The 72089-nt window shown below is 34.2% G+C and overlaps 5 protein-coding genes and 1 long non-coding RNA gene across 8 annotated transcripts; 2 read left to right on the top strand and 4 right to left on the bottom strand.

Annotated features, from left to right (window-relative positions):
- Positions 1–1282: 1282 nt before the first annotated feature.
- On the bottom strand, positions 1283–1902 carry LOC108452612 (cell wall / vacuolar inhibitor of fructosidase 2-like). Its single transcript, XM_017750412.2, has one exon. It carries the CDS (start codon positions 1865–1867, stop codon positions 1334–1336), a length of 534 nt encoding a protein of 177 aa, XP_017605901.1. The 5' UTR covers positions 1868–1902; the 3' UTR covers positions 1283–1333.
- An 889-nt stretch (positions 1903–2791) lies between these two features.
- Positions 2792–3542, bottom strand: LOC128283674 (uncharacterized). The gene is made up of 2 exons (XR_008274074.1): positions 3397–3542; positions 2792–3062 (listed from the first exon to the last, which is right to left on the bottom strand). It is a non-coding gene; the product is annotated as an uncharacterized LOC128283674 (long non-coding RNA).
- Positions 3543–46749: 43207 nt separating this feature from the next.
- Positions 46750–52397, top strand: LOC108449902 (uncharacterized protein At4g15545). Of its 2 annotated transcripts, XM_017747279.2 has the most exons (10): positions 46750–47217; positions 47539–47607; positions 48407–48460; positions 48623–48686; positions 48861–48935; positions 50609–50866; positions 50978–51023; positions 51154–51232; positions 51321–51453; positions 52204–52397. In XM_017747279.2, exons 1-9 carry the CDS (start codon positions 46870–46872, stop codon positions 51411–51413), a joined length of 1086 nt encoding a protein of 361 aa, XP_017602768.1. In that variant the 5' UTR covers positions 46750–46869; the 3' UTR covers positions 51414–51453; positions 52204–52397. The 2 variants fall into 2 exon arrangements, with proteins under 2 accessions (XP_017602768.1, XP_017602769.1); XM_017747280.2 differs by lacking the exon at positions 52204–52397 and having other exon boundaries at positions 48626–48686; positions 51321–51613.
- A 1505-nt stretch (positions 52398–53902) lies between these two features.
- Positions 53903–57268, top strand: LOC108450345 (uncharacterized). 2 transcript variants are annotated; one of them, XM_017747918.2, is made up of 4 exons: positions 53903–54086; positions 55040–56136; positions 56315–56713; positions 56826–57268. In XM_017747918.2, coding segments are annotated over exons 2-4 (1446 nt in total). In that variant the 5' UTR covers positions 53903–54086; positions 55040–55091; the 3' UTR covers positions 56828–57268. The 2 variants fall into 2 exon arrangements, with proteins under 2 accessions (XP_017603407.1, XP_017603408.1); XM_017747919.2 differs by having other exon boundaries at positions 53904–54086; positions 56336–56713.
- Positions 57269–58182: 914 nt separating this feature from the next.
- Positions 58183–60678, bottom strand: LOC108451912 (DNA polymerase zeta processivity subunit). The gene is made up of 5 exons (XM_017749616.2): positions 60558–60678; positions 60389–60469; positions 59612–59724; positions 58729–58918; positions 58183–58609 (listed from the first exon to the last, which is right to left on the bottom strand). The coding sequence occupies exons 1-5, from the start codon at positions 60616–60618 to the stop codon at positions 58407–58409; spliced, it is 648 nt and encodes a 215-aa protein (XP_017605105.1). The 5' UTR covers positions 60619–60678; the 3' UTR covers positions 58183–58406.
- A 1058-nt stretch (positions 60679–61736) lies between these two features.
- Positions 61737–65369, bottom strand: LOC108452633 (elongation factor 2-like). The gene is made up of 4 exons (XM_017750437.2): positions 65122–65369; positions 64893–64932; positions 64693–64780; positions 61737–64475 (listed from the first exon to the last, which is right to left on the bottom strand). The coding sequence occupies exons 2-4, from the start codon at positions 64893–64895 to the stop codon at positions 62035–62037; spliced, it is 2532 nt and encodes an 843-aa protein (XP_017605926.2). The 5' UTR covers positions 64896–64932; positions 65122–65369; the 3' UTR covers positions 61737–62034.
- Between the last annotated feature and the right edge of the window lie 6720 nt (positions 65370–72089).

Below are 72089 nucleotides of genomic sequence, written 5' to 3'. Positions count from 1 at the left end.
TAACTCAAATAATTCGAATAATAAATTAGTGTAAATACCCTTTAGTCTCTATCAATTTTGAAAATAAGCAAATTGGTCTCTCCCTCAACAAAATTACAAAAAATCAAAATAATTTTAAAAATTAAAAATATTTATAAAAATCCAAAATTTATATTTTAAAAAGTTAAATATATTTTTAAGGAATATATTAAGTAAGTTAATTTTTTAAATAATAATTTTAGGACCTAAATAAGTTAAATAATAATTCAAATTTATCATAATAAAGTATCCTCTTTTCTTTTTTCTTTTTTGAAAAGGTTTTCAATTATATATGGTTCCACATTTATATGCTCTAACATGACATTAGTGACATTGTAATAAGATTTTAATTTGACATGTTCAAAATCTTCAATGTACAACTCAACCAAAATTTTAATTTATTTTTTATATATTTTAATTATATTATGCAAAATTTATTATCTTCATCAATTGTGTGTATATATATATATTAATATGTATTCTAAATACATGACTTCCACGTATATATGCATGTGAAAGAATTTTTAGTGTTTATTTAATCACTTCTTTAACCACCAAATAATCTTCATTTTTCTTTATTTTTTATTTTTCACTTTTTATTATTTAACTTTTTATAAAAATTAAATAACATAATTATCCTTAAATATACAACTATTTGGTGTATAAAATATTGTTTGATACAATGAAGTTTTTAATTTTCAAAGTGAATTTTTTTACATCAATATTAAAAAAGTAAATATTAAATAAATAAGTGACCTTGATCAGGGGCGAAACTAAGGGTTGGTAAGAGTTCCGCCCCCCCTAAAATAAAAATTTTTCCATGTAGACATTAATTTTTTTTTAAATTAGTAAAGGTAAAGTTGCACTTTGACCCCTAAAATATAAAAATTGATTTAATCATTTAAAATGATAAAGATATAAACTATTAAAATAGTGGAATTACATTTCTACCATCTAAAAAATTACAATTTAATTTTGACCTCTAAAAATTTTCTAATTTCGCCCCTTGACCTTGACTGTTTTTTATTTTGTAAAGTTCAAAAGCGGTTTAGTTAATATATCAAATAATAATTAAAAGTATTTTTGTTTAAATAATCATTAAATATTAAAATTTTTCTTGAAATTGTAAATGCATGTAAAAAATATATTAATTTTTATTTAAATAATAGTTAAATATAAAAAAAAATTGCTTGACCTTATATCAACACAGAATCCAAAAATATAATTAAAAATAAAAAGGAGATAAAATAAATTATATATAAGATTATTTAACAAATATAATGTTATTATTATTATTTTATTTCATTTTTCACACTCACAAAAACCTATCAATTATTCTCATTGCAACTTCCGAAAGTTCTTCATAAATCGTCATGTCATTCAAGACAGTAGTAGGAAGCGTATACTGTAAATCCCCCACATTTTTTTTACAATCAAACTCTTTCTGGAGCGCATGATTCAATAAATAATTAGTTTGATCATAATCTTTGCTCTTCAACCGATCCATCGCGGTAGTCAAATTGGTTTTCGCGTTGAAAAGCTCTTTCTGGCAGTCTTGGAGAACCAATTTCAAGTCCTTATCGTGAACGCTCAAAGCTAGAACTGTCATGTTGCTTTCCAATGTCATGGCTTTGTTGCTTATACAAGTTATGGCAATGGTAGCAATACCTATTTTATCGACTGATTGGCTTCGGGGATTAGATTTTACGCATTGTATGCATGCTTCGGGGACTTCCGCATTATGATATTGGGTTTTAATCAAGGTGTTGTCGGCAGAAACAAGATTCCGATGACCCATGTAATTGAAGGAAATCGAAATAAGAAGAAAAAGAGGCAAAATAATTTCCATGGATGATTTTTGTTAAGTTCAATGGGAGCTCCTTTTGGTGTTGTTAATTATTTATATATTTATAATATGCTTAAGAGTTCATTTATTAGGATTTATTAGGTTCAAATGCTTAGTGTTAAGTTTTTAATATATTAAACAATTAGTCGTTTTTTTAAATAATATTGATTAAAAATCATAATCCAATAATGGGTTATGTATAATAAATAAAATAATATTATTAATTACTACCATAATTTGGAACAATTATTTTATTTTGTCAAATAAAGGAAATATATATATTTTAAATGTGTAAAAATAAGTGGGGTTGCATTAAGGAGTGGTGGTTGGAATTGGCATATAAGGTGATTGGTCTAAATTGCAGTTTCACTTCCAAATTCACACTCTTCTCATGTTTTGAGTAGAAAATTAAAGAACAAAATCTCAACAGGATTTCATGCATTAGATGTAATCATTATTGCAATTAATTTCATTTTGTCTACATTCACTTTTAATGTAAAAGTTTTTATTGTTCGGGTTAAGTACGATATTAATATATTTTATATTTGTTTAAGTTCGATTTGATCTGATAAGGGTCTTTTCTACTTTAATCAGTGGTTGAGCGTTCGATCCTCACATTGAATATGGAGCAGTTTTAAAACTTGTGGCCAGTATCTACCCTTTAATGGGCTTACAAAATGCAGAAGATTAGTTACAGAGCTTACTCTGTTAGATATCTTGAGAAATCAATATTTCTTTTTGTCAAAATCTACCCATATTTATAAATGGCTAACCCAAACTCATTTTAGGTTTGCTAATATTATTTTTAAATATATTTATAGTTATTTTAATTTAATATTTATTTTTTTATTTTTATAGTTTTATATATAATCATCTTAATTTTTATTGTTTACATTGTATTAGTATTATATGTTACCATAGGTTTAATTTTATTGTATTATAAATTATATAATATAACAAAATATCTGTTGTAGGCCAATTTTGGCCCATTTACATCAAATCCATTTACAATTAAACCCCAGCATAACCCACAACCTAAACCCATCAACTAACAGCCCAAATTCCACCAAACCCTAGTCCATCCCAATCAAATTAGCAACCAAACCCTAGGTGCGCCGCACCTAGGGTCTTCAGCCTTTTGACCTTTGCCACCACCCACCGCCACTCCTCTGTCAACCACCTGCTCCACCACCTGCACCTGCAAAATCAAAGGAGAAGTGACAGCAAACAAGTAGCAAAATCTGGCTATAAAAGCCCCAAAATTGTAAACTAAAAGGACCTTTTTTTTGGACTTTTTTTTTTGAATACATAAAAATAGAACAAAAAAGAGAGATTCAAGTACAAAAACAAAGAACCCAAAAAACAGATTCAGAGAAATAGTAAGGTATACAAGAGCAAAGATTACTTCATCTTTTATTTTATTTCTTTTTTTTATTTTCTTTCTCTTCGAATCTATTTACATACATATCAATATTTTCCCATTTTTTTTAAAGAAATATCAAAGGAAATAAAAATAAAACAAAAAAATACACCTTTTCGGCTTTTCAGCCACCGTGTACGGTGGCCAGCGGTGGCTGGCGGCAGCAATCGGCGGTGGAGATCGACCAGGGACCTCGCCGGAACCTGGACCTGCAGAGAAAACAAAGAAAAAGTTTAGTTTTTTTTTAGAAACAGATAACAAATGATTTCAAAAACAAAAACTTTAACTTATATAGATGTTACAAAATGACGTCGTTTTGGTCGGCACCCATAAGCCCCAAAATGACGCCGTTTCACTCTGCCCGACCTGATCTGACTTTGACCCGCTAGGATCCGCGTGTTTTATTATGGAAGGGCTATTTGCGCATTTAACCCTTCCTCTTTTTCAAGCTTTTACAATCAAATTTTCTTTGTATTTTAATTTGGCCCTATAATTTGTTATACTTTCCAATTTGGTCCTCAATGCGTTGCATGTTTTGGGTTGGAGGGGTTTATTTCATTTTTAATCCCTCCACTATTTGTGCGTGTTGAAATAGGTCATTTTCTCTTCTTTTTTATTTCAGATTTTCCCTCAAACTCTATTCTTAGTTCGATTTGGTCCTTTTAATATTATTTAATATTATTATATTTACCATTATTCATATTATCATTATTATTATTATTATATTGACCATTATTCATATTATCATTATTATTATTATTATTATTATTATTAACATATTATTATTTTTAATGTATTATTATTACTAGTTATTATTATTTCTAGTATTATTATTATATATAATATTAGTGTATGTTTTATTATATATGTATATATATATTTTTATACATAGTTTTATTTTTAATTACTTTATTTTAATATATTTATTATATTATATTTGCTTTTTGATATTTGTTACAGGCCAATTTTGGGCCGTTTACAAAACTATTACCCATTTAAACCCTTAGCCCATTATCCAAACCCCATTTTACAAAACCCAAACTAACCCATACCCACTAACCTAAACCAACCAAGCCCACCTAAACTAAAACCAAACCCACCGAAACCCTAGCCCCATTTTCAGTTCCTACTTGCCCACTTGCACCTACCCGTGTCCCATCCACCACCGGCCTCTGCCACCACCAGCACCGGCCATACCCTGCAAAACAAATGGAACACGCAAACATCAAATTCTAGGGAAATAAGACAATGTAAGAATGGCTATAAAGAGCCAAACACAACATTTTGTAAAAGGGGGGGACAGTTCAAGCAAAGAAAACAAGAAAAATATTCGACTTTTGAGCAAAAATAACAATTCCATCAACAAAAAATACAAGAATAGCATCAAATCAAAGAACCCAATATAAAAAATCGAAAAGAAAGCACTTAAGGTGATTGTGGTTATTTTTATTATTTTATTTTTATTTCTCTTTTTATTCTATTGATTTGTATATATATACATCATAAATATATAAAATAAAAATAAATAAAAAGGGAAAATTTCTAACCTTTTTTTGAGTCTACACGGTGGCCGGCGTCGGCGACCGACGGTGGTCCGGTGATGGACCGGTGCCCCCTGGACGGAACCCCTTTTCCTTCCCCCCTCACTCCTCTCTTTTCCTCCCCCTTATTCTCTTTTTTTTTCTCCCTTCACAAATGATTTTTTTTTCTGAAATGAGCCTATTTATAGCCCTCCAAAAGCAGCGTCGTTTTGGGTCAGTATAAGCCCCAAACGACGCTGTTTTGAGCCTACCCGATCCAAACCCGCCTAGGATCCGCGTGTTTTTAATTAAAGGGGAAATTGCGTGCGCGGTCATTCCGCATTTTTGGTGTTTTAAATCAAGTTTATATTTATTTATAAATTGGCCTTGAAATTTAATCTGATTTGTAAATTAATCCCTCTTATTTCGCAGCGTTTTGGAAAATTTGAAATATTGCGCTTTTGATCCCCTTTTGTTTTTCCCGTGTTCAAATAAACCCTTCTCTTTTGTTTTTATTTTAGAATCTATCCCGTGCTTTATATTTTGTTTTTGATTTAGTCCCTTTTTTATATTTTTGATACTTTAATAATTAATTTCATCATTCTTTTTTATATTTATTATTATTATGATATTATTACTATTATTCTTATCATTATTAGTATATTCCTCGATAATTAACATTATTTTAGTTTCAATTAATATTCACATATACATACACACACTCTTATGTATTTATAGTTGTTTTTTTAATAATACTCTTATTCATAATATATATATCTGAACTTTTATACTATGTTAAGTATATATTTATTATTCTATATATATATATATTTTTCAATATTGTTGTTTAAATTTTTATATGTCATCTTATGTACATATTTTCAATATTCTTAAACGCTATTATATATATATATATATATATATATATATATATATATATATCTTTTAATATCACCTCACGTATATATTATTATCTTATTCATTCTGTTATATTTATTATTAACATTAGTACGTATATTTTATTACATGTATGTATATATATATATATATATATACTTTTCATATAGTGTTGCTTTTGTATATCATATTATTCATTGTTGTGCCTATTATTTTATTCTAATATTATTATGCCTTTATTTTTAAAGTGTATGTATATATTTATGTCGTATCGTTAATGTATCGTTAATGTATATAATTTTTATGTTATTAGTGTTTACAATGTATATTGTATATGTTCATTTTGTATATTATATACATTATATATTATGTATGTGTTGTTAATATTATCATGTATTACTTTAATATATAATATTGTCCATTATTGTCTTTCTATCACATTATTATCATTGCTAATGTACATATGTATCTTCTAACGATGTACTGTTATTTTATTATTATGCATGTATTGTGATACGTGTATGTATATTTTATTGTATATATTTCCCATGCTATTTCATGTATGTACTTTTATATAATCCTTATTATTGTTATTAATACTATTATATATTTCATTATATACGTGTATATGTATATATAGTAGTTTTCATTATTCCATTTCAATATTTTGTATTACTTGTTTCTTTCTTTTGCATTATAATATTATTATTATATATATTGGTGTATATATTTCTTATGTGCATACATTTTCAATATTTATTTTATACATATATATGTAAATATTATGTATATATTTTAACATTTCAAGTTATATTTTTACTATCTTAAGTATATTCTTCAAACACCATATGTGGTATACTTCTAACATCATTACTATTTATATATATATATACACATGTTTTACATATATGTTCTTAATATCATCATCATGTATATACATTCATTGTTTCCATTTCATATTTAATTCTAGTATTACATGTAGCGACGTAAAAAAATTTTAGTTTCGCTTGGTCGCTAATTGTGGCGATTTATTAAACATTTGAAAACCAACTTTCGATTTTATTAACAAAGGAGTCACCACCGATCCTTTTTATAGGTGTGATCGAACACCTAATTATTTTAAAACAAAAAGAAGGCCAAATTTAGGTCTACGTGAAAGTCCAGAGAAAAATTGGGGTTCAGAGTCGATTCTACTGCGATGAAGGTATTAGCACCCTCGCGACGCCCAAAATTGGTATCTCATAAACATGTGTTGACTTGATTTTCAAAAATACGAGTTCAATATAATATTTAATCGTGATCCGATTGAAAAATGAGAATTTTTAGTTTTCGATTTTTTTTAGAAAGGGTGTCCCGTTTTTTAACACAAGCCGACAAATTTCACCCAACATAGTGATGAAATCGATGGCTTAATATTAAATCGGTACATTGCCTTATTTTTGAAATTAATTAAAACATGAGAAAAAATATTCCTAAAGTGAGAAATTAAAAATAGATGAATGACTAAAAAAATGATATCATTAATGAAAATATTAACATGGAATACTAGAATATTAGAATAACAATAATAATGATATTTACAAAAATAAAAATAAAACAAATCATGTACTAATAATAAAATAGGAAAAATGATATATTTGGTAATAATAATATAAAATAATAATATGTACAAAAATATACATATATATATAGGCATATAATAAAAGTATGTAATAATAATATCTACAATAAAAGAAAATATTAGGAAACGTACATAAAAAATATATACATAATATAAATATAATATATACAATATACACATATGATAAAAAAAAACTATTAATATGTACATGTATATCTATATACACATTAAGTAAAAGTACTAATGCTAACAATATTAATAATAAATATAATAATAGATATATATGCATATAATAGTAAGAAACGAAACATAAAGAATATATATATATAGCTAAATATAATATAATAATAACAATATATAAAAATAATAGTGATAACAATATTACATATATAACATGATTAATATTTAAATTTGAATTAAATAGCAAAATAATATGAAATCCAAGGTGAATCTGAAAAATAAATGAAAAAGGACCAAAATTGGATTAAAATAAAACTTTCGGGCTAATTTTTAAAAAATATAAAGGAGAAAGGACCTATTAGAACGCATAAAAGCGTGAGGGACCAAAACACAATTAATCCTCCCTCAAAACATAACATAGCAAGAGGGACTAAATCGCAAAGCTCTACATACTTTAAGGCCAATTTTGACAAAAAATCATTTTGAAGAGAGAAAGAAAAAAAAGGAGAAAGAAGAGAGAAGAGAGGGGAAAGGAAATCCGGCCAAGGGGGCCGGTCACACCGATCGTCGGCCGCTTGTCGTCAAGCCACCGCCACAGTGGTAGGAAAAGGTAAATTTTTCTTAACAATATATGTATATATAAAGAAAGAAAAAAACAACACAAAAAAGAAAGAAAAATATTGAAAGAAGAGGAAAAAAGAAAAATACAACCTTTTATTGATGTTTCTTTTGTGTTCAAAATTTGAAGGATTTTGTGTTTGTCTCCTTTTTCAATCTTTGTAAAATCCCCCCTCTTTACATGATTTTTGAATGGCTTTTATAGCCATCTTTTACATGATTTTCTATTATTTCTTTTTCTATTTTGTAGGTGATGGTGGTAGACAATGGATATCAAAAATGGGAGTAAAAATGGGGCAAGTGGGAAAGTGGCTAGGGTTTCTTGGTTTTTTTTGGGGGGGTTAGGTTTTTCCTTTTTTTTTTTTGGGGTTAGGTTTTTTTGGGGGGGACTTAATGGGCTTTTGAATTGGGTTTAATATTTGGGTTTTGTAATGAGTTTGGGTAGATGTAAATAGGTCATGGGTTAAGGGTTTTAGTGGGTTTAGAGGTTTGATTGGGTTTTGATATAATCGGGCCCGGGTAATTTGGGCTTCTACAGCTGCCCCTCTTTGCTCATTGTCGTGCAACGATAATAGAGCAAAGACTTTCAAGGAAGACCAAATTTGCCGGTCTTGCTAGGTCTTGACTTGCTTTGGAACTCTTCTTGTTTAGTTAGTCCTTTTCATCCACCGCATCTTGTAGCTTTGGTTCAATCCATCGCAAATTCGGAGATATGCCTTGTAGCTTCAATGCATTTCAATGTAACTTCAAGGATATGAGATTTGTGGCTTCGATCCGCTTCATTGTAACCTCGGAAAGATAAGATCTACAACTTCAATACGCTCTTCTATCGCTTCAGTGAGATAAGGTTTTGGTCTTCTCTTCTGCCACTTTAGAAAGGCAAGATCTGATATCCTCGATCAGCTCCACTGCAACTTCAATTAGCTTCACTGTAACTTCAGGGATATAAAATATGTGTCTTCGATTAATTCCAGTCTTTATTCTTTACTCGGCATGTGATCCTGAGCTTAACTCATTTCTCGCAATATGAATTGACTCTTTAAAACTAGACATTAAAAACAGGAATTGAAAATAGCTCAGCACGTGAGCCAAGGCTCAACTCACTTCTCGCAATATGAGTTGATTTTTAAAACAAAATTTGTAAAGCAGATTATGAAAATACCTCGATATGTGACCTGAAGCTCAACTCACCTCTCGTAATATGAGTTGATTTTTGCAAAGCATAAATAAAAAAAAAAAATCAATTGAAAATACCTCGGCGTGTGGCCTAAGGCTCAACTCACCTCTCGCAATATGAGTTGATTTTTTTGACAAACATAAATTGAAAAAAAAAATTGAAAATACCTCAGCGTATCCTGAGGCTGAACTCACCTCTCGCAATATGAGTTGATTTTTTTGGAAAAACAAAATTTGAAAAACAGAATTTGAAAATACCTCAGCGTGTGAGTCAAGGCTCAACTCACCACTTGCAATATGAGCTGATTTTTTTGAAACACGAAATTGAAGAATGAAATGGAAAACACTTCAGCGTCTTGAGGTTCAACTCACCTCTCGCAATATGAGCTGATTTTTTTGAAAGACAGAAATTGAAAATACCTCAACGTGTCTTGAGGCTCAACTCACCTCTCGCAATATGAGTTGATTTTTGAAACTTAACTTGAAAAGCAAATTTTGAAAATGCCTCGATATGTGACTCAAGGCTCAACTCACCTCTCGCAATATGAGTTGATTTTTGAAAAATATAAATTGACAAAAAAAAAACCTCAGTGTGTGATCTGAAGCTCAACTCACCTCTCGCAATATGAGTTGATTTTTTGAAAGACAGAAATTGAAAATAGCTCAGCGCGTGAGCCAAGGCTCAACTCACCTCTCGTAATATGAGTCGATTTTTTTTTGAAAGGCAGAAATTGAAAAACGGAAATTGAAAATACCTCGGCGTGTGATCTGAGGCTCAATTCACCTCTCGCAATATGAGTTGATTTTTTTGAATGATAGAAATTGAAAATAGCTCAGCGTGTGAGCCAAGACTTAACTCACCTCTCACAATATGAGTCGATTTTTTTTTTGAAAGGCAGAAATTGAAAAACGGAAATTGAAAATACCTCGGCGTGTGACCTGAGGCTCAACTCGCCGCTTCATAATCTGAGTTGATTTTTTTGACAACGAAATTAAAATTACCTCAGCGTGTCACGAGGCTCAACTCACCTCTCATAATATGAGTTGATTTTTTTTTTGAAAGGCGAAATTTGAAAAACGAAAATTGAAAATACCTCGGCGTGTGACACGAGGCTCAACTCGCCTCGCATGTCTGAGTTGATTTTTTGACAACAGAAATTGAAATTACCTCAGCGTGTCCTGAGGCTCAACTCACCTCTCGCAATATGAGTTGATTTTTTTAAAAATACCTCAGCGCGTCCTGAGGCTCAACTCACCTCTCGCAATATGAGTTGATTTTTGAAACATATGAAAAATTGACAATACCTCAGCGTGTCCCGAGGCTCAACTCACCTCTCGCAATATGAATTGAATTTTGAAATAAAACATCAGAATACTAGAACATGTCATCTGGTGGAACTCATGTGTCTTTTCAGCTATCATCACATCTCCTTGCTCTATTGGAGTACCTGTATATGTCATGCATGATGTTATCATGATATGCACATGTTTGTCTTAAATGCTTTTATGCCTACATGATTATGCAGTGCTCCTTAAGCATGTTTGTCGTATGTCCATTTAGCCACGATTGTTGAGGATCTGTGTTCATTGCTTTGATTCTTGACTTTCTCTTGGGCCTTATACATCTTCAAGCTTCACGAGTAATCGGCGTTTCTCGAGATATCACTCTTACGCTCCGATTGAACTTTGTTCTTACTTTGAGACTCTTGTGCTTATCAAATTTTCATCCGTAATGCTTAACATTTCTTTTGTTTAGAGTATGTCATTTCACCATTTATCATGTAAATAATGAGATGCATGAAAAAGGTCAGATAGGGACAAAAATGATATTTCATATTCATCTATTTCAAATGTGGCAAACAAAGCAAGTTAAACAATGAGAGTAAAAAATGTCAAAAAGAAAGAAAGGATCGTATTCAACGGATACAAATGCTCTAGATATTCAACACATGAACTCTTCCTCGTTCCTCAATCAAAAATCTTTTCGAGCGGCTTCTTGCGTAGAAGATTTCGAGCTTTGAAATGCTTCAAATCAGAACTTCACCGCTTGACCTATCGTTCGACCGCCAGGTTTGTTTCATTAGGACGCCCTCTCGGGTTTTCATCCTAATCTTTTTGTACTAATCAAGACGCCCTTTTCGAGTTTTCGCCTTGATCCCCCTTTTTTTTTTTTTTTAAGATGCCCTTTTTGGGTTTTCATCTTAAGCATAATATTTCTTCACAGCATCTAAGTTCACTGGATTCGACAACTCTTTCCCATCCATCTCGGTAAGGATCAAAGCTCCTCCTGAGAATGCCTTCTTTACGACGTACGGTCCTTCCCAGTTTGGTGCCCATTTCCCTCGCAAATCTTTTTGTATTAGGAGAATTTTTCTCAGCACGAGTTCTCCTTCATGGAATTCTCTTGGTCGTACCTTCTTGTCATAGGCTGCTATCATTCTTTTTTGGTACATCTGCCCGTGACAAATTGCCCTGAGACGCTTTTCTTCAATGAGGTTCAGCTGATCATATCGAGCTTGTACCCATTCTGCTTCTTCTAACTTTGATTCCATTAAGACTCGTAGAGAAGGGATCTCAACCTCGATAGGTAGCACAGCTTCCATTCCATAAACCAGAGAGAAAGGAGTTGCTCCCGTAGATGTTCGTACAGATGTGCGATATGCAAACAAAGCAAATGGAAGCTTCTCGTGCCAATCTTTAAACGTCTCAGTCATTTTCCCAATGATCCTCTTAATATTTTTATTGGCTGCTTCAATGACTCTGTTCATCTTTAGGCGATAGGCGAGGAGTTATGATGCTTTATTTGGAATTGCTCACATACTTCCTTCATCATCTTGTTATTCAGATTCATGGCATTATCTGAAATGATTCTTTCAGGCAAACCATATCGACAAATGATTTCCTTCTTTAAAAACCTGCAAACTGCAGTCTTGGTCACATTGGCAAACGAAGCGGCTTCTATCCATTTTGTGAAGTAATCAATGACCACAAAAATGAATCGATGTTCATTAGAAGCTTTCGGGAAAATAGGCCCTATGACATCCATGCCCCACATAGAAAAAGGCCACGGAGAAGTCATGATGTGAAGGGTCGAAGGGGCTACATGAATTTTATCGCCGTAGATTTGACATTTGTGGCATTTTCTGGCAAAACTAATGTAGTCGCTTTCCATCGTCAACCAGTAGCAACCGAGTCTCATAATCTTTCTGACCATACTGAAACTATTGGCATGTGTCCCACAGATTCCTTCATGGACATCTTCAAGTATCTTTCTGACTTCAACATCATCCACGCATCTCAAAAGTGCTTGATCCTTTCCTCTTTTATACAGGATATCCCCATCAAGAACAAATCCTGTTGCCATTCTTCTAATTGTTCTTTTGTCGTTCTCATTCGCTTATTCGGGATAGCTTTGATTCTTGATATATTCTAAGATATCATGGAACCATGGCCGTCCGTCTGCCTCTTTCTCAATGCTACAACAGTGTGCAGGGACCTCGTATATGCTCATTTTGAGGGGCATTATTTCTGCTTCTTTACTTGCTTTGAACATTGAAGCCAATGTGGCCAGGGCATTAGCCAATTGGTTTTCTTCTCGCGGGAAGTAATGAAAAGTTATTTCTTTGAATTCTTTGATCAATTCACTACTAAATCACTGTACTTAATCAATTTTGGGTCCTCACTTCCCACTCCACGGGTTTGGTAAACCACTAGGCCGAGTCCCGTACACCTCTAAGATTTCGATGTTTCGTTTAATAGCCGCACGAAGTCCCATGATCTGAGCCTCATATTACGCTATGTTATTAGTACGGAAGAAATTCATCTTCTGATGAGCGGATAATGATTCCGTCTGGTGATACCAGATTGCTCCAATTCCATGCCCTAAAGCATTTGGCCGCACCATCAAAGCACATCTTCCATGACTTCTCTTTTGATGACTTCGGATTCCATTTCGTGATGCACATTAAGTCTTCGTCTGGGAAATCAAATTTCAAGGGCTCATATTCCTCCGTTGTTCGAGTCGCTAAGAAATCAGCTATTGCGCTCCCTTTTATCGACTTCTGACTTACATAGGCAATGTCATATTCTGATAGGAGGATCTGCCATCGTGCCATTCTTCCTGAGAGTGCAGGTGATTCCATCATGTATTTTATTGGGTCTAGCTTTGAAATTAGCCATGTCGTATGATACAACATATATTGTGCGAGTCTCAGAGCTACAAAACCGAGAGCGCAGCAAAGTATTTTCAATGGATGAATACTTTGCCTCATATTCAGTGAACTTTTTACTGAGGTAGTAGATCGCCTTTTCTTTCTTTCTTGACTCGTCGTGTTGCCCCAGTACGCAACCCATTGAATTTTCAAACACAGTTAAATACAATATCAATGGTCTTCCCGGAGTTGGTGGTACTAGCACTGGAGGACTAGACAAATATTACTTTATTTTATCAAAGGCCACCTGGCATTCCTCATTCCATTCTCCAGGGTTATGTTTTCGAAGAAGTCGAAAGATTGGGTCGCATTGGTTGGTAAGCTGAGCGATAAATCGGGTGATGTAATTTAATCTCCCTAAAAATCCTCTAACTTCCTTTTGCGTGCGTGGAGATGGTAACTCTTGAATGGCTTTTATTTTATCTGGATCAACCTCGATACCTCTTTCACTGACAATGAAGCCTAGCAACTTCCCCGAGGTAGCCCCAAACGTACATTTGGCTGGATTGAGCTTTAACTGGAACTTTCTCAGCCTGTCGAATAACTTCTTGAGATTCACTACATGCTCTTCTTCCCCTCGGGATTTAGCAATCATATCGTCGACGTAGACCTCTATTTCTTTATGCATCATGTCATGGAATAACGTCACCATAGCCCTTTGATATGTTGCCCCAGCATTCTTTAACCCGAATGGCATCACCTTGTAGCAGAACGTTCCCCATATTGTTATGAAGGTAGTTTTCTCCATATCCTCAGGGGCCATCTTGATCTGATTATACCCCGAGAATCCATCCATAAAAGAAAACAATGAATGTTTTGCTATGTTATCTACCAACGTATCAATGTGTGGTAAAGGAAAATTATCTTTAGGACTTGCTCGATTCAGGTCACAATAATCCACGTACATTCGTACTTTGCCGTCTTTCTTTGGCACCGGAACTATGTTAGCCACCCATTCTGGATATTTGGAGGCTTGTAGGAAACCAGCATCAAATTGCTTATTGACTTCCTCTTTTATCTTCAACAACATCTCAGGCCTCATCCGTCTTAGCTTTTGTTGAATGGGCTTGCATTCTGGCTTTAATGGGAGCTTATGGACCGCTCCATCTTCATCCAATCCTGGCATGTCCTAATATGACCATGCGAATACATCTTTATACTCACGGAGTAAAGCTATCAAATTATGCCTGGTGTCCCCTGAAATAGAAGTCTCAATCTTCAGTTCTTGCTTCCTTTTTTCAGTTCCCAGATTTATTGTTTCAACAGATTCTTGATGAGGCAAAATCTGTTTATCCTCTTGTTTCACCATTCTTAGCAAGTCAGGGGACGAGACATAGTCTTCAGCATTTTCTTCGACTTCAAATTCTCCTAAACAAACAGCCTTCTCAAAATCGATTTCAGGACTCGTAACGGGTTTGTTCATGCTGTTGATATCCGAGCACCTGAAAGTTGAATAGAAAAGGAAACTATAGAGAGGCATCCAAGTATTGGAACCAACAAACGAAATGTTATGGCATGGTATGAGGCAAATGTACAAATAGGCTATGAAATGAGGAGATGATTATGAAATTAGTGATAATGCGAAAGATCGTGATAAAATGCATCTTCATTGATATTCATTTAAATGATAAAGAGTGAATGCAAGCTCTTACAAAAGAATTCTATTATATCTAAGGACACAATAGAATGTTAATGTTTGAGCATTACTCTGAAGACTTATAAACTACAAGAAGGTCCTCGGCAGTCTAATTGTTCAACATAAAACCCGAAAGACAATGGCGTATCGTTGAAACATCTTTAATAGCCTCACTTCCTTTGTCAATAACATTTATACTGACATTCTGAAGACCCCTTTCAATTAATAACAGCGTGCTTTGTATATTATCTTGTCCGGGGTATATCATTCCAACATATGTAAATGTTTTTGACAAAGGAGGGTATGTTATGGGCTCCCATTCTATTTCTCGGCCCAGAGTTCTCGCAATCCTTCTCTCCTAATCTTTTTCCCACTGCTTTCTTCTTTGACGCATGTCCGGCTGAAACCCCAAACCGTATCGGGTCTTGTGGTGCACAGGCTTTAGAGCCTTGACTATTCATTGCAAATATCTCCCTAAACCTTTTCTCGCTTGAGCTCCCCTTCCTACAGTCAGTTTGACACTCATCCTGGTATTTCTTGACAATTTTGGTGTGGGAATTCTGTTTCCCTCAGCGACGAATGTGGTATTGACAAATTCAAGAGATCGGAAGGAACATTCCATAGCGTCTTTACTCACTTCAATATATGGTGCGTTGGCAGAAATAGATGCTACAATGTCTTATTCTCCCTCGACAGTGACCAAACAGCCATCCATGATAAATTTCACCTTTTGATGGAAGGATGATGGGACTGCTCTAGCAGAATGGATCTAAGGTCTTCCCAAGAGATAATTGTATGATGGTGTAATATCCATGACTTGAAACTCAACATCGTATATATAGGGACCCACTTCTAGAGGGATCTCGATTTTTCCCATAACTTCTTGTCTTGTTCCATCGAATGCCCTTACTGTAGAATGGCAGGGCTTTAGATAGGACAAATCTATCAGCATCCTGGAAAGTGTGGCCAAAGGCATGACATTGAGTGCCGATCCATTGTCGATGAGCATATTCGGTATTATATAGCCCTTACAACGGGTTGTGATATGCAATGCTTTCACTGAGCTTCTACCATGAGGCGGTATTTCATCATCACTATAAGAAATGAAATTATCCGCATTCAAATTGTTCATCCATCTATCCAGTTTTTCAACGGATACATTGTTTGCCACATAAGCTTGATTTAACACTTTCAGCAGATCGTTTCGGTGTGGTTCTGAATTCAACAGCAGAGATAATATCGATATTCGCGCTGGCTGCCTACTCAATTGTTCTACCACGTTGTACTCACTGTGCTTGATAAATTTTAAGAATTCCTGTGCTTCCTCCTCGTCCACAGGATTTTTAGCTTCTTGTTCAGGCGCAGTTTCATACTTATCATCGGTCACGTGCATCGGTGCTTTTCCTTTCTGTTTCAAGTCACTGTTCTTCTTTATCTCCTTCGAATAACATCTTCCGCTACGAGTGAAATGACCTACTTTCCCGACGTTTCCAGTCATGGCTTTGGGATTTTCATCTTCAGGTATGACGATATTAACGTCATATTTCCATGGTACTGCTTTATTGTCCTTATAAGGGAAAGGAGACGGTACTTCAATTATCATTTTTGGTTTCACCGGTTCCTTCTTTGCATCATAATAAATTACGAATAGTCGATTGGCGCTATACGGACAACCTGACGATTGATTGTCGGAGGCACATACTTCTTTCTCATTGGTCTCTCCTTCATTAATGATCTCAATCTCATTATTATCTATCCGATCTTGCAGTAACCTTTTAAATTCCTCACATAATTAAATATCGTGCCCTACAATTCTATGAAAATAACAAAAAACCTGACATTCTTTTCTGAGATTATCGTCGGGGTGACAGAGCAATCCCTTCTTAACCAGTGCCTCCCAGATTTTCTGCAGAGGCGTCTTTATTTCTGAAACACATCTTCTGACTTGCCATTCATCTTCTTTCCCCACTGTGTTCACATTCCCTTCAGTATGGTTAGGGAACGGGTTCCCAGTTGCATTACTGGCACTATCGAATCGTAGGATACCCTCATCAATTAGTCATTGAACTCTCCTTTTAAAGGCTAGGCAATTTTCCGTGGAATGTCCCTGGTTTCCCTATAGTATGCACAACTAGCGTTTGAGTCGTACCATTTCGGGTATGGGGGCCTCAATGGTGCTATATAATACGGGGATATCAATTGCTTCTCGAAAAGTTTTGGGTACAGTTCCCCATATGACACAGGAATAGGGGTAAATTGTGGTCTCTCGGAATTGGGTTTTGCTGGCCTCTGCTCGTTTTTGGGTTGACCTTGGGCGGATATTGTATTTTGTGGGAATGTGGCGGTTGGTCTCAGGTTACTTGTGGCGTAAACAGGGTAAGAAGAGTGAGGAGGCGGTGTTTGGTAGTAAAGGGTTTGAGGAGGGTAATAGAAATTTGGAGGTGGATAATTTCGAGGTCGGGGTTGGTTTGGATATGGGTTAGGGGCATAACGACTTCCCATTCCCACCATGTGGGTTTCTGGTTCTTTCTTTTTCATGGGCGCTGGCCTTCTTGAACTTTCTTGACCTTCCATTCTACCGCTCTTGACAGCATTCTCTATAAGCTCACCGGATATTACAATATCTGCAAAGTCTTTCGTGGCACTTCCCACTAGTTTGTCATAAAATGGTGCTTTCAAAGTGTTGATGAAAAGAACGGTTATCTCCGTTTTTGTTAATGGGGGTTCTACTTGGGCTGCGACATCCCCCCATCTCTGTGCATACTGTCTAAAAGTTTCTGATGGCTTTTTCTCCATCATTTGCAAAGTCATCCGGTCTGGCACCATATCCGATACATGCTTGTATTGCTCACAGAATGCTGATGCCAAGTCCTTCCAAGATCGGATCCTTTCCCTACTAAGCTGGTTGTACCACCGAAGAGCCGATCTTACTAGACTATCCTGAAAACAATGTATGAGTAACCGGTCTTCATTCACGTAACCAGTCATTTTTCGACAAAACATGACAAGATGCGCCTTTGGACATCTCGTGCCATCGTATTTTCAAATCGGGCACCTTGAACTTCGGAGGAAGAGCTAGATCGGGCACCAAACTGAGCTCTTTGGCACTTAGTGCGAGAGAAGGCTTCAGTACCTCTATTGCTTTGAGTCTTTCCTCTAAGCTCCTATACTTCTCTTGAGCCTCATGATCGTCGTTCTCAACTGGCTATTTCATTTGGATCGTCCAAATCTGGAACAATTGGATTGGCGGGATTAGCCCAATTTGATATAAATATTCCTTGCCCTAAATGAGTATGTGGCTGCCGCCGTTGCTCTGGTCCGTGGGTTCTCCTTGGGTGTACCCTCTTTGTCTTCTTGTGGGCGTGTGGTGGAGTGAATCCGGGGATAGGCGGGTCTTGATTGTGATTAACTCTTGATCGAGATTCCTCAATGCCGTGGCTCGCATGGGTCCCTTTCCTTTAACTAAAGTCGACATCATCTCTATCATCTTGGCCATTTGATCCTTCATTCGAGCGATTCTTCTCGTGATCTCACCATTAAGTCTCTCGTCTCTTGCTGTGACCTAGCCAACTGCTCTTGTAATTCCTTTTAAATTCTCTCCATCCTTTCAATCTTTTCATTGAATTCGGCCTCCATTACTCTAGTTTGTCGGCGCGTTCTATACGAATGACGTGGTTCCATCTTGTGGTATTGCAAGCTGCGAATTGTGCGTTTTAACCTCGTGACAGTATAGGATATGCAATGAATGAATGGATGCATGAATAAATGCATGAATGTCAAATGAATGTCAGTCATGAATGAATATGCAAAAATTTGGTGTTAATTTCAAGATAGCCCCTATTTAGGCATTTCCTTAATCAATGGAGTCTATTACACAATGTTTCAGTCACTTGTATAATTGACTCCTTCATTAGAAACTCGTTTTTGGCGACCAATCTCTAATCAACACCTTCCTAACAAGATGCCTTCTATGCATGATGAAAAATAGAAATACAGACAAATGACCTTGGTTAGCGGAACACATATAAACAGAGAAAAACTATGGAAAATCTAATAAATTAAGCTACTTGGTCCAGTGGACTCGATTCCCTTGCTTAGAAAGCACAAATGTAAAAGAAATAGAAGTTAAGATGTGCTTTTCCCGTGTACTTATTTCGGTGACTACTAAACGAACGGAGGTTTGTCACGGCTCTAGTTGGATGGCTCGTATGGTTCACTATATGCGGTTTTGGTTCTAGATGGGTACTCGAAATCTGCCTTTGTCATCTACTAAGATTAGTCTGAGCCTCGGTCATGGCCCATCATAGGCTTACGAGATCAATTCGAGGGATTACATTTACTTATGCCTATGCGGAGGGACAAGTTAACTCACGAAAGCATAAGTCATATGTAACCCGAAAGTATTCACTAGCCTGTGTGGAGGAACGAGTTAACTCACGAAGGCATAGCGTTTACTTTCACTTAACAGGGACGAGCCTGGGTATAGAGCTCATGTTATGCAACAAAAATGCACGTGCACGGTGTGTAGGGAGAAACTTGCAAACCTTTACGTTTTATTTAAAAAAACTAAACCAAAACTAAAATCACAAAAATTTAAAGCTGAAAAACAACCGGATAAAACAAGTTAGAATATATACAACACGATGCAAAAGCATGACTTTTTGAAAACAAAAAATTTGAGGATCACGACTAAATGTTAATTTGAACAAGGAACTTTGAAAATTTTGACAACGCGAGTTTAATTCGACTCGACTCTCAAAAAGGGTGCCCAGTGAGTCATGACTATAGCGACGTAAAAAATTTTTAGTTTCGCTTGGTCGCTAATTGTGGCGATTTATTAAACATTTGAAAACCAACTTTCGATTTTATTAACAAAGGAGTCGCCACCGATCCTTTTTATAGGTGTGATCGGACACCTAATTGTTTTAAAACAAAAAGAAGGCCAAATTTAGGTCTACGTGAAAGTCCGAGAGAAAAATTGGGGTTCGAGTCGATTCATGCGAGGAAGGTATTAGCACCTCGCGACGCCCAAAATTGGTATCTCATAAACATGTGTTGACTTAATTTTCAAAAATACGAGTTCAATATAATATTTAATCGTGATCCGATTGAAAAATGAGAATTTTAGTTTTCGATTTTTTTAGAAAGGGTGTCCGTTTTTAACACAAGCCATTTAATTTCACCCAACATAGCGATGAAATCGATGGCTTAATATTAAATCGGTACATTGCCTTATTTTTGAAATTAATTAAAACATGAGAAAAAATATTCCTAAAGTGAGAAATTAAAAATAGATGAAGGCCTTAAAAAAATGATATCATTAATGAAAATATTAACATGGAATACTAGAATATTAGAATAACAATAATAATGATATTTACAAAAATAAAAATAAAAACAAATCATGTACTAATAATAAAATAGGAAAAATGATATATTTGGTAATAATAATATAAAATAATAATATGTACAAAAATATACATATATATATAGGCATATAATAAAAGTATGTAATAATAATATCTACAATAAAAGAAAATATTAGGAAGCGTACATAAAAATATATACATAATATAAATATAATATATACAATATACACATATGATAAAAAAAAAACTATTAATATGTACATGTATATCTATATACACATTAAGTAAAAGTACTAATGCTAACAATATTAATAATAAATATAATAATAGATATATATGCATATAATAGTAAGAAACGAAACATAAAGAATATATATATAGCTAAATATAATATAATAATAACAATATATAAAATAATAGTAATAACAATATTACATATATAACATGATTAATATTTAAATTTGAATTAAATAGCAAAATAATATGAAATCCAAGGTGAATACAAAAATAAATGAAAAAGGACCAAAATTGGATTAAAATAAAAACTTTGGGGATAATTTTTTAAAAAAATATAAAGGAGAAAGGACCTATTAGAACGCAGCATAAAGCGTGGGGACCAAAAACACAATTAATCCTCCCCTCAAAACATAACATAGCAAGAGGGACTAAATCGCACAGCGCTACATACTTTAAGGCCAATTTTTGACAAAAAAATCATTTTGAAGAGAGAAAAAAAAAAGGGAGAAAGAAGAGAGAAGAGAGGGGGGAAAGGAAATCCGGCTAAGGGGGGCCGGTCACCGGCCGATCGTCGGCCACCGCCCATGGTGGCCGGAAAAGGTAAATTTTTTTTTTGTTAACAATATATGTATATATAAAGAAAGAAAAAAAACAACACAAAAAAAGAAAGAAAAAAGATTCGAAAGAAGAGGAAAAAAAGAAAAAATACAACATTTTTATTGATGTTTCTTTTGTGTTCAAAATTTGAAGGGATTTTTGTGTTTGTCTCTTTTTTCAATCTTTGTAAAATCCCCCCTCTTTACATGATTTTTGAATGGCTTTTTATAGCCATCTTTTATATGATTTTCTATTATTTCTTTTTCTATTTTGTAGGTGATGGTGGTAGACAATGGATATCAAAAATGGGAGGAAAAATGGGGCAAGTGGGAAAGTGGCTAGGTGGCTAGGGTTTCTTGGTTTTTATTTTGGAGGGGTTAGGTTTTTCCTTTTTTTTGAGGGGGGACTTAATGGGCTTTTGAATTGGGTTTAATATTTGGGTTTTGTAATGGGTTTGGGTAGATGTAAATGGATCATGGGTTAAGGGTTTTAGTGGGTTTAGAGGTTTGGTTGGGTTTTGATATAATCGGGCCCGGGTAATTTGGGTTTCTACATTACATATATCTTTATTGTTTGTAATATTATTGTCACACTTATGTTTGCTTTGATATATTTCTAGCTCTTCCATTTATTTATGTTTATTCCATATCAATTTTGCTTTACATTATGTCAAAAATCATATTCTTGCTTTCTAATTAATTTCAATAATCAAGGCAACGTACCGGTTTAACATTAAGTCATCGAATTTCATCGTTATGTTGGGTGAACATCAATTGACTCGTGTTAAAACGGTATGTCCTTCTAAAAAACTGAAAAAAACTAAAATTTCTCGTCCTTTCAATCGGATCACTACTAAATGTTACATTGAACTCTTATTTTTGAAAATCAAGACAACACGTGTTTTACGAGATACCAATTTTGGGTGTCGCGAGGGTGCTAATACCTTCCTCGCGCGTAACTGACTCCCGAACCCTACTTTTTCTCTGGATTTTGACGTAGACCTAAACTCGGCCTTCTTTTTGTTTTAAAAATATATGATTTATTAGGTGTCCGATCACACCTAGGAAAAAAGATCGGTGGCGACTCCCCCTTTTTATAAAACTAAGATTCCATTTTCAAATTTTTAATAAATCGCCACAATTAGCGATCAAGCTAAAAAATTTTACGTCGCTACAATATTAATATTATTACTATATTTATTATTATTAATAATATATATTTATTATTATATATGTATATGTATATATTTTTGTACATAGTATTATTTTCTAATTACTTTATTTTAATATTTTTATGTTTACGTATGTAGCACCCCAAACCCGGCCCAGAAGTTATGGCCGGATCCGGCATGCCACATCAAAAACGTAAAAAACAAATTTCCATTCTAAGTCTAGAAATTCGTACTTGATGTTCAAAAGATTAATTCATTAAGGGTTAAAGTGAATGGAAGTCGTGCACCGGTAGGAAACCGGAAAGAGGTGGTGAGTCCATCGGTTTGCTAAGTACCAACCTCCTTCGGATCCAATCCTAGACATGCATATCGCCATTGCCACACCTTAACGTCATGGATATTTCTAGGAAACCGATTTGATTAAGTCATTTTTAGGAAAAGTGATTAATTTTGGAAAATACTTTCATTGCGGAAGCTTTGCTTGTTGTCGTGTTATTTTGAAATCAACTGTTGTTTTTGAAAACGCTACCTAAAGCTATCTAATTTCAACAGTTAAAATAAGTATTACCTATCTTAGTAATACATATTAAAACCATCAAAAATAAATAAGCGACCTTATTACATTTAAAAGCCCAAAACCTCAAGCGTAATTAAAAGGATGTCCAGTTCACGGAAGAAAATCAAACTTTCGAGCGGGTGGCCACTCGAATTCCCTCATAGCTCCAAGCCCACTATGGTTGGGGATTTCTGCGTGGATGAAAATAAAAGGGGTGAGTTTGGGAAACTCGGTGTGTAAGAAAACCCATTCAAAGTCCAAGTCGGCTCAAGCCCATTGGGCCTAAGCCCATTCAGCAACACTGCATCTTGGGCGAGCCCTTTTCAAATTACAATAAAGCGGGCCTTAGCCCTTATTGAGATAATGTATGGCCCATAGGCCCATTTCAAAATACATGCAACATCGGTAAACATATGCAAGCCCATTTGGGTAATAGTGGTCTTGGGCTAGAGCCCTTTTCAGATTACAATAAACCGAGCCTTAGCCCTTATTAGGATAACGGTATGGCCCATAGGCCCATTTCAAAATACATGCAACATTAATAACATATGCAAGCCCATTTGGGAGACTACTCAACCCACCAACCACTACACTTCACCCGTACCACCATACACTCCATGTGGGAATAGCTCAACCCACCCACCCAACACTCCACGATTGCTTGACCTTGTTGCTCGAGATAACGATAGAATTGAGGCAAAGCCTCCAAGATGCGTGGACAAGCCACTTTCAGTACTTCCTCCGTTAATATCCCGGTCCATGCATCGAGATAATAACAACATGGCATGCGATAAATAACAACGATCAAACATGCATTTAGGTCAATTTAACCTAGCGGTATTTGGTAATTTATCTCCTAGGGGTGAAAGCGTAAATTTTTCACTTTTAAAGGTATTTCAGTAATTTATCTATTTTAGGGTTTTCATGCATATTCCTACCTTTCACGTACTACGAATCACGCATCGAGGGTTCTTACGAATTGGGCCGTTGGCCCATCATTCCAATTTTGGCCCATTAAGCCCAAAAATATCGAGGGCACGTAAATCATGCACTTTATAGTCCAAATTTTGCAGCTTACCAAAAACATTAATCGATTTACCTCACAAGCATTCGACTTTTCGCAAATCTATAAAATACGGTTTTCGGCATTTTGGCTTTTCGACTTTTGCCGATCCAGACTAAGAAAGAGGGTGTTAGTTACACACTGTTTGCGACGATATGTTGACGAGATCCACACACTAATCGCCTACAATTGGATTACTAACACGTTAATCTAACTATTCAAATACAAACTACATATTAACCCCTTACAATATTCGGCCAACCACACCTACAGATCATAGTGAGCTTATAAGAAATTAATAAGCAACTCATTAACAAATTTTTGTCAATGTTTACCACATAATCATAATTTCACTGCAAGCTGTCTTCCTGAGCAACAGTCACTAAATCATTTATAACTGAAGCTACGAAACTCCAAATCATGTTCCGTTAATTTTCCTGAAAATAGACTCATATATCTTTTATCCATAAAATTTTCAGAATTTTGGTATGGCCAATCAATACCAGATTTTTCTTAAAGTTTCCCATGTTTCACTGTTTGACTAATCTGACCACTCTTCATTACAAATCAAATTTCTCATTGTACAGAATTTAAAATATGATCTCGTTTATTTCATTAGAAACTAGACTCAAAAATATTTAATTACATAATTTATTCAGCTTCTAATTCATCTCCCACAATTTATGGTGATTTTCCAAAGTCACGTTACTGCTGCTGTCCCAAGCAGATTTATTACCAAATCACTCTTTCACACATACCTTGCATGCATGTTATTTAAACATGTATATCACCAATCAATCATCACATATCTATGATTTTACTTAAGTATAATCTCCATTTCATCATTTTAAAGCACAACGTGTTAGCTGATTTTTCCCTTTAACATCTAAGGCACATGCATGCTCATTTGTTTGGCTCAACTTTACCTATCTTCCATTTTTCATCAAAAGAACATGAAACAACAACTATTTCCTTCATTTTAACACAACTAAAAATCAAAATATACTTCAAGAGTTAAGGTAGAATCAAGAAGAACTCATGAGCCTCAAAATAGAAACAAGGTACCAAGAACTTACCTTCAATTTTCCTCCTCCTAATGACCGAATACTCAAGAGCTTTCTCCTCTCCTTTCTCTTCTCTAACTTTAGGCTATGATGAACAAAGATGGACAAAACTTTGTTCTTTTCACCCCTTTTCTTTTAATAAAACTTCATATTTCATCCATTTAATTCTTTAATACAAAAGACATGAATTTCTTATCATGAAACATTTACCTAAACCATTATCATGAAACATTTACCTAACCCATTATCATGGAATATTTACCTAATCCATTATCATGGAATATTTACCTAACCCATTATCAATTTGTATCAATTTGTACCATAAATTATGGATATCAAGTACTCATATTGTCTACAACAACATGATGGCTAGCCACTTTATGTAAAATGGGAGGTTTGTCATGCAAATCCTCCTATTTTGCACTCCTATTTATTTGGCCACCTCAATTTAGCCTATAGCATTTTCAAACATTTTCACATAAGTCCTATTTCATAATTTCACTCCTTTTTCTTATGGAACAAAAATTAACTAAAATTACCGGTTCTATCTAAGCTTGGGCCTTCTAGAGGCCCACAAACATAATTAAACCTATGCCAACATTCACAGAATTCCCAAAAATTGGGCGTTACAACTCTACCCCTTAAAGAATTTGGCCTCAAATTTACGATCCAAATAGTTGAGGGTATTGTTGACGCATAGTCTCTTCGATTCCCAAGTAGCTTATTCCTCCCATGATTACATACAGATTACTTTTACCAACGGAACCGACTTCCTTCTTAGAACTTTAACCTCTCGATCTAAAATTTGTATGGGTTCTTCCTCAAAGGTCAATTCATCCTTACTTCAATCTCCTCCTTTGGCACAACATGTGAGGATCGATCGATATCGTCTTAACATAGACACATGAAAAACGTCATGGATTACATCTAACTCGGTGGTAACTCTAAGCGATACGCTCATGGCCCTACTCGCTTAAGAACTCGATAAGGCCCTATAAACCGCGGACTCAATTTGCCTTTCTTGCCGAATCTCAAGATCTTCTTCCAAGGTGAAACCTTTAAGAAAACCATATCCCCAACCGCGAACTCTATCTCTTTGCGCTTTAGGTCCGCATACGACTTCTGTCTATCAGATGCCTCTTTTAATCGATCTCTTATCCACTTAACCTTACTTTCAGTATCTACCACCAACTCCGGTCCAAGCACTTGTCGTTCACCCAATTCTGTCCAACACGTAGGCGTACGACATCTCCGCCCATAAAGTGCCTCATATAGAGCCATCTGAATACTTACTTCTTAGCTGTTATTGTATGCAAACTCCGCCAATGGCAAGTAGTCCTCCCAACTCCTACGAAAATCGATGATACAACCCCTTAACATATCCTCCAAAATCTGAATAACCCTCTCCGATTGTCCATCATGCGTGGGTGAAAAGCGATACTAAAATCCAAACGTGTACCCAATGCCTCCTGCAACTTCTTCCGAAGCGAGATGTAAACCTAGGATCTCGGTCCGAAATAATCGACCTTTGGTACTCCATGTAGTCGTACTATCTACGCCACATACAACCTAGCCAACTTTTGCGGGGAGTAATCGATCTAACCGGTATGAAATGGGCGATTTTGTTAACCTATCCACCACTACCCACATAGAATCTTTCTTGGTGGGTGTCAAGGTAGCCCACTCACAAAGTCCATAGTGACTCTCTCCCACTTCCACAATGGAATTTTCACGGTTGCAGTAATCCGTAAGGAAATTGATGTTCACTTTCACTTGCGGCATGTTAGACATTTCCCACGAACTCAGTTACTTCTCATTTAAGCCCGTGCCACCAAGATGCAGTTCTCGCAAGTCGTGATACAACTTATTCCTCCGGGATGCATGGCACAAAGTCCTCCATGAGCTTCCTTCAATATTGGTGTCTCAAGTCGAGTCCTTTGGAACACAAATTCTTCCTCGGAAGCATACAACTCCTTGAGATTCGGTCCAAAATCCTCATTCTCACCCTTCTCAACTTGTCAAACCAAGAATCAACGAGTTATCCTTCAACTGTTTTTCTTTAATTTGTTCGGTCCAAATAGGCCTCACTTGCAATTTCGCTAACAAACTTCCATCATCAAGCAGACTCAAACGTGCAAACAAGGCTCTCAAATCGAAACAACCCTTCGACTCAACGATCACCACCACGTTAGCCTTACAGGTGGTACTCAATCGAGCGATCGTAATCCTTAAGCAACTCTACCCATCTTCGTTGCCTAAGGTTTAACTCTTACGAGTTAACAGATACTTTAGGCTCTTATGGTGCGTGTATATGATACACTTTTCTCCATATAAATAATGTCTCCAGATTTTCAACGCGAAGATCACATTGCTAGCTCTAAGTCGTGCGTAGGGTAGTTCACTTCATGAGACTTAAGGCGTCGGAAGCATAGCGACCACTTACCCTCTTGCATCAAGACACATCCTAACCCCACATGTGACGCATCATTGTACACAGTGTAGTCCTTCCCAGACTCGGTTGAATCAACACCGGTGCTTGATCAATACCTTTTCAAATGGTCAAAAGCTTTTTTCGACTCTCGGTCCAGACAAATGCTACCCCTTTCCTTATGATTTCGTCAATGGTGCAAACAATCGAGAAAATCCTTCTACAAACCTTGGTAATAGCCGCCAAACCCGAAAACTCCGAGTTTCCGATCATCGATTTTGGTGGCTTCCATCCCGAAGCGCCTCAATTTTTCGAGGATCCACTCTAATTCCTTCAGCAGAAACCACATGACCTAGAAAAGCCACTTCGCAACCGAATTCACACTTACTAAACTTTGCATACGTTCCTTCTCTCAAAGACTTGCGGACAATACGTAGATGCTCCTCATGTTTCTCCTCGGTTTCGAGTATACCGAATATCATCAATGAAAACTACCACGAATCGGTCCAAGTAAGGTTGGAACACTCGATTCATTAGATCCATGAAAGCGGCGGTGCGTTCGTCAACCCAAACGGCATAACCGAAACTCGTAATGACCATATCGAGTCACGAATCTTTGTCTTATGAATATCCACTTCCTTTACCCTTAACTGATGGTATCCAGATCGAAGGTCAATCTTGGAAAATACCGAAGCTCCTCTAAGTTGGTCAAATAAATCATCAATCTTTGGCAGAGGGTATTTGTTCTTTATCGTCAATTTGTTCAACTGGCGGTAATCGATGCACATGCGCATTGTCCCGTCCTTTTTCTTCACAAATAGCACCGATGCTCCCCATGGAGATACGCTTGGCCTAATGAAGCCCCTATCCAACAACTATTGAATTTGAGCCTTTAACTCCACTAACTCCTTCGGTGCCATTCTATACGGTGCGATGGACACAGGCGCCGTTCCAGGCAACAAATCTATTCCAAACTCAACTTATCGGTTTGGAGGTAATCCTGGAAGCTCCTCCGGAAAAACATCTTGGAACTCCTTTACGGTCCTAACCTTATCCACTGTCAGTCCCTCCTCTTCTGACTGACTTACAATTGCCAAATAGACCTCACAACCTTTTCGAATCCACTTTTCGGCTCTTAATGCCGACACCACATTGGACAAATAATCCCTTCGCTCACCTATCACCATAACCTCCTCATCCTTTGTGGTCCTTAACACCATTCGTTTAGCGGCACAATCCAGAGTCGCGTTATGCTTAACAAGCCAGTCTATTCCCAAAATGAGATCAAACTCTCCGAACGGTAACTCCATCAGATCTCCAGGGAAAATCTTACCTTGAGTTTCTAAGGGTACATCCCTATACAGTTTGTCTACCCTAACCGAGTGACCCAAAGGACTTAGTACAGATACCCCACTCACAATCTCTTGAATGCACACCCAACGACCGGATATGGCACATGCAACATAGGAATGAGTAGATCCAACATCCACCAAGGCAAGATACGGCATGCTAAAAATAAAAACGCGTTCGATTATGACGTCGGTCGTCACCCTCCTCACGGCGACGGCGGCATATACCAAAGTCGGCCGACGAGCCTCGGTGTTAATAGTACCCTTTCCAGTGCCCCACGTCCATGGCCATTGCCACCGCGACCTCGGCCATGACCTCTCAACGGCGACGGTCCACCTCGCCTTGTTGTTTGCACAGGTTGCACTGACCCTTTGTTCAACCACTTGAGCTCGAGTGGCCTCTTAGGACAATCCACGATCTTATGTTCCTTTGATCCACAACGAAGACAAGCCCGAACGTTTCCAACATTCCCCAGATGCATTCTACCACAATCTCCACAAGCTTGTGGTCTAACAAGATTCACCGGAACCGCTCGAACTGGTTCTTCCATCCTAGCTCTCTTAACATTCCGGTTTGCAGCACCAGTTGGTCCAGCATCTCTCCGAATCGATTTCGATCCTGTCACGGTTCCCTCGTTCAGCTTGCTTTACCTCTTCGGCTATCTTAGCCTTTTCTATCAATGCAAAGAAACCGCGGCTCTTTGCGGAGCTATGAGCACCCTTAGCTCATCCACGAGGCCATCCTCAAAGCGAACACTACGCTCGTATTCGGTAGAGACAATACCATTAGCATCTGGCTCAATCGCGAAACTCGCCTCATATTCAAGAAGCGGTCTTACCACCACAGGTCGTTCAGAATTCCTTCCTTGGCGCATCCACATAGCTAGCTCAGACATACTTCGCCTTGAAGGATCGCTTAAATAACTCCTGTGTTACCTCTCGGTGGGTACCCTCTCTCACGATGATCCACCATCGACGCCTCATCCGTAGTAAGGATCTGCTCCTTTTAACTTTTGCTCTCTTGGCGGTCCAAGTCATCCATAATCCGCTCCGTGGCTTCCACCAATACTCACCACATTTGGGGCTACTCCAGATACACCCCAAAACTTCCGCTCCGTTGGTTGAGTCGCTCGAAATGGACCCCTATTCATGGGCCGATATTAGCTCCACCACTCTTTCCAAAACTCTTAACATGGCACGGGACAGAGCGCCATCCCATGGCCCGATCATACGGCCCATTCTCATCCACCGGTGGTGGTCGTGCTACTCCGTGGTATGTGTTCAAGACGAAGATCTCGCTTGAGTACTACCTCGGTCTCGACCACGGCCTCGACCACGGCCTCTTCCACGAGTAGCTCTCGTACTCATATCGATTTATCGACACGAATTTTATGCGATTAGTTTCTTTGTTTCCACTTTGTTTATTATAGAATATCTTATGAGCAGATAAGGTTTGAGGTTGTTCTCGCGTAACCATAATTTAGCTCTTGTCTCGATTTCCTAGGGCTTAGTTTACCCTACGGTCTCGGTTTTGTAGCCTTTACGCTATATTATCTATAGTACTATCTCTAAGGTTTAGTACTAACTACAAGATTCAATATATAAAATGAATAGTACTTACGGCCTTGGTGCCGGGATTGGTGTGCCACCTCATCGGTTTCAGATAAACTCAAAAGATTTAGACTTTTTGAAATCCATTTTCCAAACATTTGTTTTAAAAAAAACAAGTTTGGAGATTATCTCCTTTAAATAGGAAATTTTCAAAAGTCGATTTTTCCAAAATACCTTCTTTTTTTTTGGCATAAAGTTTTGAAAACCCTTTTGGACCCGATCCACGGTAGAGTTGTTGTAACCTAGGCTCGATACCACTAAATGTAGCACCCCAAACCCGGCCCGAAGTTATGGCGGATCCGCATGCCACATCAAAACGTAAAAACAAATTTCCATTCTAAGTCTAGAAATTGTACTTGATGTTCAAAAGATTAATTCATTAAGGGTTAAAGTGAATGGAAGTCATGCACTGGGTAGGAAACCGGAAAGAGGTGGTGAGTCCATCGATCGCTTAAGTACCAACCTCCCTTCGGATCCAATCCTAGATATGCATATCGCCATTGCCACACCTTAACGTCATGGATATTTCTAGGAAACCGATTTGATTAAGTCATTTTTAGGAAAAGTGATTAATTTTGGAAAATACTTTCATTGCGGAAGCTTTGCTTGTTGTCGTGTTATTTTGAAATCAACTGTTGTTTTTGAAAACGCGCCCTAAAGCTATCTAATTTCAACAGTTAAAATAAGTATTACCTATCTTAGTAATACATATTAAAAACCATCAAAAATAAATAAGCGGCCTTATTACATTTAAAAGCCCAAAACCTCAAACATAATTAAAAGGATGTCCAGTTCACGGAAGAAAATCAAACTTTGAGCGGGTGGCCACTCCAATTCCCTCATAGCTCCAAGCCCACTATGGTTGGGGATTTCTGCGTGGATGAAAATAAAAGGGGTGAGTTTGGGGAAACTCGGTGTGTAAGGAAAACCCATTCAAAGTCCAAGTTAGCTCAAGCCCATTGGGCTAAGCCCATTCAGAACAGATGGTCTTGGGCGAGCCCTTTTCAAATTACAATAAACCGGGCCTTAGCCCCTTATTCAGATAACGATATGGCCCATAGGCCCATTTCAAAATACATGCAACATCAAGTAAACATATGCAAGCCCATTTGGGTAATAGTGGTCTTTGGCTAGAGCCCTTTCAGATTACAATAAACCGAGCCTTAGCCCTTATTCAGGATAACGGTATGGCCCATAGGCCCATTTCAAAATACATGCAACATCAATAACATATGCAAGCCCATTTGGGAGACTACTCAACCCACCAACCACTACACTTCACCCGTACCAGCCATACACTCCATGTGGGAATAGCTCAACCCACCCATTTAACACTCCACGATTCGACCTTGCACGCTTTCGATTACGATAGAATTGAGGCAAAGCCTCCAATCGTGGACAAGCCACTTTCAGTACTTCCTCCGTCAATATCCCGGTCCATGCATCGAGATAATAACAACATGGCATGCGATAAATAACAACAATCAAACATGCATTTAGGTCAATTTAACCTAGCGGTATTTGGTAATTTATCTCCTAGGGGTGAAGCGTAAATTTTTCACTTTTAAAGGTATTTCAATAATTTATCTATTTTAGGGTTTTTCATGCATATTCCTACCTTTCACGTACTACGAATCACGCATCAGGGTTATTACCGAATTGGGCCCGTTGGCCCATCATTCCAATTTTGGCTCATTAAGCCCAAAAATATCGAGGGCACAGAAATCATGCACTTTAAAGTCCAAATTTTGCAGCTTACCAAAAACATTAATCGATTTACCTCACAAGCATTCGCACACTCGCAAATCTACAAAATACCGGTTTTCGGCATTTTGGCTTTTCGACTTTTGCCGATCCAGACTAAGAAAGAGGGTGTTAGTTACACACCTGTTTGCGACGATATGTTGACGAGATCCACACACGAATCGCCTACAATTGGATTACTAACACGTTAATCTAACTATTCAAATACAAACTACATATTAACCCCTTACAATATTCGGCCAACCACACCTACAGATCATAGTGAGCTTATAAGAAATTAATAAGCAACTCATTAACAAATTTTTGTCAATGTTTACCACATAATCATAATTTCACTGCAAGCTGTCTTCCTGAGCAACAGTCACTAAATCATTTATAACTGAAGCTACGAAACTCCAAATCATGTTCCGTTAATTTTCCCTGAAAATAGACTCATATATCTTTTATCCATAAAATTTTCAGAATTTTTGGTATGGCCAATCAATACCAGATTTTTCTTAAAGTTTCCCATGTTTCACTGTTTGACTAATCTGACCACTCTTCATTACAAATCAAATTTCTCATTGTACAGAATTCAAAATATGATCTCGTTTATTTCATTAGAAACTAGACTCAAAAATCTTTAATTACATAATTTATTCAGCTTCTAATTCATCTCCCACAATTTATGGTGATTTTCCAAAGTCACGTTACTGCTGCTGTCCCAAGCAGATTTATTACCAAATCACTCTTTCACACATACCTTGCATGCATGTTATTTAAACATGTATATCACCAATCAATCATCACATATCTATGATTTTACTTAAGTATAATCTCTATTTCATCATTTTAAAGCACAACGTGTTAGCTGATTTTTCCCTTTAACATCTAAGGCACATGCATGCTCATTTGTTTGGCTCAACTTTACCTATCTTCCATTTTTCATCAAAAGAACATGAAACAACAACTATTTCCTTCATTTTAAGACAACTAAAAATCAAAATATACTTCAAGAGTTAAGGTAGAATCAAGAAGAACTCATAAGCCTCAAAATAGAAACAAGGTACCAAGAACTTACCTTCAATTTTCCTCCTCCCAATGACCGAATACTCAAGAGCTTTCTCCTCTCCTTTCTCTTCTCTAACTTTAGGCTATGATGAACAAAGATGGACAAAACTTTGTTCTTTTCACCCCTTTTTCTTTTAATAAAACTTCATATTTCATCCATTTAATTCTTTAATACAAAAGACATGAATTTCTTATCATGAAACATTTACCTAAACCATTATCATGAAACATTTACCTAACCCATTATCATGGAATATTTACCTAATCCATTATCATGGAATATTTACCTAACCCATTATCAATTTGTATCAATTTGTACCATAAATTATGGATATCAAGTACTCATATTGTCTACAACAACATGATGGCTAGCCACTTTATGTAAAATGGGAGGTTTGTCATGCAAATCCTCCTATTTTGCACTCCTATTTATTTGGCCACCTCAATTTAGCCTATAGCATTTTCAAACATTTTCACATAAGTCCTATTTCATAATTTCACTCCCTTTTCTTATGGAACAAAAATTAACTAAAATTACGGGTTCTATCTTAAGCTTGGGCCTTCTAGAGGCCCACAACATAATTAAACCTATGCCAACATTCACGAATTCCCAAAAATTGGGCGTTACAACTCTACCCCTTAAAGAAATTTCAGCCTCGAAATTTACGATCCAAATAGTTGAGGTATTGTTGACGCATAGTCTCTTCGATTCCCAAGTAGCTTCTTCCTCCCATGATTACGCCCACAGATTACTTTTATCAACGGAACCGACTTCCTTCTTAGAACTTTAACCTCTCGATCTAAAATTTGTATGGGTTCTTCCTCAAAGGTCAATTAGGTCCTTACTTCAATCTCCTCCACCGGCACAACATGTGAGGGATCCGATCGATATCGTCTTAACATAGACACATGAAAACGTCATGGATTACATCAAACTCGGTGGTAACTCTAATCGATACGCCATGGCCCTACTCGCTTAAGAACTCGATAAGGCCCTATAAACCGCGGACTCAATTTGCCTTTCTTGCCGAATCTCAAGATCTTCTTCTAAGGTGAAACCTTTAAGAAAACCATATCCCCAACCGCGAACTCTATCTCTTTGCGCTTTAGGTCGCATCGACTTACATCATCGGATGCCTCTTTAATCGATCTCTTATCCACTTAACCTTACTTTCAAGGTATCTACCACCAACTCCGGTCCAAGCACTTGTCGTTCACCCAATTCTGTCCAACACGTAGGCGTACGACATATCCGCCCATAAAGTGCCTCATATAGAGCCATCTGAATACTTGCTTCTTAGCTGTTATTGTATGCAAACTCCGCCAATGGCAAGTAGTCCTCCCAACTCCTACGAAAATCGATGATACAACCCTTAACATATCCTCCAAAATCTGAATAACCTCTCCATTGTCCATCATGCGTGGGTGAAAAGCGATACTAAAATCCAAGCGTGTACCCAATGCCTCCTGCAACTTCTTCCGAAGCGAGATGTAAACCTAGGATCTCGGTGGAAATAATCGACACTTGGTACTCCATGTAGTCGTACTATCTACGCCACATACAACCTAGCCAACTTTTGCGGGGAGTAATCAAGTCTGTTGGTATGAAATGGGCGATTTTGTTAACCTATCCACCACTACCCACACGAATCTTTCTTGGTGGGTGTCAAAAGTAACCCACTCACAAAGTCCATAGTGACTCTCTCCCACTTCCACAATGGAATTTTCACGGTTGCGATAATCCGTAGGAAATTGATGTTCACTTTCACTTTGCGGCATGTTAGACATTTCCCCACGAACTCCGTTACTTCTCGTTTAAGCCCGGGCCACCAAGAGTTCTTCTCGCAAGTCGTGATACAACTTATTCCCTCCAGGATGCATGGCACAAAGTCCTCCATGAGCTTCCTTCAATATTGGTGTCTCAAGTCGAGTCCTTTGGAACACAAATTCTTTCTCAAAAGCATAAAACTCCTTGAGATTGGTCCAAAATCCTCATTCTCACCCTTCTCAACTTTTGAAACCAAGAATCAACGAGTTATCCTTCAACTGTTTTTCTTTAATTTGTTCGGTCCAAATAGGCCTCACTTGCAATTTCGCTAACAAACTTCCATCATCAAAGCAGACTCAAGCGTGCAAACAAGGCTCTCAAATCGAAACAACCCTTCGACTCAGCGATCACCACCACGTTAGCCTTACAGGTGGTACTCAATCGAACGTCGTAATCCTTAAGCAACTCTACCCATCTTCGTTACCTAAGGTTTAACTCCTTCGAGTTAACAGATACTTTAGGCTCTTATGGTGCGTGTATATGATACACTTTTCTCCATATAAATAATGTCTCCAGATTTTCAACGCGAAGATCACCATTGCTAGCTCTAAGTCGTGCGTAGGGTAGTTCACTTCATGAGACTTAAGTCGTCGGGAAGCATAGCGACCACCTTACCCTCTTGCATCAAGACACATCCTAACCCCACATGTGACGATCAGCTGTACACGGTGAAGTCCTTCCAGACTCGGTTGAATCAACACCGGTGCTTCATCAATACCTTTTCAAATGGTCAAAAGCTTTTTGTTGACTCTCGGTCCAGACAAATGCTACCCTTTCCTTATGATTTCGTCAATGGTGCGACAATCGAGAAAATCCTTCTACAAACCTTCGGTAATAGCCCGCCAAACCCGAAAACTCCGAATTTCCGATCATCGATTTTGGTGGCTTCCATCCCGAAGCGCCTCAATTTTTCGAGGATCCACTCTAATTCCTTCAAAGAAACCACATGACCTAGAAAAGCCACTTTTCGCAACCGAATTCACACTTACTAAACTTTGCATACGGTTCCTTCTCTCAAAGACTTGCAAAGACAATACGTAGATGCTCCTCATGTTTCTCCTCGGTTTCGAGTATACGAATATCATCGATGAAAACAACCACGAATCGGTCCAAGTAAGGTTGGAACACTCGATTCATTAGATCCATGAAAGCGGCAAAGTGCGTTCGTCAACCCAAGCGGCATAACGAAACTTCGTAATGACCATATCGAGTCACGAATCTTTGTCTTATGAATATCCACTTCCTTTACCCTTAAGCGATGGTATCCGGATCGAAGGTCAATCTTGGAAAATACCGAAGCTCCTCTAAGTTGGTCAAATAAATCATCAATCCTTGGCAGAGGGTATTTGTTCTTTATCGTCAATTTGTTCAACTGGCGGTAATCGATGCACATGCGCATTGTCTCGTCCTTTTTCTTCACAAATAGCACCGGTGCTCCCCATGGAGATACGCTTGGCCTAATGAAGCCCCTATCCAACAACTCTTGAATTTGAGCCTTTAACTCCACTAACTCCTTCGGTGCCATTCTATACGGTGCGATGGACACAGGCGCCGTTCCAGACAACAAATCTATTCCAAACTCAACTTCTCGGTTTGGAGGTAATCCTGGAAGCTCCTCCGGAAAAACATCTTGGAACTCCTTTACGGTCCTAACCTCCACTGTTAGTCCCTCCTCTTCTGACTGACTTACAATTGCCAAATAGACCTCACAACCTTTTCGAATCCACTTTTCGGCTCTTAATGTCGACACCACATTGGACAAATAATCCCTTCGCTCACCTATCACCATAACTTCCTCATCCTTTGTGGTCCTTAACACCATTCGTTTAGCGGCACAATCCAGAGTCGCGTTATGCTTAACAAGCCAGTCCATTCCCAAAATAAGATCAAACTCTCCGAACGGTAACTCCATCAGATCTCCAGGGAAAATCTTACCTTGAGTTTCTAAGGTACATCCCTATACGCTTTGTCTACCCTAACCAAAGTGACCCAAAGGACTTAGTACAGATACCCCACTCACAATCTCCTCAGAGTGCACACCCAACGACCAGATATGGCACATGCAACATAGGAATGAGTAGATCCAACATCCACCAAGACGATATACGGCATGCTAAAAATAAAAACGTACCGATTATGACGTCGGTCGTCACCCTCCTCACGGCGACGAGCAAAGATATACCAAAGTCGGGTGACGAGCCTCGGTGTTAATAGTACCCTTGCGGTGCCCCACGTCCATGGCCATTGCCACCGCGACCTCGACCATGACCTCTCAACGGCGACGGTCCACCTCGCATTGCTTTACGCGGGTTGCCTGACCCTTTGTTCAACCACTTGAGCTCGGTGGCCTCTTAGGACAATCCACGATCTTATGTTCCTTTGATCCACAACGAAGACAAGCCCGAACGTTTCCAACATTCCCCAGATGTATTCTACCACAATCTCTACAAGCTTGTGGTCTAACAAGATTCACCGGAACCGCCGAACTGGTTCTTCCATCCTAGCTCTCTTAACATTCCGGTTTGCGACACAGGTTGGTTCAACATCTCTCCGAATCGATTTTGATCCTCATCACGGTTCCCTCGTTCACTTGCTTCACCTCTTGACTATCTTAGCCTTTTCTATCAATGCAATAAAACCGCGCTCTCTTTGCGGAGCTATGAGCACCCTTAGCTCATCCACGAGGCCATCCTCAAAGCGGATTAATGCGCTCAGATTCGGTAGAGACAATACCATTAGCATACTGGCTCAATCGCGTAAACTCGCCTCATATTCAAGAACGGTCTTACCATCCTGGGTCAGTTCAGAATTCCTTCCTTCACAAGATCCACATAGCTAGCTCCGACATACTTCGCCTTGAAGGATCGCTTAAATAACTCCTGTGTTACCCTCTCACGGTGGGGTACCCTCTCACAATGATCCACCACCGTCGCCTCATCCCGTAGTAAGGATCTGCTCCTTTTAACTTTTGCTCTCTTGGCGGTCCAAGTCATCCATAATCCGCTCCGTGGCTTCCACCAAGATTCGACCACATTTGGGGCTACTCTAGATACACCCCTAAAACTTCCGCTCCGTTGGTTCGAGTCGCTCGAAATGGACCCCTATTCATGGGCCGATATTAGCTCCACCACTCTTTCCAAAACTCTTAACATGGCACGGGACGAGCGCCATCCCCGCGCCCGATCATACGGCCCATTCTCATCCACCGGTGGTGGTCGTGCTACTCCAGCGGGTATGTGTTCAGAAGACGAAGATCCTGCTTGAGTACTACCTCGGTCTCGACCACGGCCTCGACCACGGCCTCTTCCCTGAGTAGCTCTCGTACTCATATCGATTTATCTGATTACGAATTTTATGCAGTTAGTTTACTGTTTCCACTGTTTATTATAGAATATCTTATGAACAGATAAGGTTTCAGGGTTGTTCTCACGTAACCATAATTTAGCTCTTGTCTCGGTTTCCTAGGGCTTAGTTTACCCTAGGCCTCGGTTTTGTAGCCTTTACGCTATATTATCTATAGTACTATCTCTAAGGTTTAGTACTAACTACTGATGCGATTCAATATATAAAATGAATAGTACTTACACCTTGGTGCGGGGATTGATGTGCCACCTCATCAGTTTTCAGATAAACTCAAAAGATTTAGACTTTTTGAAATCCATTTTCCAAACATTTGTTTTAAAAAAAACAAGTTTGGAGATTATCTCCTTTAAATAGGAAATTTTCAAAAGTCAGATTTTTCCAAAAATACCTTCTTTTTTTTTTGGCATAAAGTTTTGAAAACCCTTTTTGGACCCGATCCACAGCCGAGTTGTTGTAACCTAGGCTCTGATACCACTAAATGTAGCACCCCAAACCCGGCCCAGAAGTTATGGCCGGATCCGGCATGCCACATCAAAAACGTAAAAAACAAATTTCCATTCTAAGTCTAGAAATTCGTACTTGATGTTCAAAAGATTAATTCATTAAGGGTTAAAGTGAATGGAAGCTGTGCACCAGGTAGGAAACCGGAAAAGAGGTGGTGAGTCCATCGGACTGCTTAAGTACCAACCTCCCTTCGGATCCAATCCTAGATATGCATATCGCCATTGCCACACCTTAACGTCATGGATATTTCTAGGAAACCGATTTGATTAAGTCATTTTTAGGAAAAGTGATTAATTTTGGAAAATACTTTCATTGCGGAAGCTTTGCTTGTTGTCGTGTTATTTTGAAATCAACTGTTGTTTTTGAAAACGCGCCCTAAAGCTATCTAATTTCAACAGTTAAAATAAGTATTACCTATCTTAGTAATACATATTAAAACCATCAAAAATAAATAAGCGACCTTATTACATTTAAAAGCCCAAAACCTCAAACGTAATTAAAAGGATGTCCAGTTCACGGAAGAAAATCAAACTTTCGAGCGGGTGGCCACTCGAATTCCCTCATAGCTCCAAGCCCACTATGGTTGGGGATTTCTGCGTGGATGAAAATAAAAGGGTGAGTTTGGGGAAACTCGGTGTGTAAGGAAAACCCATTCAAAGTCCAAGTCACTCAAGCCCATTGGGCCTAAGCCTATTCAGAACAACAGTGGTCTTGGGCGAGCCCTTTTCAAATTACAATAAACGGGCCTTAGCCCTTATTCAGATAATGATGATGGCCCATAGGCCCATTTCAAAATACATGCAACATCGGTAAACATATGCAAGCCCATTTGGGTAACGATGGTCTTGGGCTAGAGCCCTTTCAGATTACAATAAACCGAGCCTTAGCCCTTATTCAGATAACAAGATGGCCCATAGGCCCATTTCAAAATACATGCAACATCAATAACATATGCAAGCCCATTTGGGAGACTACTCAACCCACCAACCACTACACTCCACCCGTACCAGCCATACACTCCATGTGGGAATAGCTCAACCCACCCCCCAACACTCCACAGATTGCGGCCTTCTTTGCTCGGTTAACGATAAATTGAGGCAAAGCCTCCAAGACGTGGACAAGCCACTTTCAGTACTTCCTCCGTCAATATCCCGGTCCATGCATCAGATAATAACAACATGGCATGCAATAAATAACAACAATCAAACATGCATTTAGGTCAATTTAACCTAGCGGTATTTGGTAATTTATCTCCTAGGGGTGAAACGTAAATTTTTCACTTTTAAAGGTATTTCATAATTTATCTATTTTAGGGTTTTTCATGCATATTCCTACCTTTCACGTACTACAGAATCACGCATCGAGGGTTCTTACGAATTGGGCCGTTGGCCCATCATTCCAATTTTGGCCCATTAAGCCCAAAAATATCGAGGCACGTAAATCATGCACTTTACAGTCCAAATTTTGCAGCTTACCAAAAACATTAATCGATTTACCTCACAAGCATTCGCACACTCGCAAATCTACAAAATACCGGTTTTCGGCATTTTGGCTTTTCGACTTTTGCCGATCCAGACTAAGAAAGAGGTGTTAGTTACACACATTTGCGACGATATGTTGACGAGATCCACACATGAATCGCCTACAATTGGATTACTAACACGTTAATCTAACTATTCAAATACAAACTACATATTAACCCCTTACAATATTCGGCCAACCACACCTACAGATCATAGTGAGCTTATAAGAAATTAATAAGCAACTCATTAACAAATTTTTGTCAATGTTTACCACATAATCATAATTTCACTGCAAGCTGTCTTCCTGAGCAACAGTCACTAAATCATTTATAACTGAAGCTACGAAACTCCAAATCATGTTCCGTTAATTTTCCTGAAAATAGACTCATATATCTTTTATCCATAAAATTTTCAGAATTTTGGTATGGCCAATCAATACCAGATTTTTCTTAAAGTTTCCCATGTTTCACTGTTTGACTAATCTGACCACTCTTCATTACAAATCAAATTTCTCATTGTACAGAATTCAAAATATGATCTCGTTTATTTCATTAGAAACTAGACTCAAAATATTTAATTACATAATTTATTCAGCTTCTAATTCATCTCCCACAATTTATGGTGATTTTCCAAAGTCACGTTACTGCTGCTGTCCCAAGCAGATTTATTACCAAATCACTCTTTCACACATACCTTGCATGCATGTTATTTAAACATGTATATCACCAATCAATCATCACATATCTATGATTTTACTTAAGTATAATCTCCATTTCATCATTTTAAAGCACAACGTGTTAGCTGATTTTTCCTTTAACATCTAAGGCACATGCATGCTCATTTGTTTGGCTCAACTTTACCTATCTTCTATTTTTCATCAAAAGAACATGAAACAACAACTATTTCCTTCATTTTAAGACAACTAAAATCAAAATATACTTCAAGAGTTAAGGTAGAATCAAGAAGAACTCATGAGCCTCAAAATAGAAACAAGGTACCAAGAACTTACCTTCAATTTTCCTCCTCCTAATGACCGAATACTCAAGAGCTTTCTCCTCTCCTTTCTCTTCTCTAACTTTAGGCTATGATGAACAAAGATGGACAAAACTTTGTTCTTTTCACCCCTTTTTCTTTTAATAAAACTTCATATTTCATCCATTTAATTCTTTAATACAAAAGACATAAATTTCTTATCATGAAACATTTACCTAAACCATTATCATGAAACATTTACCTAACCCATTATCATGGAATATTTACCTAATCCATTATCATGGAATATTTACCTAACCCATTATCAATTTGTATCAATTTGTACCATAAATTATGGATATCAAGTACTCATATTGTCTACAACAACATGATGGCTAGCCACTTTATGTAAAATGGGAGGTTTGTCATGCAAATCCTCCTATTTTGTACTCCTATTTATTTGACCACCTCAATTTAGCCTATAGCATTTTCAAACATTTTCACATAAGTCCTATTTCATAATTTCACTCCCTTTTCTTATGGAACAAAATTAACTAAAATTACGGGTTCTATCTTAAGCTTGGGCCTTCTAGAGGCCCACAAACATAATTAAACCTATGCCAACATTCACAGAATTCCCAAAAATTGGGGCGTTACAACGTATATATAGCGTTACTAATTTTCTTTTATTATTTTTATTTTCCCCTGTACATATTGTCGTTTATACGTTCTTATTATTACTATATCTATTATTTATTAGTATTTTACTATTACTATTATTAGTATTATTATTTTTAATCAATACTTATATGTATATATTATGTTTTTTAATACTATATTTTTAATACCATATATATTGTGTATATTCTTAATACTATATATTGTATGTATTTTTTAATAACTATATTATATGTGTATATATATATATATTATGTACGTATTTTTAATATTATTATGTTTTTTAATATATATATATATATATATGTATATTTATGTAATATTATTAATAGTTGTTTTTAACATTCTTATTATTTCTAATATGTATATATATATTTCAATAACTATATTATGTATGTATTTTAATACTATTTTATGTACATACTTTAATGTTATTATGTATTTTATTATAATGTATATGTACATATCTATGTAGTATTATTAATATATATATTTTATGTTATTAGTATTTCTAATATATTGTATATGTTCATTTTATATATATTATGTATATATGTATTTAGTATTATTATGTATACACTTTTCATTCCTATTATTACGTATATACTTTAATATATATATATAGCACTATTAGTATTTTTAATATTATGTTTACGTCACTTCACTTATTATTATTATATGTTTATATATATGTTCGTCTCTATTTCGTGTTTAATACTATTATTATCACGTTTAATATCGAATATATTGTCATTGTTTTTAATATTGTTGTCATATTTATTATTTGCCTTGATGTATTTTTAACTCTTTTATTTTTTGTTTCCGCCCATTTTAGATCATTTTGCTGTTCACTACTTTAAAGATTTTTATTCATTTTTTTATTAATTTCAATAAATAAGGCAATGAACCGACTTAACATTAAGTCATCGATTTCATCACTATGTTGGGTGAAATTTGTTGGCTCGTGTTAAAAATGGGATACCCTTCTAAAAAAAATCAAAAACTAAAAATTCTCATTTTTTAATCGGATCATGATTGAATATTAAATTGAACTCGCATTTTTTGAAATTTAAGACAACACACGTCTAACGAGATACCAATTTTGGGCGTCGTGAGGGTGTTAATACCTTCCTCGTGCGTAACAGACTCCCGAACCCTATTTTTTCTCTGGCTTTTGACGTAGACCTAAACTCGGCCTTCTTTTTGTTTAAAAAATAAATTTTCTTGTAAAAAAGATGATTTATTAGGTGTCCGATCATACCTAGAAAAAAATAGGTGGCGACTACTTTTCTTTTTAAAACCGAAATTTCATTTTCAAATTTTCAAATAATCGTCTCAACTAGCGACCGAAAAAGAGAAATTTTTACGTCGCTACAAATACAAATTAGAAAAATGGGTCTAATTTTTTACTCAAGCAGTCAAGCCCATTTTTCGATCCTAATGTTTTTACTCGAACCCTCCCAAATTTCAAGCCGGCCTTCGAGCATGGACTAGTAACCTGATCCATGAATAAATCTATTTTCGTGGTCTCTGATTATATTTTTAAGGGCATAATGACTTGTTTGGCCATTCAACTTTACAAAAAAGTCATTTTAACCCTCTATTTATTTTTTTGCCTCTTTTATTTCTTAAATTTGTGTTATTTATCAAATCACTCCAAAATAAATGGAAAAGTTAAAGTTTACTAAGGTATATGCATCATAAATAAATTAATTTTTTAATTTTAAAAATAAAAAATAAAAATCTTTTTAAAAATTAAAAAATTAAAAATTTTAAAAGTTATAACAAATGTAAAATATTTGTATTTTCAAAATTTAATCTATTTACTTTTCAGATTTAAAATTTTGAGTCCAATTATTAATATTATTAATTTTTATTTATTAAATTCAAATTAATGACAACATTATTTTTAATTACATGACTATGAAATAATTTTTTTCAAAATCTCCTATTAACAATTAAATTTTAATTTTAAAATTTCAACCGGATAAAATTGCCAGGTAAGGTGATTGGTCTAAAATTGCAGTTAGACTCAAATTCACATTTTTTTTCATGTTTTGAGAGAAATATAAGATGTAAAATCTCATAGTATTCCATGCTTTAGATGTAATAATTATGGCAATTAATTGCCTTTTCGTCTGCATTCATTTTCATGTTCTTTGATTATATTTAAATACACTACACTAATGAAGTTTTGGCATAATTAATAAAAATAAAGTTTTTATTTTTATTTTGAGTATCAAAAGCGAATTTAAATTTTTTCAGTGATCGAAATTAAATTATAAATTTATAAGAGGTTAAAATATAATTTTATCATTTATTGATATATAATTTTATCATAATTAAAATATTTTTTTATTTTGGAGTCAAAGTATAATTTTATTATTTATTAATTTATAATTAATTATTTATAAATAGATTAAATTGTCAATTTTTCATTTTGGAGGGAGGGGCAAGCCCTCTAACTACCTCTTTAAATTCACTCCTTATGAATTTTCAGGTTTGAGACTCACCATTCGTTGCTACCATGTGTAATTGTTTGAATGTACTATTTATACTTTGTTTGTACTAAATTTAAACTTTAAAAAAATATGTCGAGATTGAGATAGTTAGTATCAGATTAGTGGATGTGTGATTTTTGTCTTGATATTGGTACGTTCCAGTATCTAACTTAATTAATGTTTTTAAATAATTTTCACTTATGTATATTTATAATCTAATTTTTAGTTCTTTATGCATTTAAATATTTTTCATATATATATTTTTATTGTCTAATTTTTAGTTTATTAATAAATTATATATTTTTATATAAATAAATTATAAATTTTATATTATATGTAGATCTCAAATACATCCATATAAGTATATTTATATTTAAATATAAGTTTTAAAATTATTAAATAATATTCAATAATTTAATTTAACAATTACAATTTAATTTTAAATGTAATTATAATAAAATAAAAGCTGATTTAAGATATAAAAATTTGTACCAATTGATACAAGCGGTATGCAGATAGTACAAGTCAAAATTAGGGTGAGCAAAACTTGATCAAATTTAAAAAATAAAAAATATGAATTTGAGTTATTCGATTTTTCAAGTCAACTCGAATAAGTAATTTAGGTTTCAAGTTTGAGTCAAGTTAAATTTTACAATTCGAATAACTCAAATAATAAATTAGTGTAAATACCCATTTAGTCCTTGACAATTTTGCAAACGAGTAAAATAATCTCTCTCTCAACAAAATTACCAAAAATTCAAAATATTTTTAAAATTTAAAATATTTATAAAATTTCCAAAATTTATATTTTTAAAAACTATACAAAATTATTTTTTAAGTAATATATAAAGTAAGTTAAAATTTTTCTAAAATAATAATTTTGTGCCTAAATAAATTAAATAATTATTCAAGTGTATCATAGTAAAATATTTTATTTTGCTTTGAAAAAGTTTTGAACTATATATGATTTTAATTTTATGTGCTATAACATGAACTAGTGATAGCATAACAAGATTTTAATTTGACATGCTCAATTTTTAATTTAACTCAGCAATTTTATTCTATTCAACTTGACTTAAATGTCATTTCACTATATTTTTATTCAAAAAAATTTCGAATCGATGATAAAATAAGACTCACCAACTCTACTAACTCAATTTTTTTACCCGATTTAATTTCATTTGATCGAACGCTCATCCCTAACTGAAATTAATTGAAACGAGCCGAAACATATTAAAACGATTAAAACAATAACAAAATTTTGACTATATATATATATATATATATATATATTACTTGATACTAATTCAGAAGCAAAATGTTATGTATCGGCCAATAATGATACGAGACTCTTATTGTCATGTGTGAATGTCATCTGTATTAAAGATTTTCAAATAATACAAAAAAAATATGAAAACGGATTTTGCATTTGTTTGACCGGGGAAAGCATCTTCACTTTATTATGATTCCCATGATGTCATGATACAAAATTCGGTTTGTGTGGCTAATGGTCACTTCCATCAATTCGATTCCATAAATAACTTTTTATCAATATATATTTTAAAATATTTATATAATATATAAAGAAAATAATTATTATTTTGTTATTATTATTAGGGTTAAAATGTAAAATTATATAAAAATTTAAACAAATATTTAATTTAGTATATGAAATTTAATTTAATATAATTATATACATAACATTTTTATTGTAGTTTAAATGTATATATAAATTTTAAATAATCATATATATTTAATAAATTTTTATATAAAATAAATAGTTTAGGTAAAAAATTCAATCAGCATATTCTAACTAATTTTTAATAATAAAACCAGTTTTATTTAAATTTAATTATAATATATATAAATATTAAATAAAAATTATTTTTGAAAATAACACAAAAATTTCGGATCAGGTTCCGACCCGAACTGCGGCCCACTCTTAAAATTAAACCCTAAAATTTATCGTAATTGGGTTTGGAGGGAAAACCCTCGAAAAATTTAAAAAAATTCGGACAAATGTCCCGCAAATTAAGTCCAAAGTCCACCAACCAACGAAAAGAATTATTTATTTATTTTTATTTACTTCCTATTTTAAATGTTTTCCTTTTCCCAACGAAGTAAAGCGACGGAAGAAGAGACACCATCTACGATGTCTCAGGGGGGCGGCGCTGGTGCCGGAGTAGGAGGCATGGAGTTTGATCTCTCGGAAGAGATTCTGGCGGTGATACCGACGGATCCTTACGAGCAATTGGATCTGGCACGTAAGATAACGTCGATGGCTATCGCCTCGAGAGTATCGAAGATGGAAACGGAGATTGGGAGGATGAGAGCAAAGATTTTCGAAAAGGATCGTATGATTTACGAATTGGAAGAGAAAGTATCAAGATTGCAGCAAGCGAATCATGAGGCCGAATCTCGATTAAAGCTTGTTTTTGACGAAAATGTACGCTTTTTTTTTCTTTTCTTAATTTCCTAAAATTTACTCTGATTTTTTTTTTTGTGTTTCTTTCTTTTATTTTCCTGAAAATGATTAGCTTGGTATTTTGTGCCTTTCTCCCGTTCCCTTTATTACTATATATACTGTTATCTCTTCGGAAAAATAAAACATAGTTTAGTAGAAATTCTGGTTATTTTAAGAGACTTTTTCTTATAAATTTGTTTCTGAATTTCTAATGTTGCTGACTATTTTTGTGGGTATTTATTTAAATATTTGGGGGGTTTATTCTTCATGATTTTGATAACTTTGTTTTGTTTTTAATTAAAGATGAAGCTTGCAAAGGAGCGTGATTCATTGGCAATGACTGCAAAGAAACTTAGCCGTGATTTATCTAAGGTGAGATTGAAATTCTAATATTATTTTCACTCAATTCACCTGTGCAAGTTTAGTTTTATTTATTTTCTGGATATGAGTTTATATGTTGAAGTTTTACTTATTATGGAAATATGGTGAGTGGATAACTTCATTAGGTTCATATTATTTAATGGCTTTAACAACTTTGAGCTTCCCAGATGGAGCTATAGTGAACATTGAACAGAGAACAAAAAAAGGAGCTATAGTGAACCAAAGTACCTCTGATTAAGAAACAAATGCTGTTAAATTTGTTGGTTTGAATTGCTTCTAACAAAATAATTTGCTGATAAAAGTAGCTTAAGCTTTTGTTTTGATCCAGATAAAAAAATTATTTTATAATAATTAAATAAAATTCATTTATAAATGAATTACCATGCTTGGGTCGCTGAATTCCTTAAAGCTTCAGACATGAAGTGTCCTGCCATTTTTAACGTTTTCTGGTGTACTATACAAAACTATTTCTAGAAAAAGATTATTTCCTCTTTAGCATGTTCAACCTGATCTCAGCATTTTTAACCTTCTTTCTAGTAGCTATTCTCATTGCCAATTTGAATGCTTTCATGGACATCTCACTTTTGTAGAAGAAATCACATCGTATTTTCCTGCTTTTTAATATTTTCTTTTACATTCATGCTTGTTCATTATTATCTTTATTTGTTTGTTTCTCCTTTTTTTGTCTTTTCTTTTCTAATTTATACTTTCTGGCACATCATCATATTACATTCATTTGTATTCTACCTTGAAATATGAAGAATAAGCTTGATATTCTAATATTTGACAGTTGGAGACTTTTAAGCGGCAATTGATGCAATCGCTGAGTGATGATAATTCATCTGTAAGATCTCTGCATTTATTTTTTTTCCGAGTATATTTCATTATTTCTGTTGTTTATTATGAAATTTTGGTTTCTTTTTCTGCCCTTATATTTTTAGTTTCTTTGTTCAGTGCTTGAAGAAACCAATTTGGGTTAACCTTATTTCCAATCCTGTTTTAATAGCAGGCTGAAACTGTTGATATTGGGACCTGTGACCAGTCAGTCCCTAAAGCCTATCCGGACAAGGGTATCATTTAAGCTTCGCTTTTTGTTCTTTTTTTGTTCTGTATTTGCCAACTTATTCATTTATAATATCTCACTTCAGAGGTTCAACGATAACCTATCTCCACCTCCTTTTTTCCCTCTATCTGCTTCTATCTTGTTGCCAGTATTCTGATCAACGCTATATATGTTCCCACAGATGATGGGGCGAGTGACTACATGTCGCTTCGTTCTTCCAATGGTTCGACGGACTTGGGAAGCACAACTGATGAAGGTAATTGGACAAATTTCTTTCCCGTTCTTTTGTTTTGTTTTGAGTACTTTTATGCCTACATATTTGAGGAGCTTATAAATCAGCATCAATGCTGGAAAGGTATTCACACCCTTTATAAAATTCGAGATAAAAAACAAAACGGATATATTGGCACATTTTTTAATGAGTAATGATTGAGTTACTGTAAATAACTGTTGTGACTTTTCATTTTAGATTGTTGATATTTAAATATTGTATTGACTTAACTTATTCTCAGAAAAGGAAAAAAAACTTGAAAAACCTTTGGATTTAAACTTTAGGCTTGCTTTTAAGTTTCTAAAATTGACATAAAAAATGAGTTAGTTTGATGGCTAGAAGTCGACAATGAACTGACTTTATCAATGCTTATTTTATTTAACACAAAAAATAAAGCATTTAAATGTGTTGCATGAAAAGCTTTTTGCTGATAATTATGAGTTTTTAGTAACAATATGATATATTTATCAAATAGTCATCATAACTTGAAACCAAACCTTGGCCAGAGAAATTAAAGCTTTTAAACATCTAACAAAAGTTATTGTTGTGGATTTATAATTTGACAACAAAATGTGGCTGTTTAAGTTATTCGACAATTTTGTGGAGTACTTTTGGGCAAATAATACTGTAGCAAGCCATTTCTTATGCTATTGTATGATTATACATATATAGATGTTATAAGGCAAATAGCAATACCAATTTTCTTCCCAAAAAAGTAAAAAAAGGACTTACTAGTTTGGAAAATCATCCAAAACATAAAAAAGCAAGATGTTTCTGAAAAGTATGAGTGAGTAGTGAACCTAATGTATAGAGCTACCCTACGATCAATCTGGATAAATGGATTCTGATTGATCCAGTTAGGATCTGTTGTATGTTCAAGGCCTACATTTTTTAAAGTAAAATTTTGGGGTCAAGTCATAGTTTTGGTTGGTTACCACTAAACCTACTGAAGTTGGATTCTGGAGATTGATCCTAGGACAGACGTGTCTGTTTCATCTCTTTCATTTATTAGAATTTACAACTGTGAACTTATTGTTTGATAAACTTGGTGTCTTATGCGTTCTTTGAAAGAAATTGACTGTTTGTTTTTAGTTTAATAAACAAAATAAATTTGGCTGCCAAGTCCAATATTTGTATTTTAGTGGAGTTTAGTAGTTTATCATTGTCTGAAACTGAAGGAATTACAGTTACAAAGTTTCCATGCAAGAGCAAAAAAAATGTTCTATATTATATAATTGTATAGTACATAACTTTTCCTCAAAAGATTTAGTCTAGGGTTAATCACTTAGGACTAGCTTAGGTTGAGGGGGTCTATCATCGAGGATGGCGGACATCCACAATCTAGAATGTTATATTGGGAAGCAGTAACTACAAAACATAATCTTGAGATTGGTGCACTCCTCAAGGAAGTTTAAAAGCATCTATGATATGATTGTGGGATATATATGATTGGTTCCTAAGTTCTTTTAAATTCTGAATATAATATTTCATGAATCTATATAGGTCAAGACATAGCTGTGTATGTTTTACTACCTTGGATGCATTCCTTCACTTGTTTTGATGTACATTAACTAGTTACTGGGAATGTTCTGGGAAAGAATGCAACTCTTAAAAAGCTTTATCTTCATATGGAGTTTAAGCTGATATCTTCCTAACAGCTTCAAGATATGCTGGACAAAGATTTTCTATAACTCCATATATCACACCACGGCTGACACCTACTGGAACTCCAAAAGTTATATCCACAAATGGGTCCCCTAGGGGTTATTCTACTGCTGGGTCTCCTCAGAGAACCTCTGCTGCAACATCTCCTACCAAGTCTCAATCTGATGGGCGGACTTCGTTCTCCTCATGGTACCCATCAAGCCAGCAGTCATCTGCAGCTAACTCTCCTCCTCGTAGGGGCTCACTGCCAGGTTTTACAAGTGTTGTTATTCTGATAAATCCACTCCTTTTGTTTTTGTATGAAACTACCTTTTCCTCTTTCCATCTGACCCAGTTTTTCTTGTATGTTAAAATATGTTTAGCAAGGACCCCTCGAATTGATGGAAAGGAATTCTTTCGCCAGGCCAGGTAAATTCTATTCTTCTTTTACTCTCTGTGTATCTCTCCTTATGTTTATGGAGAGTGCATAGATTCATTGAAGGATGACTCCTTAAGAGTTCGTGACTTCACAAGCTAATCTGAAATATTTGTATTCCAGGAGTCGACTTTCCTATGAGCAATTTAGTACTTTTTTGGCTAACATCAAGGAACTGAATGCTCAAAAGCAAACCAGAGCGGTAATGAGTCGTTGCATTCATCAGACTCTACACCTGTTTACTATCAAACTTTTTTGTGCTTACCGAACTATTTATATATTTTTTTCAGGAAACTTTGAGGAAGGCAGAAGAGATTTTTGGGACAGATAACAAAGATCTGTTCCTATCATTTCAGGGATTGCTAAATCGCAACATTCACTAGATCTTAAATTATCTCTTCTTGGGATAATTTTCCATTACTGGTACGTCTTGTTCTAGACACCATCTGTGCAGTTTGTGTATTATTCGTAACATAGGCTATATGCTACCCTAGTGTCAGTCATAAGGTTCAGTACAACACTTCTCTTGAGGTGCACCATTGTAGCCTTGCCATAAGCTCAATAAATATACGAAGTTTTATTACTTTGTGATTTTGGAAGCTATCATTTCTTTTTTAATTTGAATTAGGAAATGATCACAAATGGCTGCCTCTACTTAAATATGTAGGTCTTGCTCTTTTTTCCCTGAGCCTATAGAATGAAATCCCAGACAGACAGAGCTGATCAAATGTTTTAAATGTTTTGAATGTTTATAAGCAATGCGAACTTGCATATTAAACAAATCATCGAAATCTGACATTATCATTCAGTAGAAACGTTGATTTGATATATGGTTATAGAAATTGAGCAGGGTAGAAGTGAACCATGTGGCCAACACTTAGCAAATGAGCTTTGGTTTAAGTTTGTTTTTATACTTCTATTGAGCTAAATTTGTTTGAAACTACTTGAATTCAAAGAGTATATACACCCATGTCTCACACTTTTCAGTATTCAAAACTCTCTTCTAGTCATATAGGAAACATAAGCATCCTTGCTTTCCATATCATCTATATTCGATATCGATGCTTAGAAAGAAAAAAAAGAAACGAAGAGCTGAGAAAGATGAGTGATTTAGGTTATATAGTAGAATTTGGTGTAGGGAATTGATGAAGTTGGTTCAACACTATTTGGCAGGTTGCTTGGTTTTAGTTGATGGATTTGTCCAAACATCAAAAGAGCTGCCATAATGTAATATTAGATGAAAGATAAAAGCATCAGCTTCTTTTTCTTTTTCAAGCAAATTAATGTGGTTTTGGGCTTTGAGACTATATAGCTCCTCCCATTCAAGCAGGGATTTTTGTGTAAATAAATTACTCTGCTTTTGCCTACTCTTTATGTCCCTTTTTCTTTTGTTTAAATTGCCATTACAAGGTTATTAGTTTTTTACTTTTTTTTTTTTGGTAATTTCTTATATGATTAATATTTCTTTGATTTGATCACATAGATTATATATATACCAATGTAGTTAGTACCGTCGTTTTTGTCTTGGTATTGGTATGTATCAGCATTGGCATGTTTCGGTGTACCATTTCGGATTTATTGATGTTTTAGATATTTTCTCATATATACATATTTATAGTCTAAGTTTTAGTTTCTTCAAAAATTATATGTTATTTTGGTAAAAAAATTATACAGTATATATACATGCAAATATATCTTAATTATATCCATATAAATATATTTATATATTAATGTATGTTTTAAAATTGTTAATCAGGTTGAATAACTTTTAATTTTAAATGTAGTTATGGTAAAACTAAAATGGTTTTGATGAAAAATTTAGAAATTAGATTAAAATATCAAAATTTTAAATGTATCAACCGGTACCGATTGGTACACACTGGTATTGATTGAAATGAGTTGAATACACAAATTGAAACTTATTAAAATTTTGATTGAAATAAAATATAATTACATGGTACTGATTTAAATTTGAAGCATTGCGTAATAACTGTGATATATATATTTCACAAAACAAAATGTGAATATTGGAATTTGAGTAACATAACTAACATGTTTGATTTTGGAGTTGGACAGGATCACGAGTGCATAATTAAATCCAAAATAAATTTGTAGTGAATAAGAAATTAACCCATATTCAAAGAATTTAAAAATAAGGATGTTTGGTATGATTATTTTAAATAATTTAATCGGTGAAACACTGATTTCGATATTTAGCATGCTAAAAAGTAATTGTACTTATGATATAACTTTAAACATAAGAATGTGATTTTTTAAAAAAAGAAGTTAAAAGCTACTTTTGACATAAATTATTTTTATTTATTTTCATTATTTTTGGTACAAGTTAAACTTAAATTATTTTTGAGTGAATGAACATCTATCAGTAGGTCATAATTTAGAGTTATTTATTCTCATTATTTTCATACAATGTGTTTTCCAATTACAAAATCATGAAATTTATTAAACATAATCAAATAAAATGTTATTTTATATTCTAATTTAAATATGTATTAGTTAATTTTTTTAGAAATTTTATTATATATTATTTTTGTTTTTTAAATAAATTAATAATATTTTTAAAAAATTATAGATAAAATTATGTAATTGATAACAATAAATTGACTTTTGTTAATAATGTATAACAATGAAAATGTTAAAATTAATCAAATTCGAGATTGTTATTAGTGAGTGATGAAGTTTAATTAATATTTGAAAAATAAATTTAGAGAAATAAATCCCATATTTTAATAAATAAAAAATAAAATTAATGTTTATAAAAATCTTGAAAAATTAATTTATAATAATTAAAAATTCTGGAGTGGTAAACTAGGTGAAACTAATCTCTTCCAAGCCCAAATCTAACCAAGCAAGGCCCATGATGAAGCATCTTCCATTGATAAACAAAAGAATTTTGCTGCTGAGTTTCTCGGGAAAGATTCAATCTTTTCCTAACCGTCTTTTGTTTCTCACAGTTACAGCTTTACCCGTTTCAGCTTCCAGTTAACTATTTCGCTTCGTTTACTTTAGCATCAGTAAGACGCTGCAATCGATCAAAGGCATGTTCTTTCTTTTTCCTTAATTGTGAAGTATGAATTTTGTATGTTGATCTTTGATGGGTATTTCTTTATTTTAATTCTTGTTTGATTTCATGAAATGGGTTTGTTTTCTTTTTAATTATAAAAAAATTATATTCCAAAGCAAATTCACTACCTTTTTTTTGCTGTTATTTCTTTGTAAATGGAATATTTGATGGCATATGATTGAAGGCATTATGAAATATTTTTTACAAATTTGATTAGAGTTTTAGAAATATAATTAGGGTTCTAAAAGCCAGTATTTTGTTCAGTTCCCAAATTCATTATGAAATTTATCAGGCAAATCAGTCTAAAAATTAGCTTAGATTATTATAGCTGCAATGGCGGAAATCTTGTGAATGTTGTCGCTATGTTATAGGGTCCGGGTCACAGTAGTCCCTCTATTATTAAATAGATCAATTTAATTCCTGCACTATTAAAAGGAATCAACTAAAAGGATTTCATTAACATTTTGAAATATTTTTATGGTTTTGAAATGAAATCTTTTGTTTGGAGTTGAACTGCAAATGAAAAAAGTAATAATTTTCATTTCATTTTTTAAACAGTAAATGTTAACTTTGTTACAAATAGGCTTTATTTAATTCTTTTTAATAGTATAGGGATTAAATTGATACATTTAATAGTAGAGGGACTAATGTGATCCAGTTTATATAATAGAGGGACTTGGCAGGTACTTTCACCCGGAAATCTATGTCAGTTTAGTTTCCATTGATTATCCACTACGAAAATTTCAAAATGAGCGAGTATTTTTCCAGTTCATATAATTGAGGGACTAATCTGGAATAACTTTTGGTGCTTCTATTTGTTTGCAATGCGGTATCGTTATGTCTTATATATATTCCGTTTTCTGTATGAAAGAAAATACTTTGTCTTAAATCCTTTGACTTATGCTGATCAATTTGTATTGTCGATAGGTGATATAACCTTTAGTTGGAAATAACGTAACTGGTACATTGAAAGAATTTAATGGCAGGCAATGGCCTGCCATCTCTGGGTCGTGTAAAGCTTACTGATCTCGTACCTTCTGAAGGCGTTCCTTCAGATTCTTACAAGCTATCAGTCTCTACTTTATCACAATCATTTGCTCAATATTCGGCTGCCATCATTCAGTTTCCAGCTAGTGATGGAGCTCTACTGAGATCCGGTTTAGATTCTGCTCACCTTTACTTCCAACAAAAGGCTGCATACCCACCGGAGGAGCTGATTCACACAAATGATTCTCGTGAGTGGTGCAAAACGTCAGGTTACTATGCTGACCCCCAACTATGGCAGGAAACGTATGATTACCGGCCTGGTCTAACTCCTACAGACCCCATCAATGGAATGGAGTTTCCTCCGGGCGGTTTGCCTGATATATTTAGTTTGCTCGGTAAGGCAGCTCGAGATGTACTGGATGCGATTAGCTATTACTTGAACTTGCGTAGCTCTCCCTTTACTGAAATACTCGATAATGTACCCTTAAGAAGCCGGGAAATTTCTTCTTCAGTATTATCCGTTTGTTGTCATGCAAGGCCTTCGTTTCCAGGGGCACAACACAACAATTTAACAACACCGGACGATGGTCAACTGATCATGGTTCCCGACCATGAGCACCAGGTTGATAAAAGTTTAATATCTGTTGTTAAGTCCGATAAAGCAGGTTTTCATGTACGGGATTTTCAAGGTCGGTGGATTCTTTTAGATGGGGACCTTGGTCCTCAAGAAGCTGTTGTTTATCCTGGACTCGCACTTTACCAAGCGACTGCAGGTTATGTAAATCCTGCCCTGCATCGTACCGAGACTAATAATATGTCGGGTAATATGTATGGAAAATGCTCTTTGGTTTTCAAACTCATGCCCAAATCTATGACTAGTCTTAGTTGCTCAGAGATGAGAGCAGCTGGTCACGGAGTTGAAGCTCAATTCCAGCTTCCTATACCAGTGGATGATTTCATGCAGAGATCTCACCCAACAGATCAGCTCTTTAATAGAAACACTTTCCCGAGTTTCAGTTACCCCCTGGCCCATGAAGGTAGGCAGTATTTCTTAATATGACACAGCATTTTCTTACACTGTTTTGTTCTGGCCTTACGAAAAATAAAAAGATGAGATATAGGGTTTATAGCGGTTCAGTACAATATATTTGATTATTTATGTTATTCTTTTTCCCGAGTAGCCTTGGTGAGAAGTTTTTAACAAAACGTCCCTAGATCAATTAAATGCTGGTACAGGATCTATGAAGCCATTGATGAGAAGACGGAAGAACAATACGAGATGCAAGCCTCTACCTCCTTCCAAGAGATTACGGCTTGAGGCACAAAGAGTGCTTAAGGAAAGGGTTCAGGAGATTGCGGATAAGAAGGGCATCAAATTACGGTTTTGTAATCTAAAAGAGTGTGAGAATCACATTCATGCACTTGATAGTCCATGTGCCAATATAAGAATGGAAATTGGGTGGCCTCACGGAGTGCCGTTCGTTCATCCCCACGATCTACCTAATAAGGCCAAGATCGGTTTTCTTGAAGCATATGAACCTGGTTGGACAGCTACTCACGATATGGATTTAAGCCTAACGGAACCTGCACAGTCCAGTCAACAGTACTGTAACTGTACGTCTCGTTTATGTTTTATTATTCTTACACAAGCATTCATCAACACGCAATTTAGTTTTCACCATCCGTCTTTTGACTTCTGACGAGTTTTATGTTTTCGTGTCTGCAGGAATCATCGTTGTGGTTTCGTATGTCCATTATCCTGAATTAGCCTGTTCCTGGTCAGTTTTCTCAATCTCAACTTGGTGGTTTCTTTTCCTGCTAAATCCAGGACAAGAGCTGTTCCAACCAGCATAAGCTGTTTTGTCGAACCCAGTCCATTAGAAACCGGACCGGATTTCATCGTTGAAGTATGAAACAGAACAAAAGTCACCATACATGTCTGTAAAAGAAGTCTGTAAATAGTAAAAAGTATTTTAGGAAATTCACTCTTTGGGCCTAAAGATTCTTTCATGGTCTTCCTTTTCCCCTCTGTTTATATCCATATATAGTTTTCTCCATGTTTGAGTTTTCATTTTGCAGAGATGAAATGGAAGGATAGTAGGGATCTTTTGATTTTGATGACTTTGGGTGAATTTTCTGATAAATTCAACAGATTTGGAGAGGGTAAAACAGGCATTAATGCTTTGGTTTTTATTTATAAAAACCCCTCAAATTAGTCTGTAATTGTCAAGTTGGGGCTCGAGAGGCAGCAACTTAAGTTATTTTTTTATTGTTTATTATAAAAGATATAAAATGATTGAAGCTTATGGTATTTTTATTTACTGATAAATAAATGTATTTTCTATTCAATAAATCAATTTTGTATCTTTTTCCATATAAATAAATTGAAACTGACAAGGAATAAGCATTTAAGACTTTTAATATATATATAGATATATATATTTTATTAAAGTATGTTATTTGTTATGTTTTTAGAGTAAATTCCATGATCCAACGATATTTTGATTGAAAGAATAAATTTGAACCAAATTCGAGTTTCATTATACGTTATATTTATTTTGAAGTTTAAATTTCACCATATGGAAAGATTCTGAATCTTTAATTCAGTTATTTTTATACTATGATTTTAATATAGTTAATTCATGCATTATTTATAATTATAATTCTAAACTTCATATATATATATATATATCTGAAATCAAACTATTTATTAATGTAAATCAAATGGTACAATATAGATCACTATCTACATTTACAGCCCTAATGTCAATGTCAATCTCTCTTGAAAGATAACATGTTAGACCGCCGCATTTCCATTCTTAAAGCCCATAATTCTTTGGTAATGATAAAATATTATGAACACTTTTGGACTAAAAGTTAAATTGTATTTTGTTCATTTTACTTAAAATATAAGCAACCTAACCCCTATACATTAAATTAAAAATAAATTAATCATTTTTATTAAAAATTCCTACCATTATACTATTAAAATTGACTTAATTGACGAAATAACTAAACACTGACACATGATGTATAACATATAGCTCATGTTAATGTATTTTTAATTGTAGAAATGGAAGAAATTTTAAAAAAAAAAGATCAATCTGCTCTTTGATTTAACGTACATGAACTAATTTGTCTATTTTTTAAGTAGAGAAAGTAAAATACAATCTCACTCCTATTATAAAGACCTCCATGGTACTTTTACCTACTTCTACCACATTCCAAAAGTTTTGAGGTCACCCCAACTCCATTTTTGAAGTGTATAATAACATAAACAACATAATGTCCCAAAACTCATACCAGTTTACCCAGAAACCAGTTCAGATGGGCTAGGGTGTTCCAAGTATAACTGCAAACCCAGAGGTTCACTGTTCATCGACTTGATCGGTGTTATTAACGGAGGTTGTTGCCATTGTTTTGTGTCAGTTGGGATCCACATTTCCGCATCCTTGCTCGTACTAACCTGAGGGAGCGACCGGAAGTAAGCCATGATCTCCCACCTGCAATCTGTTAATAAGTCGCAACATAGTCAAATGATGTAGTAAGACTGTAACACTGAAGCCCAATACTTGCTTCCATGAAATAAACATGTTAAGATCCGATTAACTAAGCTTAATTAAACTTACCACGGGGAAGAACTGTTGTAAGGGGTTGGGAAACTGAAAGTTTGATCACGAATGATCGAAGAGAGAACTCTAGATCACTTTCTTCCACTTTTGAGCCAAAAGATTGATTAACCGTTAGTTTGAAGATAAACCTCTCCATGGGAATGTTGTCTGTGTTGAAAAAAGTAACTGCGACTCTCTCCACCAAACCCTATTTATAAAGACAAGCATTTCACATGTCAAGTATTTATGTTGATGCTATATTTCATCAGAATCCATTTTTAAAGCTACACGGAGGGTTTCCGAGAATTGTATATAACCAATGCCATTGATAAAAAAAACTTCCTTCACTAATGTAAAGTAGAAGTTGGAGAAAATCATCTCCAGATCAATAAGTTTTATTACAAAGCTCAAAGTATTATTTCTAGTCCCTAGTTTTCTATGCTATAAAGCTATTTTACTTGGAGTTAAATGCAAATGTTAGATATGGATATATATATTAGACACGAGTACTTCACGAAAAATGTAGAGTCGAAGGAGAATAGCTATGAATCATAGAGTTAATACGTAAGTTCACTTGGACTAATGTTTGTTTGGTTCATATAACAGCAATATTTTGGGTTCGTTTTGGCTCTCAAAAAGATAATAAGAACTAAAATTTTCAAGTCAGTTCGATCTTTTAGTGAATCAATTGTGTTATTAAAGTAGTAAATCTCTCTTTGTTTTGATCGATATGAGGGACACTACAAAGAATATCATCATCACAACACTAGAACATAATATGCAGCATAGAACACACATTTTCACATCTAAATAAATCAGATCAGATCATCACAAAACATTATAAACATCCAAATACACTAAAAAAACACTAGTCAAACAACATCTAATGAATCAAGCTAACCTTTTGGATGGAAGGAAGAAGTCCCGAAACAGCGGAATGGATATATTCTCTTAGCTGGGGATGTCGAGCCCTTTGTACGACAACATTCATATACCTTCTTCTCTCGAAAGCACCTTCAACAAAGCATGGAACACAGTTAATGACATGAAATTAACATAAAAATAAACCCAGACAACGAATATGTATATTACGAGGTAACACCGTAAAAGGCTTCAACCATTAGAAATTGACACTTTCAGTTTCGAATTTAAGCACTGTAAACTATAAAAATCCATAAATTTCCTTCAACTCTAAATTACAAAACCTACACTACAAGTAATGGATAAACTACACAATATTAACTTGAAAATTAATAATAACAGGGTTTTGCAAGACTACATTTAGAATACTCTTTTAACTTGAAAATTAATAATAACAGGGTGTTTTGCAAGAGTACTTTTAGAATCCTCTTTTAAGGGTGGTTCAATACTATTTACAGAAACTGTCACTCACACTCAAATTTCAGTGACTTTGAGCGTTTGATAGGGAAATTCATAATAATATAAAATTTAGATAAATGCTAACAATCCCAATTGCACCATTTTCACTCTTTGCTAATTAATTAAATACCCATTCACTCTAATCTTCAGCAAAAGAATTACCAAACGCTTTTCCTCGAAAAAAACTTTTTTTATAATTTTAACACAAATTTATAAATTGAATTTGGTTAAGGAATAAAAAATTCATATAAAAGCCCTAAACTTCTACGAGAAATAAAAGGAACATATAGCAATATACCGGAAGGATAAATTCCTTTGAGGTAAACGACTGAAGTGATAGCTACCTCCAAGAATTCAACCAAAATCCCAGCAATTTCACCTATAATTAAATAAATATAAAAGAAATTTGCTTAAAAATAGTATAGAAAATAAAAAAAAATTCAAATAAAAAGCGAGAAAATGCGTACCTTGATTACCTTTGCGTTCCATTTTTCCAGAAAATGGAGTCGTGGGCTTGCTATTTGGCATTTTAAATTATGTCTTTGTGAGCCATTTTAAAGAGGAAGGGAAAATTACGGAAGCTATCTTAAACTTTTTAATATTTTGATTTTTACTATAAAAGTTTAATTATGAATAATTAAGTCCCACACGACCTGGTTTATCTTTTTAATACATAAGATCACACGACGTATATATATATATCTTGATTTTTATGGATAAATTGAATTAGTAGTAACTCAACTATAAAAAATTATAAAATATTATTTAAATATAAAAATTGACAAAATAGTCATCTAATTATAGACTTGATCATGAAGCTCGCCCAAAAAATGAGAGGGTACTTGAACAAAAAGTAAGGCTCATTTTCTAAAAACGTCGAGCCTTGAGTAAACTTTTTTTATCCTAGCCCGGTTAGAATTTGTAAAAAACAACCGTTGCTGTTTTTTACTGTTTTGTCGTTGCTTTGCTATCATTTCACTATTATATTGCTACTATTTTATTGTTATTATTTGGATATTGTATAACTCTTATTTTATTATTAATTGTGCTACTATTTTAGAGTAATTTGCTTACTAAGTTGCATCGTGTTATTTAAGTATAATTTTTTAAATTTTTTCATTTGTTAGGAAAAATTATTTTAATGTTTTTAGTATATTTGATGCGTTATATTTTTTATTTTATTTTTATATAAAAATAATATAAAAATTTTTATTACGGGAAAGACGAGCAAAGCTTAGATAAAATTCTAGGTCCATTTTTTAGGTCACGCCGAGTCTAGCCCAAACCTAGAAAGCAAGCCTAAATTTTTTACTTGACCCGACCCAAACTTGACTCATTCCACCTCATGATGAACTCTACTCAACTAGCAAACCACAACTTTTTTGAAATTGATACTTATATCAATTCACTCTTAATTATAAAAATATTTAACAATTTTAATTTTATAACAAAATATAAAATAATCACTCATATAAAAATTACAAAATAATCACTCAATATTTATTAATTATATTAATTCACTTTTAATTTAAAAATATTTAACCTCAACATTTTACCCGTTGTATAATTTAATTTTAGCCACCTTCAATTTATTTAATTTTTATTTTTAAACGTCCAAAACATATTTTAATATCGAGCCACAAAAATTATTTATTTTAAAATTGAACCACAATAAATTATTTATTTTAAAATCAAACCCACCAACACAGAAAATTACAAATAGAAGCAAACCAAACACAAAAACATCAAAATTATAGCTTTTAACACCATCAATGTCGATTGGAATTATGTGATATACCATCCAAAAAAAATGAAAATAGTAACATCCCATGACAATTATCCGATTCATTGTAAGAAAATTGAAAAAAGAACTTAGTCTAAGGAAAAACTAAATTGACAAATGGGAGAGAAAGCACCCCCATACCCTTCATTTGATTCTTTAGCTTACAGCTTGTCTTCGTACTCGGAAAGCGGGGTCATTTGCTCCTTCAATCCCTTCCTCTTGCGGATCTCCGCAACATGAGTTGCTGCCTGAGAATTGGGTTCTAATGGATCCGATGGCATCATGTCCCAGTGATCGAACACACATTGTGGGAAAGCCTGTCCTGATGTTGCAGCCCTTAGTGTGCTGGAGAATCCGAATGACTCGATGACTGGAAGGTAAGCTTTTATGTTGTAGAGTGGTGTTCCAGGCCTCTGCATTTCCTCGAAGACGTGTCCACGTTTCTGGTTAAGAACACTGTAAATACCACCAAGTGCTTGCTCAGGAGCTTGGATCTCGACTAAGTAAACGGGCTCGAGAAGCCTTGGCTTGGCCGTAAGCTGAGATGCATAGAAAACTCGTCGAGCAGTTGGAATGATCTGACCACCACCTCTGTGGATTGCATCAGCGTGGAGAACCACATCACAGACTTCGAAGCAGATACCTCTCATGTTCTCTTCGGAGAGTGCACCTTCCTTTGATGCCCACTGGAACCCAGCGACAACAGAATCCTTAATTTCATTAAGGTACTGAACTCCTTTACACATATCGACAACCATGTTAGGACCAGTGGTCTCGGGGCCAAAACACCAAATCTTCTTAGCAAGATCTTTGTCCCAACCAAACTCCTCAGCCAAGATCTTGGAACGAACCTTGGGGTCATCTCTTGGACCGATACGCCCGTCATCTATGGCCTCAGCAAGACCTTCCTCCAGGGGTCGAGCTTCCATGTAGAGACGGTTGTGCTTGTTAGGAGACTTGCTCATCACAGTCCTACAAGATCTCTCAAGTACAGTCTCACGAAAAGACACAACAGGGTCCGATTTAACAATCTCAGCGCCACCCATAAAATCTTCTTGTAAATCCTTGAGACAGATCTCGAGGTGGAGTTCACCAGCGCCTGCAACAATGTGCTCTCCCGACTCTTCGATAGTACAAACCACCATAGGATCAGACTTAGCTAAACGCTTCAACCCTTCAACGAGTTTGGGAAGATCGGATGCAACCTTACACTGAACAGCAACGCGGACAACAGGTGAGACAGAGAACTTCATGGCACGTATTGGGTGGGCTTCAACTTCCTTCTCATTAGTTAAAGTTGCGTTCTTCGTGATAAATTGATCCAAGCCGACCATAGCAACTGTGTTACCGCAAGGCACATCCTCAACGGTTTCCTGCTTCTTTCCCATCCAAATAACAGTTCTCTGTACACTCTTAACGTATAAGTCTTTCTTCTCACCCGGAACATAGTTTGGACCCATGATTCTGACCTTCATACCAGTTGCAACTTTGCCAGAAAATACACGTCCGAAAGCAAAGAATCTACCCTTATCAGAAGCAGGAATCATCTTTGAAACATAAAGCATAAGGGGACCCTCAGGATCGCAGTTCCTGATGGCGTTAGCATAAATATCATCGAGAGGACCCTCATACAAGTTCTCAACACGGTACTTCTGAGCCTTAGTAGGAGAAGGCAAGTGAAAGATCATCATTTCGAGGAGAGCACTGCTTGCGGGAAGCCAAGTCTGCATTACACGCTTCATTAAGGCTTTTCCCATCAAATCCTTCTCATCAGATTTCATGGTGACACCGAGCTTTTGCAACATTGGCCAGAGCTTATCTTTCTGGTCATTCATACAAGTGTTTATAATCTGCTTGATGGGTTCATAACAGAATTGAACAAATCCACGTTTGCAGCTGGCAGTGCCGGTGCTCTTGGTAGTCCACTTCTTGGAAGCCGGATCAAAGTAGTTCTCACCCCAAAGTCTTTCCATCATTTTTGATTCATCGACTCCAAACTTCGAGGCATACATTTTAGCAAAGTTGGTCAGGGTAAATGCCCAACCATGCAAACCGGCAGAGAACGCAACTGTTCCCTTCTCGGGGTAGACTTGAACATCACCCAGAAGAGGATCCTCATACGTGGCCATGATGACATTAGCGTTTTCGATCACTCTCTGGAATGTCTGGTAAGCCTCCTCTCCATCAACCTGGAGCTCAAGGAAACATCGGTCCATCTTGTTAACAGTCAAGACGGGCCTGATCCTTTCTCCAAGAGCCTGACGGAGAACAGTCTCGGTCTGCACACAGACACCTTCAATACAGTCAACAACCACAAGGGCACCATCAGTAATACGAAGAGCAGCTGTAACCTCCGATGAGAAGTCAACATGCCCGGGAGAATCAATAAGATTGATGAGGTACTCATTCCCTTGCCTATCTCCTTTGAAACTCTTCACAGATTCATCAGCCATTTCATAATACAAGGAGATACCGGTAGACTTAATTGTGATACCACGCTCTGCCTCATCGGCACGAGTATCTGTCATACGTACATCACCAGCAACTTCTTGCGCAATGATACCAGCAGCAGCGACAAGAGAATCAGTAAGAGTTGATTTCCCTGCATATCGAAAAACTAAATCAGAACCAATGCCAACAAAATCATCAAGACACAAAGTGCTTTCATAGTAAAAATTCGACGTAGGTGAATCATTCATACTACTACTACCAATCATTAAATTGACATAAACACCATCATCAATTACAAATATATTAAAAAAAAACCAACTTTTTTACATTATGGTTCATCGATAACAAAGCATGAACAAAGGGCATACCGTGATCGACATGGGCAATAACAGACATATTACGGATGTTGTGTTTCCGGTCCATAATAGAACGGAGCTCCTCAGCTGTAAACTTCACCTGTAATCATATCCAACATAACACAAATCATTAAAAAAAATCACAGCAAAAATATATTTTAATAAAAACAAATTCAACAAAATTAAGAACATAATATATTCATTAAACTCACCATCTTGAATAATCTTTAAAATGCCCCGAACTATTAAAACCTATACAAAAGCCAAACAAACACAATTCTTATATCAAAACAAGTATAATACAAAAAAAAAACCCAGAATTCATGCAAGAAGAAAAATGAGATGTCAAATCAAATTATCTAAAGATATACATATAAATTTTGTGACAAAATCCAGAAAAATACATTTAAGGATCTAAATTAAGCCAGATAGAGAGCAAACCTAAGACAAAATAGATTTTGACAAACTCAAACAATAGAGAGAAACTCAAAGAAGAATATGACTGTATTTATAATAGAAGATATGCTAATGAAGTGCAATTGAAAGAGAGAAACTAAGTGTGAGTAGAGTTCTCTATAAAATAGGATTTCTTAATTTCAAAATTCCACCTTGGGCTCTGGATTTTGATTGTTGTGCCTAAAAATATCATTTTTGACTGTTCTATAATCTTTCCTTTCTTCAAGGTGAGTCGCCACATTGTTGGGGGAAAGCATGGCTAAGCTTACTGTTGCTGTTCTTTAATTTTTCAAGTTATATTTTGTCATAATTGAGTTTAGTTCAAATTTTTAATTTGGTATTTTAATTTTTTACTTCAATATTTTTATCTCAATTAAATATTTATGTTTTTCATTAGAGTAAATATATCAAGTATCAAATTAAAATTAAAAAATTATATATTAAATTAAATATTAAAATTAAACTCATTTATCGCATGATAAATTAATCCAAATCAAAACTATAAAATAGTATCTACTATTTGAATCCTTAATTTGATTTTTAGCATAGGACTTTTAGTTCTACCTAGAGTTGATCGTGGCCAGACTAGGTTTAATAAAATTACGAAAATAGCCTTATAAGTTTTGGCTTTTTTAAGAATTTGACTTTGTAAATTTAAAAATTATAAAAATGACTCAAGATTAATTATGGGAATGACTTGATTTCTATAGTAGAGTTGAGTGTCGCCACTTTATCAGGCGGCGTCACCCTAAAAATTCAAAAAAAAAAAATTTAGGTGTCGTTTAACAAATTGGTAGCTTCAGACTAAAACTTATAAGAGCAAAATATTCAGTGACCTAATAACCTAATAAAGTAATTATCCTTTTTAGATTGACAAAAAAAAAAGTGTGCGTGAGAGTATGGCTACACCTAATTAAAATTTTTGTCTATTTTCATGTTAGATCTGTCCCACTTTGAAATTAAATTTAATTAACTCTTTAAAGATATAAGAATAACAGAAATAAACCCTTCGCATTTTTAAAATTTTTTAAAACAATAAACTTAAAAACTATATAAATTCTTATTTAAATTACCACTATGCCCTCAAAAATTTCCTCAAGTTTATCTAAATTTAAACATTTTAACTTGAGGAGATTTTTAGGGCATATTGGGTAATTTAAATAAGAAATTTATATAGTTTTTTAAGTTTATTGTTTTAAAAAATTTTAAATTGTGAAGGGTTTATTTTTGTTATTCTTATATATTTTAATGGCTATTTAAATTTAATTTCTAAATGGGACAATTATAACATGGAAATTGTCTAATAGTTTAATTAGGTGCCGCCATATTCTCATGCGACACTCTCTTTTTAGCTAATCTAAAAAAGGTAATTACTTTATCAGGTCCCTGAATGTTTTACCCTTATACGCTTCAATTCGATGTCGTCAATTTGTTAGGCAGCACCGAAAAAAAATTTTTTTTTTGGAGGGGTTTAGAGTGGTGCTGCTTAAGAAAGTGGCAACACGCACCTCTACTATAGAAATCAAGTCATTCTCATAATTAGTCTCGAAGTTGGATCACTTTTGTAGCGACGTAAAAATTTTGCTTTCGGTCGCTAGTTGAGTCAATTTATCGAAAATTTGAAAATCGACTTTACATTTTAAAACAAAGGGAGTCGCCACCGATCTTTTTCTAGGTGTGATCAGACACCTAATAAATCCTCTCTTTTTTAGAAAAAAAAATGAAAATTTATTTTTTAAACGAAAAGAAGGCCGAGTTTAGGTCTACGTCAAAAGTTCGGAGAAGAATAGGGTTCGGGAGTCGGTTACGTGCGAGGAAGGTATTAGCACCCTCGCGACGCCCAAAATTGGTATCTTTATTAAACATGTGTTGTCTTGATTTTCAAAAATACGAATTCAATTTGACATTTAATCGTGATCCGATTGAAAAATGAGAATTTTTAGTTTTCGATTTTTTTTTCTTTTTCTTTTTTAGAAGGGTGTCCCATTTTTAACACGAGCTGACGAATTTCACTCAACATAGCGATGAAATCGATGACTTAATGTTAAATCGGTTCATTGCCTTATTTATTGAAATTAGTAAAAAAATATGAATAAAAATCTTTAAAATAGTGAACAGCAAAATGATTTAAAATGGGCGGAAACAAAAATAAAAGAGTTAGAAACACATCGAGGCAAATAATAAATATGACAATAATATTAAAAACAATGACAATATATGCGATATTAAACATGATAATAATAATATTAAACACGAAATAGAGACGAACATATACATAAACATATAATAATAATAAGTGAAGTGACGTAAACATAATACTAACAATACTAATTGTGCTATATATATATATATATATTAAAGTATATACGTAATAATAGGAATGAAAAGTGTATACATAATAATACTAAATATATATATACATAATATATATAAAATTAACATATACAATATATATTAGAAATACTAATAACATAAAAGAAATATATATTAATAACACTACATAAATATGTACATATATATTAAAATAAATACATAGTAATATTAAAAGTATATACATGAAATAGTATTAAAAATACATACATAATAAAACATATACTAATATTAATAATAATAAATAATAATGATAAAAAGATGTATGTACACCAAATAACACATAACAATATTAAAATAAAATGATAAGTGACAATAGTGAAAATAGTAGGTATGATAATAAATACAACGATATATAAAAATAATACTATATATAAAAAGTATATATATACACGTATAACAAAATATATACTAATATTAATAATAAATCTAATAAAGGTAAAAATAGATATAATAATAGTATGTACATAATATGGTATTAAAAATATGTATATATAATATAGTATTTAAAAACGTATACACAATATATATATTAGGAATAATAATAATAGTAAAACAACCATTAATAATACTACATAAATATACACATATATATATATAAAAATATATACATAATAATGATATTAAAAGTATGTACGTGATATAGTGTTAAAATATTTACATAATATAGTTAAAATAATAATATTAAAATGATATACATGATATAAAATTAATATACATGTGCATAATATGGAGTATAATATATATATATTAAAAGGATGTATATATGACATACGAATATATTAACAAAAACAATAATATCAAAAACTATTAATAATACTATATAATATATATATATGGGTATTAAGTAAAAATAATAATAATGAAATGCTAATAGATAAAAACATAAAAATAATAACAGTAATAAAATATAATAGTATGAATAATATTAAAATTAAAATAAAATAATGAGAAAGTAAAAGAAGGACGAAAATCGAAACACAAACGAAGTTTGGGGCGAATTTCAAAGAAATAAAAGGAAAACGATCAAATTGCAACATGCGCGCAACCTAGAAGTATTGAAAATGCAATATTCTCCCATCCTAAAATGCAGCGTGTGGCCGAGGACCAAATTGAAAAGCAGGATAAATTCTAGGGCCGAATTAAAAGTAAAAATAACTTGATTGTAGATACATGAAAAAGCAGAAGGGCTGAATGCGAAAATACCCCTTCCGCTAAAAAAAACACGCGGATCTCTTCCCAGGCAGGTCGGGTCATAGGTTCCCTCCCCAAAACGACGTCGTTTTGCATCTGGGGAGGGTACCCCAAAACGCTGTCGTTTCGGTCAGCCTATAAAGCCCATAATTTTTTTTAATCAGCTCATTTCATGTTGTTTCCAAAAAAAAAAAAAGAGGGAGAATTCTCCATTTCTCTCTGGGAAACCCAGATCCCGGCCAGGAGGGCCACCGCACACCACCACCGTCGCCGGCACCGGCCACGGCCTCCAAAAGGTAAATTTTTTTTATTTTTTATTATTTCTTTTATAAATTTATAATGTATATATATATACAAATCAGTAGGTTCGAAAAAAATAAAAAAATAATAATAAAAAATCACCTTAGGTATTTTCTTTTCGATTTTGGTATCTTTGGTCTTCTGATTTGGTATTATACTTGTGCTTTGGTATCACTGGAATTGCTATTCTGTTTTTTTGCTTTTAGAATCGAATGTTTTTTTTTTCTTCTCAAAAGTTCCGAAAAAAAATTGACATAGGCTTAGCTTTTTAAAGCCTATTTACATGATTTTCTATGCTGTCTTTTCTCTCTTTTTTGATCCTTGCAGAGGGATGGGCGGTGCTGACATGGGCGGTGGAGCAGGTAGCCATGGAAGACGGCAGAAGGCCCTAGGTTCGCACCTAGGGTTTGAAATTTTTGTTGTTTTTTGTTAGGGTTTGGGCCATATTGTTTTGGGCTTTGAGGGTTTTGGGTTAAATTTTTTATTGGGTTATGGGTTATGGGTTTAATTTGGGTAGATTTGGTCTGGGCCAAAATTGGCCAGTAATAATTTTATAAATTTTAAACTTATAGAGTCATATTCTAAAAAATTTCAAATTTTATCATTTTAAGAGAGTTAAAGTATAATTTTATTATTATAATTTAAAATTCTATAAATTATAAAATTAATTTGGTTATACAATTTCTATATATATGTTTAGATAATTCGGCTATTGTTTTATTGTAATTTATTGTTTTTTCTTTTCAATAATTAATTTATTGACTCCATGCCAACCGATCATTCGATCATTCAATCGATATTGAGTATTATAATATTGAAATTCAAATTTAATATATATTTAATAGAGTGAATTTTATAGACATATTTATATTTCCATCATTCAATTACAATTTTTATTTAATTATTAATGTTTTCAAATTTTGATTTTGTTATAAAAATTTAATGTATAATAATAAATTTAATCTTCTAATATTTATATATTTTAAAATTTTAATAAATTTAACTTTTAATATTTATATATTTATTTTAAAAATTTTGAAAAAAAAATTTTGAAGTGTGCCCTCGAGCCGCACATTATGAACGAGAAGGAATGACTGGTCTTTACTACACTACTAGAGTCCATGCCAAATGTCATTCGAGTGTGGGGTAGGGAGACTTTTCCACTCATTTCATCTGTCGGATTTGACCTAGAGGTGTTTGTAGGTTGGGCTGGACTAAATTAAAATTTTAGACATGTTTGTTAGATTCGGGTCTCGGCTTGAAAAATAGGTTTAAAGTTTTGTCCAAACCCAATTTGGATAAAAATATTAAAATTCTAGCTCGGCCTAACCCGACTATATTAATTTTTTTATATTTTAAATATATATAATACATCAAAATATTAAAACATTAAAATAAATATTTCCCAATAAATTGAAATTAAATTTATAAAATGTATACTTAAATAACACTAAGATTAGTGCAGTTTAACAAGCAAATGCCTCTAAAATAGTAATAAAATTAACAATAGAACAAGAGTTATACAATATCTAAATAATAACTACAAAATAATAGCAACATAACAATGAAATGGTCGCAAAATACTGAAAAAAAAAGAAAATAGTAACAAAATAGTAAAAAAAAAACAATTTTTTTTGCATATTCGGGCTGGGCCGAACTTAGACAAAAAAAGTCTTACTCGAGGTCTAATCTATTTTCTAAACAGACCTTATTTTTTTTGTCCAAACTCATTTTCTGAGCCTATATTTTTACTCAAACCCTTTCATTTTTCGAATTAATCCAGCCCATGAACAGGTCGACACCACACCAACACAAAGCCTTAGATTTTCGGTTAGAAAAGAGTGAGGAGGGGAATTTTCTCATCTAATAATTAAATTATCAAGTAAAAAAGTAGTTACGATTCTTAACCTTTGATTGATAAAATTTTCTTTCTTACTCTTTCGATCATTTATTCAAGTAAAGCCTTAATGTGGTAGAAGAAACTTAAATAATATTTATATTTACATATAATATATTTTATATTATATATTATAAGATTTTAGGGTTTTATATTATATATTATAAGATTTTAGGGTCCCACTAACGTGGACAGCCTAATTTTTTAACACGTGATATATCTATTTTGTCAACATGTATACAATCAATTTTAATCCCACATTAATAAGAAAACACTTCTATAACTCACATTTATCCTATAAATATGTGTAAATTTCTTCAATATATTCATAATTGCTCTAATTTTTTTGTTTGAAATTTATTTTAAAAAAGTTTATATATTAAAATTATTTTATATATAATAATATATTATGGAGAAAAATAATATTATTTTAATGGTTTGAAAATAACCTATAATTACTATTTATTTTTTATTTTAATTTTTCCAATCTAAAAGTTTTGATAAATATCTTTAATAGATTTTTTAATTTACAAATAAACTAATAATTTAATAAATAAAAAATTAATTTTAATCCCACCTTAACTAAAGGTGTGTCATCGGTCACCACATTGTTAAGGGAAAACATGGCTAAGCTTACTATTTTTGTTCTTTAATTTTTCATACTTTAGTTTAGTTTAATTTTTCAATTTGGTATTTGGATATCTTTTCTATTTATTAGCCAATTTTTTTATTCTACTTAAATAATTATGTTTTTTAATTAGAGGAAATGCATCAAACATTTACGGAATCACATGATATCTTTTGTTTTGAATATTAAATTGAATATTAAAACTAAACTCAAATATCAAATTAATATTAAAAAATTTCAAAGACAAAATTAAATATTAAAACCAAACTCATGTACCAATAATACATAAATCCAAATCAAAACTACAAAATAGTAGCTGCTATTTGAATCATTAATTTAATTTTTAGCATAAGATTTTTAGTTCTACCTAGAGGTGATTATGAGTTGGGTCGGATCGAGTTTGAGTTAGGCATCAATAGAATTTTAGGTCCATTTTTTAGGCTCGCCTCGATCCTTAAAAAGGGTCTAAAATTTTGCGCAAGCCCATCCTAGCCCGTATATTATTTTTATATGAAAACAAATATAATACATCAAATACACTAAAAATATTAAAATAAATGTTTC

Source organism: Gossypium arboreum, chromosome 11 (assembly GCF_025698485.1).
Source record: "Gossypium arboreum isolate Shixiya-1 chromosome 11, ASM2569848v2, whole genome shotgun sequence".
In the NCBI taxonomy this organism is placed as follows: domain Eukaryota; kingdom Viridiplantae; phylum Streptophyta; class Magnoliopsida; order Malvales; family Malvaceae; genus Gossypium; species Gossypium arboreum.
The sequence above is the reverse complement of the archived record's forward strand: the minus strand, read 5'-3'. Positions and strand labels throughout refer to the sequence as shown.

What these genes read in the sequence shown, in the direction of transcription:
- LOC108452612 (XM_017750412.2), bottom strand. Translation starts at nt 1,867, where the DNA reads ATGGAAATTATTTTGCCTCTTTTTCTTCTTATTTCGATTTCCTTCAAT.
- LOC108449902 (XM_017747279.2), top strand. Translation starts at nt 46,870, where the DNA reads ATGTTTTCCTTTTCCCAACGAAGTAAAGCGACGGAAGAAGAGACACCA. An exon ending in TGAGTGATGATAATTCATCT is followed by an intron (nt 48,461 to 48,622) that starts GTAAGATCTCTG and finishes CTGTTTTAATAG; the next exon opens with CAGGCTGAAACTGTTGATAT. An exon ending in CTCAAAAGCAAACCAGAGCG is followed by an intron (nt 51,233 to 51,320) that starts GTAATGAGTCGT and finishes TATTTTTTTCAG; the next exon opens with GAAACTTTGAGGAAGGCAGA.
- LOC108450345 (XM_017747918.2), top strand. Translation starts at nt 55,092, where the DNA reads ATGGCAGGCAATGGCCTGCCATCTCTGGGTCGTGTAAAGCTTACTGAT. An exon ending in TTACCCCCTGGCCCATGAAG is followed by an intron (nt 56,137 to 56,314) that starts GTAGGCAGTATT and finishes AAACGTCCCTAG; the next exon opens with ATCAATTAAATGCTGGTACA.
- LOC108451912 (XM_017749616.2), bottom strand. Translation starts at nt 60,618, where the DNA reads ATGCCAAATAGCAAGCCCACGACTCCATTTTCTGGAAAAATGGAACGC. An exon ending in CAAAGGAATTTATCCTTCCG is followed by an intron (nt 59,725 to 60,388) that starts GTATATTGCTAT and finishes GCTTTGTTGAAG; the next exon opens with GTGCTTTCGAGAGAAGAAGG. An exon ending in TTCTTCCTTCCATCCAAAAG is followed by an intron (nt 58,919 to 59,611) that starts GTTAGCTTGATT and finishes CTTTATAAATAG; the next exon opens with GGTTTGGTGGAGAGAGTCGC.
- LOC108452633 (XM_017750437.2), bottom strand. An exon ending in TATTGCCCATGTCGATCACG is followed by an intron (nt 64,476 to 64,692) that starts GTATGCCCTTTG and finishes TTCGATATGCAG; the next exon opens with GGAAATCAACTCTTACTGAT.